The 60948-nt window shown below is 47.7% G+C and overlaps 1 protein-coding gene and 2 long non-coding RNA genes across 5 annotated transcripts; all 3 read left to right on the top strand.

Moving 5' to 3' along the window:
* Positions 1-21053: 21053 nt before the first annotated feature.
* LOC149347440 (uncharacterized) lies at positions 21054-33213 on the top strand. Its single transcript, XM_089587123.1, has 6 exons — positions 21054-21787; positions 22102-22254; positions 27625-27764; positions 31506-31646; positions 32635-32686; positions 33073-33213. The coding sequence occupies exons 1-3, from the start codon at positions 21733-21735 to the stop codon at positions 27753-27755; spliced, it is 339 nt and encodes a 112-aa protein (XP_089443249.1). The 5' UTR covers positions 21054-21732; the 3' UTR covers positions 27756-27764; positions 31506-31646; positions 32635-32686; positions 33073-33213.
* A 4087-nt stretch (positions 33214-37300) lies between these two features.
* On the top strand, positions 37301-44214 carry LOC149347439 (uncharacterized). Its single transcript, XR_016292135.1, has 3 exons — positions 37301-38571; positions 40629-40748; positions 43455-44214. It is a non-coding gene; the product is annotated as an uncharacterized LOC149347439 (long non-coding RNA).
* Positions 44215-45311: 1097 nt separating this feature from the next.
* On the top strand, positions 45312-54553 carry LOC149347438 (uncharacterized). 3 transcript variants are annotated; one of them, XR_016292526.1, is made up of 4 exons: positions 45312-47083; positions 49866-50028; positions 51046-51203; positions 54140-54550. It is a non-coding gene; the product is annotated as an uncharacterized LOC149347438 (long non-coding RNA). The 3 variants fall into 3 exon arrangements; XR_016292525.1 differs by having other exon boundaries at positions 49861-50028; XR_016292524.1 differs by lacking the exon at positions 45312-47083 and having other exon boundaries at positions 49719-50028; positions 54140-54553.
* The last annotated feature ends 6395 nt before the right edge of the window (positions 54554-60948 follow it).

The raw sequence follows: 60948 nt of genomic DNA, 5'->3' as shown, positions 1-60948 counted from the left end.
AAAATCGAATTTGCCAATTTTTATCCTTTGCTTTCCAAGCTCCCTCTCCATCGGTTTCGCCGCTTAAAGCGCGAATAAGGTGTCCACTGCTGGTTACAACGGGTGCAAGGGGCAACGGCGGCGGCAACGGCGACGTCGTGAAACGCAGAAACGGGAGCCGAAGAGCTGCGCTATAAAATTTGGAGGACGCTTAAGCTTCGCATCGACGGATAATGTCACCTGGACCACCGCGACACCACTCTTGAGCCGGTAGGCCCATTTTTTGGACTTTTAAAGGACTTTTTAGTGGCCAGCCGCGGCCGGGAGCGCTGAGCCTAGCGCAGGCCTAGCGCGTTCCCGGGGCGGTACCGTGCGGTGCTTGCGTGTCTCGACATCGGCCAGCATGGAACACCGGGACGCTGACGACCCTATCATGAATGAACCTACCCGGACCTCGGCCCAATGTTTGGCGAATATTCAAGATACGGACGAATCTTCTGCCGCGCCGCCGACCAATGCGAGCTCCGGACTCGGGGAAGCAGTGACCGAGGCCATGGAGACATCGCCACCGCAGCGGGACGACGGGGCCGACATCGACTCACTGCAAGACGAAGATATGGATCGTTGGGAACTTGTTTCTTACAAACGGCGCCCAAAAAGGAAAGGCTCGAAGAAAGGCTCGAAGGGGCCAGGTGATCCCCGCGAAGAAGTAAGCAACAAAATAGCGCCGACAGCCGCAGCTGGCGGAGCAGAGACGCAGGCGAGTGGCGGGACGCGCTCTACGTTAAAACCACATCTGGCGGGAGCGCAGCGGCAGATAAGGCCACGTCCGCCGCCGCTACCGAAGGATGATATCAAGATCATTTATCGCCCAAAGGGAGGCCTCAAAATCACCGAAATCCGTGTCGACCAGGCAACGCAAGCCCTCGTCGAGGCCAGCGGAGGAAAGATCAAGGAAGAAGACTTCATCATGAGACTCCGACCCGGATCAAACATCATGATTGCGTGCACGCCCGACGTGGACATCGCCGACGTGCTCAGGAAAATCGAAAAGCTCACGATCAATGACCAAACTTATGCAACCAACACCTACCCAGCACTACCGTACGACTTGAAGCGTGCGGTAATCCACAGCGTCATGCTGGGGAAATCACCGGCCCTACTAAAATCGAGGCTGCGGCTTCGATCCCAAGGATTGAAGATCCTCGAAGCGACAATGCTGGGAAGTCGGAAACGGCGCTCATCACGTTCGACGGCCCTTATATCCCGCAGTGGGTCATCTACCGCTCCGGAGAATTCAAGACCTACCCATATCGTCCTACCAGGCATATCTGCTACGTGTGCGGAGAGCAAGGTCATCGTTCGGACACCTGTCCAACGCCGAACACCAGGCTCTGCAAGACGTGCGGTACACACGACCCACCAGAAGGCCACCCTTGCAAGGCTAAATGCATGGTGTGCGAAGGCGACTACGTCACCAGGGAGTGCCGTCGACGCCTGAAGACTACTGACGAGCTCCGTGGCAGCACGACCGGCGGCCGGCAGTCCCGGAAACAACAATGGCAGCAGCAGCAGTAGCAAGTGCCGCAGCAGCAACAACCGCAGCAGCAGCAGCGGAACCAGAACCTGAGTCGAGAGCGCCGACCCAGATGGCTTAGCTCGGAGCGGGGCCATGGCCGCTCCTCGAGCCGAGGCTGTAGCACCCCGCAAGATCGCAGCCAGAGCCGATCCAGGGATGACTCTTTCCCGCCGCTCAACCGATCAACGGCCAAGCCGAAGCAGCAGCAGCAGCAGCCACCGCAGAAACAACACAAGAAGGGCGGCGTCAAGGTGAACTGGGGAGCGGGCTCACTAAACCCACTGATTCCCCACTCGGATCAACCGAATATCACGCGTAACTCGAAAAGGATTAAAGCTCTAAGAGAGGAGAATGCATCTCTCTGAAAAAAAAATCGACGACCTCATTAAAGAGATGCAGGCTCAGAGAACAGGGCAGCTACCGCAGCTCCGACTCCGCCGGTCGAGGTGCAACGATCTCCAACCCCCTTAGAAGTGAGCCCCGAAGAATTAAGAGCTTTCATGCAGCGCGTGGAGGATTTCATGATTCGCACCGAAGGACAGTTTCGCCAAACTCATGCAAGATTAGATGCTATGCAGGTCCAACTCAACCTGTCAGAATAGAACGTCACATTACTACAGCAAAAAGTTGCGTTGCAGGACCAAAGTTTCAGCAACCACGTCAAAAGGCAAAATACGCAACGAATAACAGACGAGGCCCGGGATAGGCTCATACACGAGCGCCGTTTCGGCACTGAAGGCTCCAGTCAGAACAATGCCCAAAACCATGGCTAAACAAACTCCACCCGAAATCTGGCAATGGAACTGCATGGGGTACCGCGAAAAGTAGAGACTCCTAATGCAGTTTTTACATCGGCAAGACTCCACACCCGATATAATAGCTTTACAGGAAACTAACACGACACCGTCACTCAGGGGATATACGTGCAACGATAGCGGACGCACGGCAACCCTGGTCAGAAAAAAGTTGGTAGCCATAGCCCATGACCCCATTCCCAACACCAAAATTGAGCACTTAGTGACGGAAATTATTCTCAAAAAGAATCGTAAGGAAAAGAGTGTCTTTCTCGTAAACCTCTATAGCCCGCCTCGCCAGCGGGACGCGAATTTTCATACACTCTTTCTAGGGGCCAGCAAACTTGCGAAAAGCAACTCATTGCTCATTGTAGGCGACTTCAACGCTCGTGTACAGCAATGGGGATACCCCACTAATAATCAGAAAGGTATTCAGGTCGAGGACGCGGCGGAAGTGATCCAATGTACCCTCTTAACAGACGAACTTCAACCCACGCGCCTTGACACTTCGATCTGCCCAGATACGTGTCCGGACTTAACGTTTGTTAGGGGAGTGAAACACGCAACGTGGAAGAATCTGCTGGAGAATCTAGGCAGTGACCACTATATCCTGAAGACCACGATAGCAGCCACCAACATCAAGCGCAGGCTCGGCACGGCCAAGATCACTAACTGGCCGGCTTTCCGCAAGGCTTGCACGGACCTGGAAGGGGGATTACTTCCATACATGATTGGTGTGAACAACTTAAAGACATCCAGAAGCGATACACTCAGGAAGTGGATCGCACCAAGCAAACACCAGAGGTGGACCCTCGGCTCCTCAGGCTATAGGAGGCACGTCGAGGACTGACCAAGCGCTGGAAGAAACAGCGCTTTAACAGGAAGCTCAAGCTCAAGATCGCAGAAATCACCAAGACAGCGGAGGAGTACGCGACCCAACTGGCCAGGGAGAGCTGGCAGAAGTTCAGTAGCTCGCTGGACGGTACCCTCAGCACGGCCAAAACGTGGCTTATACTCAAGACCCTCCTCGACCCTACCCAAACCAGGGCCGAAAGCGGGAAAGCTATCCGCAGACGCATCCACACCTTCCAGGGTACGGAAGAGGAACTGCTAGTTAAAGCCAAAGAGAAATGCTACGGCACGACCTTGCCTGCGGCGTACGCGAAACCATACCTGGGGAAACCGAACTCCCACCTATGCAGGCTGATCACCAGGGAAGAAGTGTTCGCTGCAATAAAGGCATGCACGCGCAACACTGCGGCGGGAGCAGACAAGATCCTGAACGCACTCGTACGCAATCTCTGCGACGAGGCGGTCGACCAACTGACCACTTTCCTCAACGGGCACTGGGCCGCAGGAACGGTTCCTGAAGAGTGGAAGCATGCAGAGGTCGTAATGATCCCCAAACCGGGTAAGAAACTCCAGATCGAAAATCTCCGACCTATCTCACTCAACTCCTGCCTAGGCAAGCTTTACGAGCGAGTCGTTACTCGGAGGCTCCAAAGCTACATGGAAGACGAAGACCTGTACCCCCACAGTATGTTCGGCTTCCGAGCCCACCTCTCCACCCAGGACATCCTCTTGCAACTCAAAGAGGAAGTCCTCACCAATGTCCCGAGCGTAGGCGAGAACGTGTTTATGGCCTTCGACATCAAAGGGGCCTTTGACAACGTCAGCCACACGGCTGTAATGGAAGGACTCGACAACCTCCACTGCGGCGAGAAGATTCACAGCTACGTGAAGGCCTTTCTCTCCACCCGCACTTCAACGGTTGGTCTCGGAGACCTTCGCAGCGCTAAATTGTCGACCCCCAACAAAGGCACACCTCAAGGGTCCGTCGTCTCGCCACTACTTTTCAACGTGGCCATGATCGAACACGCGAGACAACTCGAGAAGATCGAAGGCACACAGCACGCAATATACGCTGCCGACGTCACGGTTTGGGTTACCGCTGGGTCGTTCGGCCAGAAAGAAAAACGACTGAAAGCAGCGGCTACCTGCGTGGAAGAATATGTCAGTGCACGAGGCCTCGCCTGCTCCACCGAAAAATCCGAACTCCTGCGAGTACACAAAGGGAAACACAAGGAAGGGTCCCTCAATGTCTATATCGAAGGTCAGCTAATTCCAGAACGAGACAAGATACGAGTCTTGGGAATGTGGCTGCAGAGCAACCAGCGATGAGGCCATACGCGCGGCCTTCTCAAGCAATCGACCACTCAGGTCGCCAGAATGATCACGCGCGTGTCGCAGAAGCGGAGCGGCATGCGAGAGGGGGATACCCTGCGCCTGGTTGTGAGCCTGGTGGTCAGTCGCGTGGGTTGCGCCCTCCCGTACTTCAACCTCAACAAAGGAGAAGTGGATAGTGCAGATACCATACTCCGCAAAGCTTACAAAACAGCCCTGCATCTACCAATGAACACCTCCAACGCAAAACTACTGGCTCTTGGAATTCACAACACCTTCGAAGAGATCAAAGAAGCCCAACTGGTCACGCAGTTAGCCATTCTCTCTGAGACTCCTACGGGGCGCTCGCTTCTTAGGCGACTGGGGCTAGGCGGAGCTGCGAAAATCATGAACCGTACTGCGAGCATACCGGACGCAATTCGCCAGACGCTAAAGGTTCGCTCCCTTCCCGGGAACATGGACTCCAACCTGCATGCGGCCCGTAGGACAGCCCGGGCAAGGTATGTACAACAAAACCTACCTACAAAATCCATAACGGTATACACGGACGCGGCTCCGTATACAGGAAGCTCACATAACAACACAGTGGCGGCAGCTATTGATTCTAACCTAAAGAAATTAGCTAGCGCCTCGGTCAGGGATTGCACGGTAACCGAAGGGGAGAAGCTGGCCGTAGCTCTAGCGGCGGTAGCCGGTTATTGAAGCAATACATCCCTTACCATCCTTACAGATTCGAGAGAAGCGTGCCGTAACTACATGAACGGCGCAAAGGTCGCGCTGTTTACGGCTCCTCCAGAGCGCGACCGCACCAAAAGTCACACATTGCATTTACTGGGTGCCAGGACACACCGACATAGCGGGGAACGAACGCGCCGACGAGGTAGCTCGAGGGTATACGAGCCGAGCTTCCTCCCAATCGGACGATCTACCCGACCGAGTCGGCCCTACGTACTCAGACATTCTCAACTACTATAAGGGGGCACGGATCCGCTATCCGCCGCCTCATGCTGATCTAAATCAACTAGAGGCAGTGTATTGGCGAAGATTGCAGACAGGAACATTCCCACATATCCTTAACAAGATTTACCCGACGCAATATCGGGACACTTGTCCGTGGCGTGGCAGCAAACCATCGTTGTACCACATCACGTGGGAATGCAGTAAGAACGACAACTTTCGTAAATAACCGAGTACAGAACAGTGGGAGAGCCGGCTCTCCAGCGGCGATCTGGGTTGTCAACAAGGTGTGATCCAGCACGCCCAACGAGCAGCGAAGCTCAGGGGAGTTCTGGAATAGGGGCACCGACCGTGTGAGAAAGAGGATGTACCTCTTCTTTCTCGTCTGCTACTAGCACGTCTTTCTAGAGCAATAAAAGTCTTTCCTACCTACCTGCCTTAAGCTTCGCCTTTAAGAGTGGAACGCGACAGCGTCTTGCAGCGCTGCCAGGGAGCCCACGGAATATCCTCGCCCGTTCTGCGCGACACCTTGCCCGTCGGAAAAATTGAAATATTGGTTTTATGCGAAGCATATTACAATAGGTAACCCAAGCCCTTCGTGACGGTTACATGCCGTGCACACCACGTGACACAATGACGTCACGACAGATGAGAGACGGGGCTCCAACTTGTGCCGTCGCTGCGGTTGCACGCCGTGCAGACCACGTGGTATGGTGACGTCACACCACCTGACAATGACGTCACGACAGATGAGAGACGGGGCTCCAACTTGTGCCGTCGCTGCGGTTGCACGCCGTGCAGACCACATGGTATGGTGACGTCACACCACGTGACACAATGACGTCACCACAGATGACAGACGGGGCTCCAACTTGTGCCGTCACTGCGGTTGCACACCGTGTGATTCACGTGGTATGGTGACGTCACACTCCCGCGCATTTCGAACACGCGCGTTCACACTCGGTGTAGGTGAAACGCTCGCTCCACCGGGCAGGCGGACGCGGCTTCCGTGGAAATCCAGGCGCGCACCCAACGCGCGTCTCGGGGTTAGTCGGCGTTCCGCTGTAGCCATGCCGTTGTCTTCCCCCACGACGAAGGCTTCTAGTGGTTGTATTAAAATGACCAAGTATTCAACCAAAGAAAGCCATGTATTACCAAGCCTAGCTATCAATATACTTCGCATCTGACTAGGCTTAACCTTAGCTAAGCCTCAGCCATTTTTTTTAGGGAAGGAAATGCAGCACTCTTACTTTTCCTGGTGAACACCTGAGCCGCGTCCATGACACGCAACTTCCCATTATAGGTCGCCGGTTCGAATCCCTGCCGCGAACTAGGCTTTAACTAGTATGTTAATGAGGCCCGTGCACCGTGCGATGTCAGTGCACGTTAACGATCCCCAGGTGGTCGAAATTTCCACAGCCCTTCACTACAGCGTCCCTCATAGCCTGACTTGCTTCGGGACGTTAAACCCCAATAAACCATAAACCAGTATGTTAATGCTGCATGAAACGACGAATCGTTATGACACCGCCCGGAACATTCTGCGGCAAACGGTTGGTAAATTGGTTTTTGAGGAAGGAAATGACGCAGTATCTGCCACATATCTTGGTTGAAAACCTGAACCGCGCCGGAACGGAAGGGAGGAAGGCGGGAGTGAAAGAAGAAAGAGGTGGTGGTGAAAACATTTAGTTACTGAAATAGAGTTTGGGAGCCACAGCGTGGCCCCGCTACATGGTCGGCGTCCCTAGTCCGGGACACCGCATGACAATGCCCCGTCTCTAGCCCGTTTCACCAGAGCCCTTTGGGACTCAAGCGAGGAGCAGTTGAGAAGGGCAGTCTCCCATGCCTCTCTGGAAGGGGTAGGGGAAGGGGGGAGGTGGGGATTTTGAGTACATGCCCACACCATGTGGAAGATATCACAGGTCTCCCCACAGTGTGGGCATCGCCCATCCGTGTTTGGATCGTAATGCTTTAAGATTGCAGGACAGAGTAGAGTACCTGTCTGCAGGCGCCTGAAAGTTCGCTCCTGCGTCTTACTCAGCACCTTTGCAGAGGCCGGGAAAAGGCGGTGGATGTCGCTATAATGCGTTATAATTTCCTTGAATCGCAGCAGCGGCTGGTTAGTCTCCGAGCCAGAAGAGCTGGGATGAGGAGCCCGGTGAGTAAGCGCTCGGGCAGCCGCGTCAGCGGCCTCATTACCTCGTAAGCCCTGGTGGCCAGGAGCCCAAATACACCCAAAAGAAAGAGGTGCCGTATTGGCAGTCTCCGGATGGATGGAATAACCTTTACTGTCCAATGGATAGGGTGATCTATCCACCTCCCGACACGCAAGTCAAGGGAAGGGTGGTGGTGGTGGTGGTGGTGGTGAAAACATTTATTAAATCATAGGGAGAGGTGTTGGGGGTCGTGACTTGAAGGGTCACGCCCTTACAACCACTAGGTGGGATGCCTAGTCTGGTACCCCATTGGCGTTTGCCGCAGCCCGGGCGCGCTGCGGGGGTCCCGCCGCCTCAGATGCAGGCTAGGAGGTCTTGGGTCCCAGCAGACTCTTCAGCCAGTTGGACGAGCAGCAGCTGGAGCTCAGAGTGCGAGCTGCGCACCAGGGTCTCCCAGGTGTCTATTCTCTGTATTGTTCGTCCCCCCGGGAGAGTACGGGCATTCCCATATTATGTGGTCGAGGGTCCCTCTCGCGCCACAAAGGTTACATTTATCGCTCCTGGCATCGGGGAACATGTGGTTCGCCATTATCGGGTGCGGATACGTACAAGTTTGCAGTCGCCTCCACGCGACTGATTGTTTAACTTCGCGTCTGGCGATCTTACCAGTCTATACGCTTCAATCTATAATGCTACATAGTCTCCCCATATTAAGGCGAAAGCCTTTAATGCCTCATACTGTCGTCAGCAGCCGCGTCGACAGCCGCGTCGGCATCCGTGTCGACAGCCGTGTCGGCAGATGTGTCCGCGTATTGACGGGTATCCACCGAGATATGCGAGACAGTTACTGCGTAATTTCCTTTCCTCAAATACAGTTTTCAGTTTCTTCATTACGGCCCCTCTTTCTCGTTCTTCTTTCACTCCCACTTCCTGCCTTACTGTACGGCACGGTTCGGGTGTCCACCGAGATGGCAGAGAATTACTGCGCCATTTGCTTTCCTCAAAAAGCATTCCGTTCAAAGGGCAAGGCAACGCGTGGAACCTGTGGTGGCGTTCCCCCCTTCCTGTACGGTGCGGTTCGGGTGGTCACCGATATGACATAAAATTACTGCACCATTTCCTTTCCTCAAAAAGCGTTGCGTTCAAAGGGGAAGACATCGCGCCGAACGGGTGGTGGCGTTCCTCTTTCCCTGTACGGCGCGGTTCTGGTATCCACCTAGATGACCGCGACGTCACCAGTGTCACGTAGGCAAAGTGGTGCGGGAAGCGCTTTCGCCTCTACGGACTTTAGACAGTCAAAGTGCCCCTGAATTTATTTAAGTATGCGCTCTCCACCCCCTCGGTCATCGAGGGGACCTGTAGGGGCTCGGCGGTAGAGATCTCGAGCCAGCTCGTGGGCCGCCTCGTTGCCGGGGACGGCTTCATGCTCCGGAGTCCAAATTGTGTGAATTTGCCTATCAAGTTTCCTCTGGCTACGATTTTGGCCGCTAATGGCGAGATCCTTCCGTTGCTGAAATTTTCTATGGTAGTTTTGCTGTCACAGATGACAAACTTCGCTTCTGTTCCAACGCAAGCTAACGCGATCGCATATTCCTCGACAACTTCTATGCTCCGCCCGCGCAAAGTGGTCACGAGATTGCCGTGGCCGCTGACGATCGTTGCCACCGTAAAACCGGCATATTATTGACCACTTCGCCATCTTTGACGTGTACTGACATCGCACGGCACACGGGCGCCTTTTGCGTTTCGCCTCGATCGAAACGCGGCCGACGCGGTCGAGTTCGCACCCGGGTACTCCGCCTCAGTAGACAAACGCCTTAACCACTGAGCCACCGTGGCGGGTACAGCTTCGTCAGCCACACCAGGTTCTGTGAGAACGGAGGGAAGGCAGCTGTCTGTCTGTTCTTTAACTCACTTTCTTCCCTTCCCTTACAGCGCGTTTAGGGTGTCTACCGAGATGTGACGAAACTTCAGCGCCTTTCCTTTCGTCAAAAACGTTCCCCTAACGCCGAAGCTATAAAAGCAGAACGCGAGAGGGACGCGCCTCTACCAACAATCTTCTCTCGTGCGTCTCATTTTAACTCTGCACGTGGCAGCGATTGCAGGTCATCGCCAGCCAGTTCGCACTTCTGGAGCAAAATGTTAGAACACACATTAAGAACCAGAACACGCAGAGAATGACTAACGACGCTAGAGACCGCCTGTTTAACGAACGCAGGTTCAGCACAGAAACCCTAAATACAAATAACAGTACACCAACATGGCAGAGCGCCTCCAACAACTAGAGATGTGGCAGTGGAACTGCAGGGGGTACAGGCAAAAGCACGGCCTCCTGCAGCAGTACATTTACGCCAGGAGAACTCCACCAGATATAATCATGATACAGGAAACTAATTGCACACCTTCGCTGAGGGGCTACACGTGCCAGGAGGCTGGCCGCACCGCGACCCTTGTCAGTAAAAAACTGGTAGCCATAGCTCATGACGAAATAACGGATACCCGGATCGAGCACGCGATTACAGAGATCATACCCAAAAAGAAAGCGCAATCCAAGAGCACCTTCATTATCAACCTATATAGCCCGCCTAAGCAGAAGGACGGGGACTTCATTAGGCTCTTCACAGAAGCCAGAAAACTAGCGGGCTGTAACACCCTGGTTATAGCAGGGGACTTTAACGCCAAACACCCAAGATGGGGATACAGCAAAGACGATAGGAAAGGCAGGGTAGTCTGCATCGCAGCAGAGCAAACGGACTGCGAACTCTTGACTGACGAAGACCAGCCAACAAGACAGGGCAATAGCGTCAGCCCAGACACGTGTCCTGACCTAACCTTTGTAAGGGGCGCTAGGCAGGTGGAGTGGGAAAACCTACTCGAAAACCTAGGGAGCGACCACTACATACTGAGAATCAGTATCACCGCTGAGAATACCAAGCGGAAAATAGGCAAGACTCGGCTCGTCGACTGGGACGCCTTCAGGGCCCACTGTAGGCAGATGCAAGGAGGCAACATTGAATCTGTGGGGGAGTGGAGTCAACAGCTCAGGAAGATCCAGGAACTCTACACCAAGGAGGTGGATCGAACCGAACAAGCCCCGGAGGTGGACAAGCGGCTCCTCAAGCTATGGGAGGCGAGGCGCGGACTCACTGCGCGGTGGAAAAGACAAAAACTGAACAGGAAGCTCAAGATCAAGATAGCCGAAATCACCAAGCAGGCGGAGGAGTATGCGACACAGCTGGCCAGGCAAGGTTGGCAGCAATTTAGCAGTACGCTGAACGGCACCCTGAGCACGGCCAGGACGTGGCAGATCCTCAAGTCCCTCATGGACCCAAGCAAAAACAAGTCAGAGAGCGGCAAGGCAATCCGAAGGCTGGTGCACCAATACACCGGTACAGACGAACAGCTAATGGAGGAAGTCCGGATCAAATGCTATGGCAACGATCAGGCCCAGAGCTATAAAGAAGAATACCGGGGCGAAGCGAACCCTCATATGGACAGACCCATAACCAGAGAAGAGGTGGTCGAAGTGATCAGGTCTGCTACGAAAAATACGGCAGCAGGAGCAGACAAAATCCGTAACTCGCTGATCAGAAACCTAGGAGATGGAGCCATTGATCAGCTTACTGCCTACTTCAACAAACTCTGGCAGGAAGGAACGGTGCCCGCCGAGTGGAAACATGCGGTCGTGGTTATGATCCCGAAGCCTGGCAAGAAACTACAAGTGGAAAACCTCAGACCGATCTCCCTTACGTCTTGTCTAGGCAAGATGTACGAAAAAGTAATAACGAAGAGAATCCAGTCGCACCTGGAGAGGAGCCAACTCTACCCCGATAGCATGTACGGGTTTCGAGCTCACCTGTCCACGCAAGACGTACTCCTCCAGCTAAAGGAGGAAGTACTGGAGAAGATGCCAAGAAGCGGGGAGAACGTTGTCATGGCCCTCGACATCAAAGGGGCCTTTGACAACGTGAGCCACGCCGCCATCATGGAAGGCATAAACGACACGAATTGCGGGAAGAGGGTCCACGACTACATCAGGGCCTTCCTAAGTGACCGGACAGCAACCGTAGGGCTAGGCGAGTTACGAAGCGACGTCTTCGCCACGCCCTGCAAGGGAACACCCCAAGGCTCTGTCATATCGCCTGTACTCTTCAACATGGCGATGCTAGGACTAGCGAGAAGGCTCAAAGCGATCCCGGGTATTCAACACGCGATGTACGCCGACGACATTACCGTATGGACCACCCAAGGGTCGCTAGGAGAGAAACAAGATCGGTTACAAGAAGCTGCCACCTGCATAGAAGACTATGTAAGGGAGAGAGGCCTGAGGTGCTCGACCGAAAAGTCGGAGATCATCAGAATAGGGAGACACCCCACCCAAGCTTCACTGGATGTCGTCCTCGAAGGACAGCTGATCCAGGAAAAGAACCTGGTCCGCATCCTGGGTATGTGGCTGCAAAGTAGCCGCAAATGCAGTCACACCATCACCCTGCTCAAGAGGGCCGCGGAACAAGTGGGAAGAATGATCAGCCGAGTATCTCAGAGAAGATACGGAATGAAGGAAGAAGACACTCTAAAACTCGTAAACAGCTTGATCGTCAGCAGGGTCATGTACTCGCTGCCTTACCACGCTACAACGAAAGCGGAGAGGGAGCAGGCCGACTGTGTCCTCAGGAAGGCCTACAAGATCGCTTTGCACCTACCCAGGAACGCATCAAACGAAAAACTGCTCCAGCTCGGAGTCAGCAACACCTTCGACGAGCTCGCAGAGGCTCAAACGGGTGCACAACTGGTTAGACTCAGAGGCTCCCCCACAGGAAGGGCGCTCCTGAAGAGGTTGGGTCGGAACACCGGTGGTCTGGCTGACAGATACACAGAAGTACCAGACGACCTCAGAAGGACTTTCAATGTAGGGCCATTGCCTAAAAACATGGATCCCAACTTACACGAGGAGAGGCGGAGGGCTAGGGCCGAGCAGATGGACAAAAGGCTAGGCCGATCCGAAAACACACTATATACGGACGCTTCTATGTACGCAAGCGTAGAGAAGCGCACAGCCGCTGTAGTGGTAGTCAATGGTACAGGGGAAATGACCTCCTGCGCTTCAGTGGGAGTGTCGGGGATAGCGGAGGCCGAAGAGATTGCCGTCGCGCTGGCGGTAGCCGAAGGCTATAGAAGAGGCCGCTCCCTGAACATTCTAACGGACTCGAAAGAAACATGCAAGAGTTATACGAAGGGCAACATTAGCGGCATCGCCCTTAGGATCATCGGCGAGGCGGCAGCTTCCGCTGGAAAAACGCCTATACAGCATATCATCTGGGTGCCAGCTCACGCAGGCGTAGCAGGAAACGAAAGGGCGGACAGCCTGGCTCGAGGGCTCACTTACCGAGCAGGCTTATCGGACGCCCCGGAGTTACGGCTACTCACGTGCGAGGGAGGCTACGCAGAGACCCTACAACTTTATAGGGGAACTAGATTGAGGTATCCACCACCACACAGAGCACTGACTAGGGAAGAGGCTGTAGGATGGCGTAGGCTACAGACGAACACTTTTCCTAACCTGTACATATACAGCAAAATGTCACCAACGCAATTCAGATCAGACTGTCCCTGGTGCGGCGGTACACCTACACTCTATCACATTACCTGGGAGTGCGAAAGAAACATAGCATTCCACAATTATCAACCACCGAGTGAGGAGCAATGGGAGAGCTGTCTCTCCAGCAGCGAGCTCGAGGTCCAGAGGGCCTTGGTACAGCACGCTGTTGAAGCGGCACGACTCAGTGGAACCCTGGACTGAGGGCCCACCCTTGCTCGAAGACTCAAGTCGCCAGCGCCCAAGCAGGACGACCAAGAAGTCTTCATCTCCGCGAATCTCTTGAAAGAGCAATAAAAGTTTTCTCTCTCTCTCTCTCTCTCTCTCTCTCGTGCGTCTCATTTTAACTCTGCACGTGGCAGCGATTGCAGGTCATCGCCAGCCAGTGGACAGGCCCGTGCAGTTTCCTTCCCATTCGTCTTTCAGTCACAACGACGACTCGTCAGCGTAGAATGACTGCCGGATGTTCGAGAACTCCGGACGCCCACATGCCCAAGACAGCCTGTGCCAAGGACCTGTCCATCCGACAGCGGTGCCGAGGAATGCGGCATTCCCGGTCAACGTTCAGTGGTGAGTTCGTTACTCTGCTAGCAAGTAGAGTGGTTTAAAAAGCTGCTTTTTTTCTGTGACGCCTTTAACAGCTCATCATTTTGCGCTATCCTTCTGTATGTCGCGACGAATTGTTCAGGTGAGCTTCCTTTTTGCGACCTGAGTACTCTATTCGATATGATAGAGCCGATATCTGATGGAGCTGCATGAGCTGTGGTATGTGGCCGTGTGTATGCGTCGCACAGAAATTTTTATCGCGTGCGACACAGCGAAGCAAGAATGCAACGTCCGGGCGCCCCGCTCTACCAAGCCCAACGACCCAGGCGCAGTATGTAGTGCCACATAAAATGTTTGCGTTCCAGACGAAGAAACAAGGCTTAGAGAGGCCGTCGTTCCGTCACACCCAGGCGCTCCCTTTAAGGTATCTTACGAGCAATCCGCGTCTGAGATCTCCTAAAATGTGCTTTAATGTTCCCGGGAAGAAGTCAGACATAAAGAGCGTCTGCGTGGTTGGGCCGCGTGGTTGGGCCCCGTCGGTCTATATGTCAGGCCTTACGAATCGCAGCGTCTCTTGCGTTCTGTTGATTTCCTGTTGTGTTCGAGAGCGCGTAGCCGTGAAATTGCCGCGCCGGGCGCACCTTATTATCGAACCTTATGAGCTCTAGTGTCTCTGGAGACACGTAATTTTTCAATCGTATTCGACACGACGAAGCCAGACAGCGCGCGTTTCGTCGGCTGCGTTGCGCCGGGTTCGTAGTGGAACGGCGCTCTTTTAAACCGTGCCTCCATGGCATCGCATTAAATTTTCAGTCGGTACCGATACGAAGAAACAAACCCGTCTCCATGCTTGTACTAAGACGGGTGTTCTGCGTTACGAAGAAATATTTCCGTCCTGTTTGACACTGCGCATAATTTTTTGCTGCGTTCCTCAAGCGAAAGCGGCACTTCGGGATGTGTTGTCACAGTGTGCCACGAAGGTGTTCCCGTACCACGGAGCCCTCTTGAAACCGATGCTTCTCTGGCGCTAAATGATATTTCTCTGTCGCGTTCGCTAAAACGAAGTTATATTGCAAAGCGTCATCTTATTGTGCTATGACGGATGCCCCGTGTTAAGTTCTAAATCTGAACTAATTAAGCCCTGTTTGGCGGCGTGTAGAATTTCTGTCGTGTTCCTTACTGCGAAGCGACACATTGAGCGCGTCTCCCTTGTGCCACGACTGATGCCAGTATTACGGAGCCCTCTTTGAACCGATGCTTGTCTGGGGCCGCATAACAATTTGTCCCATTCGTTAGAAAGAAGCCACTTCCAGTGCGTCATCTTAATTGTTGTACGACGCGTGCCCTGCGTTAAAATTTTTAAAACCACAGCCAGTTTGACGCCGCGTTACAATTTTCTATCGCGTCCGATAGAACCAAGCGATACTGCGTCTCCCTGATGGTGCCACAGAGGGTACCCCACGTTACGAAGCTATTTGAACCGATGCGTGTTTTGTGCCGCGTAGAATGTTTTGTCGCGTTCGATTCGACTGAGCGACAGCTCAAATCCATATCTCTGATTGTGGCGCGACGGGTACCCCGCGTTACGGAGCCGTATTTAAACGGATGCGCGTTTTGTGCCACGTGGAATGTTTTACCGCGTTCGATTCGACGAAGCAACAGCTCGAATCCATATCCCTGATTGTGCCGCGACGGTTACCATGCGTTAGGGAGCCCTATTTGAACCGATGCGCGATTTGTGCCGCGTGCAATGTTTTACCGCGTTCGATTCGACGAAGCAACAGTTCGAATCCATATCCCTGATTGTGCCGCGACATTTACCCCGCGTTACGGAGCCCTATTTCAACCGATGCGCGTTTTGTGCCGTGCAGAATGTTTCCCGCATTGGATTCCATGAAGCAACAGTTCAAATCTATATCGCTGATTGTGCCGCTACGGGAACCCGCGTTACGGAGCCCTATTTGAACCGATGCGCGATTTGTGCCACGTTCAATGTTTTACCGTGTCGATTCGACGAAGCAACAGTTCGAATCCATATCCCTGATTGTGCCGCGACAGTTACCCCGTGTGACGGAGCCCTATTTCAACCGGTGCGCGTTTTGTGCCGTGCAGAATGTTTCCCGCATTGGATTCCACGAAGCAACAGTTCGCATCCATATCGCTGATTGTGCCGCTACGGGAACCCGCGTTACGGAGCCCTATTTGAACCGATGAGCGCTTTGTGCCGCGTGGAATGTTTTACCGCGGTCGATTCGACGAATCAACAGCTCGAATCCTTAACCCTGATTGTGCCGCGATGGTTACCGCGCGTTACGGAGCACTGTTTCATCCAATGCGCATTTTGTACCGCACATAATTATCTGTAGCTTTTTTATACGATGAAACGGCACCTAGAACGTGACCTCGTTGTAGAAAACGTCGGGCGTTTCAAGGTACCGAGCCCTACATGAACTGCCCTATTGGAACAGTGGACACCTGAATGGTGCTTTAAGCTACGTGGCGGTGGTGACGGATGTGTGTTGCATGCGTTAGCATTGACAACGTTGTGCCAGAAACGCGGCGCTGAAGCCATAGGCCGTCGGCGTTCGCTGTTGGCGTTGACAACGTTTGCCACTCTGCTAATTTTAAAGAAAGTGCGCATAACTGGCTCCCTGGGTGAGTGGATGCCTGGACCGCGCTTATAGGTGCCTTCGCGCTCTGTGTAGCTCTCATCACCCCACCTACTATCGCGATCTATGTAGCTCACACTTAGCGCGATAGTAGGTGGGGTGATGAGAAAGATGTGGGCTGCATGCGTTAGCGCTCACAACGGTGATCGAACTCTCGTGATCAACCGGGTGGCAGGGTGGGTGGGGACTTCAATGTAGATATAAAGAGAAACAGGAATTTCTTACCGCTTATGCGGGAGATCATCCCGTTCCTCTCGCTCGTAAAGCCCTACCTCGCGAGATACTTGCATAGACCTCTCGTCTTTGAGAATCATGCATTGGTGCAGCAAGTCCGGGATATTATCCATCTATTTCTCCGACCGCAAAGCTTCCTTCATGACAAGAGTGGAGTATTTCTTGAAGAAGGAATATGTGTTTAAAATAAGTTGTCTGTAATTGTACATACATCTCTTGCTCGAATTCTTCGCCTCATTGTATCAGAAAGCTGAAACAGCTGATGAACTGCGCTCATATTTCGCATCAGGAAGTAACATAATCGTAGGCAATTTTTTTTATATAGAGTTCTCAACTAAGCAGCGAAATACTGCTTGCGTTTTTGCGACTTTGGCGCACCGGCTACGAAACCGGACGCAGTGACTCACCTATGCCCCATGCCCTATGCTACGGATTCCAGTGGACCATGCACTAGTACGCAATTAAGCGTGTCTTCATCCATTTGGCTTTCGTTAATATTTTGATCTCTACCGTGTGCGCCTTGTGAAGCGGAATACGCGTATTTGCGCTCTGGTCTCTGGCGTGTCAACGTGGTAATTCAAGCTGCTGCATTGTACTGGACCATGATTCCTCTGATTTCAATTTTTTGCTTCTCTCATGTCATTAGGTGATAAATTTGCGCTTCGTGCATTATTTATATTCTTTTTTTTAATGCTAACTGGTCATGTTTTCCCTGATGACACCTTGTGGCTTTGTGTCTGCTCCAACCGTGCTGCCATATATTCTGTTCAGACTTGAGTAAATTCTCCCAATAAATGTGTTCGAACGAGCCAAACATCATCTCTAGTCCAGAGGCACAAATGCAGTATGTTCGGAGGTGCTTGGAACTTTCAGTCTGTGCATTGAAATGGCCACAAGTACAGCACGCATGGACACCTATTTCATTTTGAGGCAACTCAGGAATATTATAAGGCATGGTTATGCAAATGTTGAAGATCATGGTTCAATTTTCCTGTGCGTAAGAAATCTTCGTTTCAAAAGTTTGTTCATTGCAAGTGTAGAGTAGTTAAGACAGCCATAGAAAATCAATGAGAAACGTTTCTGGCAACAGTAAAAACATTAAGAGCAAAAATACCAGCCTGCCGAGGAGAGATCTTCGGATATTTTTTTGTGAAGTGGAATCTCGCGATATATGATAGTTTCATTCATGAATAGTTTCCCTTGAAACACGCGCTAGTCTAGAATTTCTGTGCATGAACTATCTGAAAATTTTGAAATTATTGAAGTGCGCACGGAGCCCAGAGTTACCATCACGGTAATGTGTGTTTATTAGTTTGGTGCTCAAAATTGCTCTGTGACGCATTGAAACGCGTTTTATTTCACCTGCGCTTTTTGACCGCCACCGCTAATTGGGCATGTTGACTCAGGCCTCCCCTTTTAACAGATGTTCATCTGTTAGGAAACGACGCATTTTCAAGAATATAACAACGCATATTTTGTGCAATACAAAGGCGCCGCATTCTTTGCTGTCAACTTGTATTCATGGAACCCAATTCGTGGAAATTAATCTGAAGCCCTGCCATGCGGCGTCTTTTAGAGCCGATGTTAACTAGTCAGAGGTAAAGCCCTCATCACATTCCATACCATACCTTACCTTACCTCACCCTGCCACGCCATACTGCCTTACCCCTTTATGAGACATGAAGTTGGGAGCAATTCACGCCGGCTATTCACGGTGGGATTCTTCTTCTTATCAGCCTCTTATGAACTATGCAAAATTCGAGTTCTCTAGAGTTGACGGTTTTTGGGAGTCCCACCGCGCCATGAGTGCATTTGAGAAAGTGGCACCTATGGGTCCCGCTGACCTCTGAAGGAGAGCCGCTTAAGAAGAAAAAAAGTAGCTTTGTTATGTGATTTGAAACTGATGTGGGAATACAAGGAACAAAGCACAGAGCTTACAAAAGCCCACTTTCTAAGACAAAAAAAATCTAAAGAATGTCATTCTACATCCATGCACTCAATGTCACATTCGGAGAACGAACACGGGCGTGCTTTCCGCTATCTACTTTCTGTCGTGGAAAGGCAAGAAGCAAATTGCACAAAGGGGCACGTCACAGACTTTGCAGGTTAACTATGTTCTAAATCAACATGCAGCGCACGCAAGGGGATAGGTTCGCTTGAGACGCAGGTATGTGCTGCCACCGCTCAGCTATATCCTAAACAGCCATCAAGACACCTTCTTTGGACATCCACGAGGTGGCAGTAGAAATTAAAACGAAATTGATTGGCGAGGTTTCCACTTCAAAAGTCAGTGTAACCACGAAAAAAGTAGGACATGTGAGTCGCCAACGATGGATTTGCATCATCCTCATCCTCCACGCTGTCGGCATAAATTTCACGGTCACCTAAGACGTCCAGGAGTCTGAACACCAGCTCAACTACTTCCTGCGTGGACAGAGACTTACGTGCATGAAGCAAAATGAAACTCCCATGCACCGATGGGCAGCACACAAAGTTATAGTGGATATGCTTCAAGAAATATATTGCTCAGAACCTTTTAATTTGACTTCGCAAAACTTTTTTTTTTTGCAGAAAGTACACACAGGACAAAAGGGAATGATGTATAAAGCAGATTTCAGAATTAGTCATTAAAAAGAAAACTTTTGAAACTTATCGTTCATAATGAACCGGCTGCACAGAGCGCCAAAATCTGCTGAAAGCAGCACGCAGCGCGCGCAAGTGGAATGGTTCGTTTCAGACGCATGTCCGTGCAGTAAGCGCGCGTCTAAATTCAACATAGCTATTAAAAGAGCTTCTTTCAACATCCGCTAGGTTGCAGCGGAAATTTAAGTGAAATTAATTCAGCGGTTTTGAGCCCAAAAAGCAAAACATGACTGTGTAAAAAGTGGGACTTATGAGTCCGGCTGTCCAGCGAAGGGTTACAGTACCTTAGCATATCTTACCATACCACACCAAAGCATACCGTACCTCACCATACCTTCCACGCCTTGCCATACCATGCCATACTTTAGCATACCTTACAATATCTTATCATACCAAACCATACCATCATGCCTTACAAATCCTTGCCCATACCCTACCCCATCATACATTAATATACCACTTTTTACACTAAACAGCCTCCTTTCGAGGCCGCCCATCTGGGATTCCACTGCAGAACATTCTGGATAATATTTCCACTGTTGGGACTCAAGAGCTTCAATGAAGGCGCCGATAGCCCTGCTAGGCAGTCTCACGCTGTCCGAGGAGCTGGATGGTGCACTGCGCATTTAAATCATATCGCTGTGACTGGCGACGCCTGCTTGCAGCGAATACTGCCAATTTTTCAGTCTGCTATTTTTCCAACAGTTCTTTGGTAACTGCAAAGCTTCAGTGCTGCTGGCCATATATAATCGCGGTACTGATGTTCTTTGTTTTCAAGCAAAAGCAGCAGGAGCCTGTTTTGATCATACCTTCTTTGTGGATGCAGACGGTGCATGTGTCAGCAGTGTACATTGTGCAGTTGTCACGTGGGTGTTGCCGGATGCTGACGCCCACGATTTCGATCGGCAGTAAGGCGATGAAACTAGCGAAACTGAAGACCACAGGTAAGAAAGACTGTTAGGACGAGAGCGATTGGTCCGGTCCTACAGTCACTACGGTTCCCTGGCCAACAAGAGAATGTGGGCATTGTTCGTTGGTACCTATTACACTGCTTATGCCAAAAAAAAAAGTTGGCAAAAGAATGCCGTCGCCATCTCGAATTTCGGCGCCGTTCCAGGGTTTGGGCCCCCCGTACTTTGCCAGTATATTTCGACTTGCGGGGGCGGGAGGGCTTGCGGGAATTTTACGATATAAGCGTATTGGTTGTTTTTCAGACATAGGAGTGATAATGTTTTGGTCAATTGCGTTTCATAGAATGCTCCAAACACGCCCGTGGAAAATTCCTCCCGCATGTCACCTGGCACTTAGTAAGGCTTTTGTTTCTTTTATACTGTTATACTACTACACTACTATACTGTTATACTGTACTGTTATAGGGATAAACTGTTAAACCGCTAGCGGCTAGTCTCGAAAAGGACTGATGGTTCTCGGAGACCTGTTCTTTTCCAAAAGTACCTACCACTTTCTTTCTTTTTGTTTTTTTCATGAAATGTAATTACTTGCGAGCACAGCATAAAATATAAGTATTTAATGAGCCCACCGCCGGATGAAATGCTCGAGTTACATTCATTTTTAGTTCTTAGAGGCAGTGTTGTGCAGTATGAATAATGCATGTCTTATGGGACATACATTAGCACGTGTTCAAATGCGTCAAAAAATTTTTGTCCAAATCAGATAGGAAAGTGAAGATCTCTGTCTGTGCTCAATGCACACGTTAACTGCCATTATTTTACTCAAAGCGAATTTTTGCAGCGATAGCTCGATAGTTATTGTGTTTGGCTGCTGTCTCAGAAGATGCCGGTATGATCCCGGCTGCGACATTCTCATTTAGATGGAGGCAAAATTCCAGGCGTCAGTGTGCTGTGCAGTGTTAACCCACGTTAAGGAACCCCAGCTGGCCGAAATCATCTGGAGCCCTCCACTCCGGCGTCCCTCAGAGCCCAAGTCACTCTGAGACGTTAAACCCCATACAGCAAACCAAACGAAATTTTTCACTTTGCAGGTGCCATGTGCCATCTTTTGTCTCCTCTGAGGTCCGTGTTATCCTGCCTTTAGCAGATAATAGATCACGGTTTCTTTTGTAGCGACATGTCGCCGATTGTGTAGAGGCTAAGTAGTAGTCACATATAATAGATTTATTCGCCCTTCACTATGGCACCCGCCAGATGCTTTGGGATGTTAAACCCATATAAGCTAAACTAAACTAAACGTTCTCAAAACTGGTTTGGCCGTCTTGCGCGCTGTGCCGGTTGCTATGATATGAACACTGATCTTCTTCCCTGTGTCTTTCAGCACTGGCAAGTGTCTGTGCCCATCGAACCTTCATTGAGAAAGGAAGAAGCCATTCGCCTTTGCCGCACTCGGCGCGTTCGTCACCTGGGTGCCAGTGGAAGCTATGTCCCGCTTCCTCGCCACCGCAACGATGAGGGGAGTGAAATTGGTGCCTAGAGGTGAGCAACACTGCGAATAATTGTGTTCCAGTGGATCAAGTGAGCAGCCCTAGAATGGGAGCACTCTGACTGCTTAACTGTGCTGTTGGCGTTACTGAAACCAGCCGTTAATGAAACCAAGCGCATCAGTAAATGTTCTAGAGAATAGATTTATTCGCCCTTCACTACAACATCCCTGATAACCCGAGTCGCTTTTGACGTTAAACACCTATAAGCTAAACTAAACTAAACAATCCCAAAACTACGTTTGCCGTCTCTAGAGCTGCACCAGTGGCAACGATGTGAATACTGATCTTCTTCCCTGTGTCTTCCAGCAGTGGCAAGAGTCCGTGCTCATCGAACCTTCATTGAGAAGAAGCTGCCGTGCGTGTTGGCAGCACTGGGCGCATTCGTGCCATGGGTGCCAACGGAAGCTCAGACCCACTTCCTCTCCACTGCAATGATGAGAGTAAAATTGAGGCCTAGAGGTGAGCAGCACCATGAATAATTGGGTTCAGTTGGATCAAGCGAGCAGCCCAAGAATGGGGGCGCTCCCTCTTACCACTTCACTGTGCCGTTGACGCCTAAGAAAACTATGCATAAAACCCTATTTGGAACTGTACCAGGTCTTTATTCTTTTTCTTATCCCGCACAGAAAATTTTGAACATGCTGAACGTAAATGGGGGTGATCTCTGTTGGTACTTATCAAGTCTAAGAGGGCCAGTGACCGGGACAAATTGCAATTAAGGGACCATTACTTCAACTAACTGAGCCGACTACCTTTTCATTTTTGTTTGAAGGCTTGATATTATCTTGTGGGATTGTAAACATGTAATGAGAAAAAAGCGCGCGAAAAAAGCCGCTGATAAAACCAAGCGCGTCAGCAAGTGCTCTAGGTGATCAGTTATTACTATGAAAGCAACGGCGCTGTCATTTTCTCCCGTTCTGTGTGTGAACCTGAAGAACACAGTGAGCGAAGACATAGAGGGAGATAGGAGTTTAGTACACTTGTGCACTGTGCGGATTCTTACAGAGAATGCGAGATGATGAATCTGCAATCATTGCAGATAACTGGTTGTGGAGGATGCCTGCGCTTGCTGTGGAAATCATAGCCATTCGTCTCACTGTTTTTCATGACTTCTAAGTTTATTGCGCACACAATACGGCGATGCCTGAGCATGCTCACTTAGAAAATCTGAAGATTAACTGCCCAGTCTTGTTTCTCGCGCTTATTTCTATGTCTATATCCTTGCAAAACGCACTGACATGAGTTTGCTGCGAGTAACTGTGCCATCTACGGAAGCATACCAAGCCAGGTTGCGCTCTCATAAACCTAATGCTGCACTCTTGTAATGCTTTCGTAAGCAGAGGATCATCATTCTATGTCTGTGGGGTTTTGAGTGCTTGGGCAAAACATTTTAAAACGCAACTATGCATCCTCAGCTGGTCAAAAACAGCTGAAGCATAAAGGGGAGAAGCATATGGCAGGTTTTTTAGGGAAGCCGGCTAATAATTTTTAAACATAGGTTTTTTGAGGATAAGAGCAGCTTTTTCCTGAATAGTAACAGCCTCGTTGGTGGATGCCAAAAAAGAAGCAAGTTATAATTATTTAAGAAAGAGAATAGATAAAATTCTAATACTTCACTTTTAAACTAATACACCTAGGCGCCTTATTGCAATTAGGGATACGTAGCCGAACGTTAATAGTAGCCATAGCAGTTTTTAGAGTTCTGAAGACACTGTAACCCTTGCCGCTGTGGCTCGACTAATTTGAGCCGTTTCTCGCACCAATCAAATAACGCGTGCTTGTAGGGCACGCAGCTGCGACAATTAAGTCGACGCTGCGTTAGACACGTAGAACGTGCCATTCACTACACCACCAGTGCTGCAGCAACAAATTTGCGAGCAGCGGGGAGCACTACAGCTCGAGCGGGGCTCAGAGTGTCGCGTGGTACGTGCGGCACAGTGTGTCGCAATTGGATTGATGTCACTTAGTGCCCTCCCACAAGCGCATGGTTTTCGGATGTCGCGAGAAATGGTCCAAACTATTTTAACCACTTCGGCAAGGATTATCGCGACTTCAGAAGTGTAAAAACTGACATGGTTATTACTAATGACAGGCTAGAAATATCAAAGTGCAATCAGGTGCCGCTCGGTAATGATAAAAACGTCAGCTATTATAATTACTCGAATTTTATCTTGATTCTGTTTTCTGACGTCAGCAAACACTTGTATTGCTACTCCATAAAAAGCTTCTGTTTACCACAAAAACTCTACCTCGGATTAGTTGGGCTGTCCTCCCCGAAACACTTGGTATACATTGCATTGAAGTTTTAAAATGGACAAAGCTCGTGCGTTCCTAAAGTATGTATGAAGGCATATGTACCAATTCTCCAAGCTAAATTTAGCAATTGGTTAAGACATAACAAATAAATCTGCCGCCATTCAAGTTATTTTTATTCATGAAGGTGTTACCCAAAATATTTAATGCTGTAAACACTCCGTAAATATATTTGGCTATGAAAGTCTCGCACTACGAATATCAGCGGCATCAAAGTCTCTCGGTACACGACTGGCTGCTGTTAATGTCTTTCACTTTTGAAGGTGATAAATATTAGTCCATTGTCTAAAAATCCTCTATTTACTGAACTGTGTCGCTGTTAATGTTTGGCGAAACAGTCCTGCCACTGATGAAAATTACGTTTTAAAGTGTGTTCTTGTAAGATAATCATCGGCATCAACTTAGGGGTAAAACTCATCTGCAATAAAAGCTCCCTTCATCAAAGTCTTTCGCAATAAATAATTATCGCCTGAATGTCTGGCAAAGAGCCAGTACGCGAATTTTCTTGCGCCATTATTTGCCCTGAAAATCTTTTAGCACTTATTAGCTACCCTCAACCAAACAGTCCATGCACTATCACAAAATATTCTTTTCTCTGTGTATTTATTCTCTAACTCTAGCATATGCAGCGTAATTCGTCTTCTTTCACTTGGCTTGCTTTACACCCATATACATCATCGTCATCCTGGCTGCACCCACTGCAGGGCATGGCCTCTTCCGTGCCCCTCCAATTAACCCTGTTATTTGCCAGCTAGTTAATCTCTTCTTAATCTCATCCACCCACCTAACTTTCTCCCGTCCCCTGTTACACTTGCCTTCGCTCGGAGTCCACTATGTTACTCTTAAGGGCCAGTTTACATCTTGCCTTCACATTGCATGTCATACTCAAGCCCATTTCTTCCTCTTGATTTCGACTAGGTTGCCTTTAACCCGCGTCTGTTGCCTCACCCACTGTGCCTGCTTCTGGTCTCCTAACTCCGGTCTTCTAACTTCCATATCTCGCTGCACTGTCCTTAACTTAACCAGAACCATTTTTGTTAGCTTTCATTTTTCTGTATCATAGGTGAGTACCAGTGAGGTAAAGCTGTTGTATACTTTGGTCTTGACAGTTATCCGTAAACTGCCATTCGTGATCTGGAAGGACTTCCTATATGTGATCCACCCCCTTTTTTCTATCTATTTCCCTCTCATGATCCCGATCAATAATCACTACCTGTCCTTAGTAGACATATTCCCTTTTCCCGCACCTCGCTACCAATTGCGAACTGCTGTTCCCTTGCGATATTGTTGAACGTTACTTTGGTTTTCTGAATGTTAATTTTTAGACTCACTGTTCTCCTCTGCCTGTCTTACTCATTGATCATGCTTTGCAGTTCATCTTCTGAATGACTAAGCAAGGCGATGCCGTGAACGAATTGCAGATTACTTAGAATTTTTCATTAACTCCTATCTATATCAGCACTTTTGCTCGCTAGCTTCAGGTCTTCCTTCGGGGCAACACTGCACGGCTCAGAAGCACAACAACATGCACTAGAAAAGATGTAGCAATTTCATTTCGTCAATGAACAGGAGTAAGTGCCAGTAGCTGCCGCACTGCTGTTTCTGCATCTATTTGCTGCATTGTACTGTCCTTACGTCTTAACAACTTCTTAACAAGAAGAATCGTGACACACTCAGATGCAAGAAAGATGTTTTTCATCAGACAGAAGTGACATACATATATTGAGCGAACGTAGTTTTGCGTGAACGACAGCGAATGAACCGAGAGCAGATTTGACATCTTCCAGGAAACCTGCTGCTGGCCTAGTTGAACTTTGCTGCTGAAGTGTTTTATGATAAGAAGGGAAGAACACGAAATGAGTTGTAGAGCCTGTCTGTGCTCCAGCCAGCAGAGCGACCTCTAGATGCTCCTTTGTTAGCGGGAAGGGAATTTAGCGTGTTATTCTGCAGGAGTCCTGCAGGAAGAAACTGAAGTTTACTAGCAGAGCTATGAAATTAGTCATTGTTGTGCTTCGAAAGCACCCATGGGCATGAACAGCCTGAGAGGTATTTATACCCTTTTCACACCAGCATCAACTCCGGTGGTTCTATTCCCGAGCCCCTTATAGAGCAGACTCAATCATTTTTGTGCCCTTTGTCTGTGGGGTTGTATCCAAAGTAAACGTAAGAGGTCTAGACTCGGTGAGAACTAGGACTTCGACATTTATTTACACTTTACAGCACTGACGAATACTATACTGCAAAATGCACCACGTTCCTGAATCATGCGGCAGTTTCTGCGTTTTTAGTTCATAAGTATTCGTGCGATGTGCATCGTCCCTGGGTAGACCCTAGCCTGCTGGGTTTCATCACTTTAAAGCATTCTTATTTCCTGAAGATGAATGTGAATATTTGTCCTGTTCCCCTTTAGTAATCGCTGGGATATCACTTTTTGGTATTTGCAGTTGTCTTGCTGCGTAAAAAAACGCACATAATTTTATTTATTTATTTATTTATTTTAACATACCCCTAAAGGCCCTCTTCACGAGGGTATTACATAGATGGTGGTAAAAATTGCAAATTTTATACATAGAAGGAACATTTAACATGAGTAACAGGGCAGAAAAAGAAGCAAGAAAAGAGCAATAACTGGTAGTCAGCAACAATCGAAATGTGGCGCAAAAACAAGACGAAAAAAAAGGAAAGAAGAATCAAAAATAAAAACATCGGAATAAGCAGAACGAAAAGCGAAACTCAAACACATTACGGTGAACACAACAGAACTAGAAGAAAACTACACATCGCTTTGATTTTTTAAAAGTTCATGAAATGATGTCGCGTTAGTTTCAGTTGCGATTGTGGAAGGCAGCCGGTTCCAATCAATAATGGTTTTGGGTATGAATGATTTGGCAAAACTTGAAGTGTGACATGTGATGCGTTTGATCCTGAAAGGATGGTCACGGCGTGGAAACACTGCTGTGGGTAAGTGAAAGAAATCGTCGTGAAGCAATGGATGATGGTAAATTTTGTGAAAAAGAGTTAATCGGGAGAGTTTACGACAATGGGAAAGGCTGTCAAGACCCGCACGAGCTTTTAACGCTGTGACGCTAGTAAAACGTGAGTAGACGGAATAAATGAAACGAGCATACTGTACATACTATGTACATAATGTACATACTATGATGCGCAGTTTTTTCATGTAATGTGCACGCTGTAACAGAAACCATTTCATTACAACTCGGTGGTTACAGTGCTCCATGGTGAACTGGAGGACTCCTTTTTCAATCCGGTCGAGACGACAGAGTTTCGTCGGAAGCAAAACGAAAAATCGCCCGCCTCCTTTGCGAAATCACTGCACATTTCGAAACCCCCGGCATCCAGATTTGCCCTGAGCCATTCACTACTGTGTCCCCCGTAGCCCGCGTCGCTTCGGACGTTAAATCACCGCCTGATGTAGTTTTTTTTTTTGAACACTGCGAAGGTAAATTTTTAGTAACTGAGTCATTGGCGTTCTTGTTTTTTCGTCGTGATTGGCAGCTCGAGCTCCTGGCCAGCCCGTCGTCCAAGCCGCGGACGCCTCTTGTGTCTGGACTGTTATCATCACGTGGGTGCCGCCGAAGGCCGGCTGTCGTCCAGCAGCCGCTACTGACTCGGCCATGCAGAAATAATGGCCGAAAGTGAGTACGGTTGAACATGATTTTGTACGTAGCAGATGCAAACATGACTCTGTGGTCCATGGTCTGAAGGGCACAACTAAAAAATTGCAGTCAAGGCTAGACATATGCAGAACTTGGTAATAACTTAAAATCGACAGCATAAAACTGAAAATCACATTTCCGCAAATCGTGAAATACTGCACTGCTCAGCCTAACATTTTCCTCACTGGAATAATCGTGGATGGTTTTGCCTGAAATACAGGGGAGGGGGGGGGGGGTAGAACTAACAAGTTTTTTTTTTTGCGGTAGATGTCTCTGAGCACACTCGTATTCTTAATATCCACTTCCGATGTTCAGCTGAATCAATGTAGCTAAGAAACTGAAAGTGCACGTTTGGCGCAAAACATCTCTTTATTGAGATTTTGGTGTTATGTACTGCGTTTGCTTTATTTTCAGTTTTCTGCGAGAAAGTGATAAAGCTGTCTTCATGAGCTCTACCTACTTCTCTGCAAGAAAAAGTTGTGCTGCTTCATTATAAGGATGCTATGAACCGAGCGAGGGGTCGCAATTTTTGCTATTTACAGGATATTGCAACTGGATTAACCTTCAAAAGATAGTGGCATGATGACACAGGTGGCTGCGTTCCTGCTGTGTTCTTTCCTTGCTACTAATAACTAACCTCACCTTCAAAACCTAGTGGCATGACGAGACAGGTTACTGCATTCACAACATACTGTGTCCTTTCTTAGCTACTAATAACTAACCTAACCTTCAAAAGCTAGTGGCATGAGGAGACAGGTTACTGTGTTTCTGCTGTGTTCTTTCTTGCTACTAATAGCTAACCTAACCTAGGAAAGCTAGTGGAGTGAACACAGAAGTTACTGCGTTTCTGCTGTGTTTTTTGTTGCTACTAATAGCTACCACATTACGAGACATGTTCCTGCCTTTCTCTTGTGCTTAAAAATTCTGGTCCCATGATTAGACACGTTATTGCATTTCTGCTGTGGCCTTCCCTTGCTACTAATAACTAAAGTAACCTTCAGAAACTTGTGGCATAACGATACAGGTGACTGCAGTTCTCCTGTGTACTTTCTTTGCTACTGATAACTAACGTAACCTGCAAAAGCTTGTGGCATGAAGAGACAAGTTACTGCATTTCTGCTGTGTTTTTTCTTTGCTACTAATAACTAACCTAACCATCAAAAACTAGTCATCTGAAGTGAATGGTAACTTCATTTCTGCTGTGTTCTTTCTTTTGATAGTAGCAACTAGCTTAATCTTGAAACGCTAGTGGCGTGAGACTAGCATCAACACCGGTGGTTTCATTCCCGAGGCCCTCATAAATTGGACTCACTCATTCTTGTGCCCTTTGTCTGTAGGGTTGCATCCGTGCATAAGAGGTCTGGCTTCGGCGAGAACTAGGACTTCGACATTTATTACACTCCATAACCCTGGCGAATACTGTAGCGCAAAATGCACCGCAATCCTGAATCATGCGGCAGTTTCCGCTTTTTAGTTAATAAGTGTTCATGCGATGCGGATCATATGCGTATATCCTAGCCTGCTGCCTTTCATTGCTTTAAGGCATTCCGATTTCCTGAAGATGAATGTGAATATTTTGTTATGTCTTCATTTTGTAATTACTGGGGTATCACTTTGGTATTTACAGCTTTTTTTTTTTGCTGCGTAAAAAAAATGTACATAACGTACATGTTATGAGGCGCAATTTTTTTTAAGTAATGTGAACGTTATAACACAACCCACTTTATTACAACTCGGTGGTTACTGCACTCCGTGCTGAACTGGAGGACTCTTTTTTCAATTGGTCGATGATTATGATGAAAACGTTTATTTAAAGCCACAATGACTTAGTTTAAAAAAAGGCTGATCGGGTCCTTAGTCCGGGAAGTTTTTGCAAAAGTCGCTGCCCGTGCTCTGGCGACGAGGGCTCGTTGTTCCTCGAGGTCCGAGCTGGACAGGGCCGCCTCCCAGCACTCCCGCCTTGGCTGATTTATGATGTCAATACTGTTGTTTGCCTGACAAGCCCATACCATATGGTATAGGTTTTTCTTCTGGCCACAAAGATTGCACTGTGCCGAAAAGTACTCGGGCTCAATGGCGTGAAGCTTACCTGGATTATTGAACGACATAGTTTGTAGCCTTCGAAGGTGACATTCTTCTTATTTAATTACACCATTCGTGGGCATCGGGAATGTCTGCCTTTCAAGGCGCAAATTCTGTAATATCTCTGAATATGTTGAAAACGGAGAGGGGGAGCCTGAATCAGTAAGGGAGGACGGAGAAGGATTCACGGGAAATAAATCTCTGGCCGAAGCGTGTGCGCGCTCGTTTCTTTAACTCTTAATTCCTTCCGTTCAGCTGAAGTCCTACATTGACTGAGAATCTTGCAGGCTAGCGGCGTGGTTCTGCCAGGCATATAGTTTCTATAAGCCGCCTGGGAATCTGTAACTATGTCTTTCGATACGGAGTGCGTCGCGGCTAGGGCAATCGCTACTTCCTCCATAGCCTGTGTATCCCCGTTACGAACTTAAATCCCGTCCACGACCTGCAGTTGGTGAACCACTGATATTGTTGATATTCCTTGTACAGGACCCGTAGCCTCCACGAAGAAGGCTCCTTCTTCTCTTAAATAGCACTCGTTCATCTTCTTGCTCCTCGCCACTCGTCTAGCATGATGATGCTCCGGGTGCATAGTTTTGGGAAGGGGAAGCGTAAGGAATTTGCTCTTCCGCTCTTTAGGTAGATCTGGTCTCCCAGCCACTTGCTGCGGAAAGCTAATGTTTAAATCTTCTAAGACCCTGCTGCCGGTCGTAGTTGTGGCCAGTCGCATTACGTGGCTTGTAAGATGGGCGCTAATCAATTAATCAGACGTGTTGTGTACCCCTAGTTTTAGCATACGCTCCGTAGATGCTTTCATGGGTAGGCCGAGTGCCTTCTTATAAGCGGTTCTAATAATAGCGTCCAGGTGGTTTAGATCGGTCTTCCTCATACGAAGGTACGGGGCCACGTACACTATCCTGCAGATGAAAAAGGCCTGTATTACTCTTAGGGTATCCTGTTCTTCCATCCTGTTTTTCTTGCTTGTGATCCGAGATATCATACGGATGACCTGTTCGCACACCGTTCGGAACTTGGTGATCGCTGCTGCGTTCACACCCTTATTGTTAATGAGCAGCCCCGAAATTTGTATTGTTCCCACCTCGGGAATGGGTGTGTCGTCGACCGACATTTCCAGTGATGCAGTATCCCCCTTCCCTCGCAGGACGAGGAGCTCCGACTTGTCCGGGGATCAGCGCAGTGCGCATTCTTCTGCATACTTTTGAACCGTACTGGCACCCTCTTGGAGGGCCTCCTCCATCTGTCCAAAGTTTCTCTCCGTTGCCCATATGGTTGTCATCCGCGTATAGTGCGTGCCGGATTCCCTTTATGGCACTAAGTTGTTCCGGCAGGTGCATGAGAGCAACGTTGAAGAGCATTGGAGAAAGGATTGCTCCCTGAGGCGTCCCTTTGATCGGAAGCAAAACGCAAAAGCGCCCGCATCCTTTGCGAAATCACTACACATTACTTACCCCCTGGGCATCCAGATTTACCACGAGTCATTCACTAATGTGTCCTCCCGTAGCCTGTGTCGCTACGGTACGTTAAACCACCGCCTGTTGTGGGTTGTTTTGGAATACTGCAGAAGTTAAATGTTCCGTAAGTCAGTCGCTGGCGTTCTTTTTGTTTCGTCCTGATTGGCAGCTCGAGCCCTTGGCCAAGCCCTCCGTCCAAGCCGGGGGCACCTCTTGCGTCTGAAGTGTTATCATCACGTGGGTGCCGCCGACGGCCGGCCATTGTACAGCAGCCCCTACTGACTCGGCCGTGCAGAAATATTGGCTGAAAGTGAGTACGGTTGCACGTGACTTTTCCACGTAGCAGATGCAAACACGACTCGGTGATCCACGGTATGAAGGCCACAACTAAAAAACTTCAGGCAAGGCTCGAATATGCAGAATTTCGCAATAACTTAAAATCCATAGCTGGAAACTGAAAATCAAGTTTACGGAAATCGTGATATACGAGTGCCGTGTACTGCACTGCCATTTTCTCCAGTGGAATCACCGTGCATGGTTTTACCTGAAATAAAGAGGGGGTGAAACTTACAAGCTTTTTTTTGCGGTAGATGTCACTAAGCACGCTCAGATTCTTAATATCTATTACTGATGTTCAGCTTTATCAATGTATTAAGAAACTAAAAGTGCATGATCGGCGCAAAACATGTCTTTAGTGAGATGTAGGTGTTATGTACTGCGTTTGATTTATTTTCAGTTTTCTGCGAGAAAGTGATAAAGCTGTCTTAATCAGCTCCACCTATTTCTCTGCAAGAAAACGTTGTGCTGTTTCATTGTAAGGACTATATGAACCAAGTGAGGGGTGATAATTTTTGCTATTTACAGGTTGATGCAACTGGACGCCACGTTTAAAAGGTCGGTCGGACCGTTTTTTTCGTGAGAAGCCTCGACGGAAACCGAGCACCGGAACTATATAGAGCTGGATATAATAGTAGCTGTTCTGACACTCATGTTTAGATTGCGGCTGCAGGGCAAAATTTCGTCACAGTTTCAGGGTCCAAGAGGCCTTTTGCAGAAAATTAACACGAACTGTTTTCTATGTTCCATCACATGGCGTAGCACATGTTTGCACGCCAATGGTGACAAATTTGGCGCTGACAGAAAAGATTGGCGATATTTGGCTACTTTTGACCTCTGTATGGACTTTCCTGAACTGGTCAAAAGAAACACTGCCGACACCTTAGGCAAATCGCACTATTTTGTTTTTTTATTGCAGGTGAGTTAGCACACGTGTTAATTTCACATCGTTTCTTCTGCAGATGACTGCTGCTCCTGTTTAGCGTCAGCCTCACGGCGTAACCACGATGATGGGTATGTGGATAACTTTGCTCGACCTCTGACATTCTCTTGGTGAATAATTATGCCCCTTTTTGAGGCTGCATTACCCACTCTGCAGTACATATGGGTGTGTAGGAAAAATTAATATGCATTCTGTTACACTAAAAGGCGCGCAGGCGGTATGTGATATTAGCACGTTTCGAAGAGCCGCAGGTAGTATAAATTAGTTAGAGACCCTCGATAATGACGTTGCTCATATCCAGTGCATCATTTCGGGAAGTTAAACCCATAATTCAAATTTGACGACAATTATAGCCAGTCACGTCGAGGCTGCAATAACTTTTTTTTGTCATTGCTCCTTAAACTAGACAAACGCGAGCTGGAACCGTGCCACTAACGTTCTCTCTCTTGATGGACAGTCTGACTCTGGGACGAGCCGTCCACAAGTGTGGGAGGAAGATGCGCCTGCTGTGACTGGACTGTTATCATCACGAGAGCACCACTAACCTCTGAACCCTGGCCGGCGCCCATTCCCTGCCCACTATGGTGGGAAAGGCGTCATGAAGGTGAGGAAGACTGCCAGTGCCTTTGTGCACACAGTAGACGCAGCCATAGCTCAGTCTTCCATGCTACAGCACGTGGAATTTGAGGCACAGAGTGCAAGCCTAAACTCAAACAGGATGGGCATTGACTTCGCTGAAACTTGTTAGGCGTGCTGCAGAAAGATAGGCAATCCCGATTGTTCAAATACGCGCGGCAAGCACTGCACTTAGTTCATAACCTTCCTTCTCATCTCAGTAAGTGAGCGAAGTTGTTCGGAATCATAAAGGGAGTCACAGTTTTGGCTTTTGCACTCGCTGGAATACTTGTGACAAGCCTTTGTGTCGGGATCTCCGCTCCCAAAGTTGACGCTCAATCCACCTAATCAAACGCATGCACGACGTTTGGGGTTGGCGAGCAAATTCCCATATTAAGACATTCCCCTAACGTTTGGAGTTTTTTTTCACTTCTGTTAGTGGAAGCAAAATAATAAATGGTCAGTACTTGTTCAGCAACAAAAGGTTGTTTTGTGTCAGTTAGAATAAGAATCAACCAGGAAAGGAAGTAATGTGTGCTGTGTTATCCTTCGAATTCCACGACACCACCACTGCTGAAACGCATGCGTTCTTCGCTCAGTTGCTCTCCCTACTTCCGATGCTATATAAGGCTCTGAGTAAGTCATGCACGTACGATAGAAAGATAAGGCACATATGGAAGAATTGCGGACTGCTGCAAGACACGGCCCCGACAGTTCTTGAAAAGGAGTTAAATAAAGGCGGTTAACTAGCATACACTGCCGTGTGTTTGTAATTATGACACGTTCAATCGAATGCCTGCGTATTATGAAGTGTTTTCTTACAGTGATGCTTCCTTTCATAGCAGGGAGGTGCTTTGGTGCAGGCAGCCGCCGGATCACTCACCAAAAGAACGAAGCGGCTGCCACCGTCTGCATCGCAGTCGTCACGTGGACGGATGGTCGACGCAACTCGTGGGCTTTTAAAGCCAAGGTGAAGTATTTAGCATACTTTTTCTTAAATATGCTCCTTATCTTGCTACATTGGGGCATAAAATTTTATTATATATTGATAAAAATGAATAAAACTTCAAATATGTGAGCAAATAAGTATCATTATGAGAATTACTATTCTTACTATGAATCGCAATAAAATTTTGGTAATGAGCCATATTAAATGACTGCAAATTTAGCCGTATGTTTAAAATGTACCGGCTTTGAGCTAAATGTAAGAAAGTTTTTAATTCAAATAAAAAGTGCTGCTATAGGCACAAAGTGCTGCTAAGAGTCGTTTGTGCTAGTCTTCGGTAATTCTCGTTTTTTTTTAAATCTGTTGAACACTGAAGGCTAATTACCTTAATTGTTTACTATTGTCTTCGGGAAAAACTCATGGATACAGATGTTGTAGATCACTACCAAAGACGGGAGCCTGGAATGTTTATAAGATAGTACCATATGCGTGCTTTCTCTAACCGCCCCAAAACGAATGCCGCCAACGAACGTACAGTTACTGCTGAATATCTTGGGCCCACTGCCGACACAGTCATGTCGGGGAACGCACACTCACGATGAGCGGTATTTGTTCTCCCCAGAAACCAGAGCGTCATGGGGCACTCAAATAACACAGTTACCACGTTACCGCTTTTGTATTCCGCAGGCTTTCTTTTTTGTTTGTTAAAAGATGTTCTTAAATGGTACCATGTTCTTAATATTTCAGGTTTCACGTGTTCGATGTATTGCAAATTTGCACTTTTACCCGAACAGTAGTATTTGCAAAGTTTGTAATCACATAACAATTTAACTTGGAAGAAAGTTACTGAAGACTGTCACGCGGCTCTGAACAGTACTCTTGTTTTCGCTCACATAGGACACTGCTTCATTTCTCCTAAACGGTGTATACACTGGGCTGAGACCTTGTATAAATTTGTTTTATCTTCTGTATTTCGGGCTGAACAGTTCGATAATTATTGCATGGTGGTTTGGTCTCTCCACTATATATGCGCTATTTTCCGCACACGCCCTCTGCTGATAGTGAAGGTAGCTTGAAGAAGGTACGATTGCCTACAGGCAGGTTGTGCGCCTGCCACCCGCGGCACCAGTGTAGCACGCACTGTGGTCTGTTCGTCGGTAAGATACTCGTCACTGGCCAGAGATGCTGCCAGAGAAGCGCAAGCCTGAGACGAGACTGATCGGAGGTATAATTTGCGCCCTGCTGCAGACGAAACATAGAGCCAACGATGCTCGCCAGTGCGTGTTCTGTGTGCGCCAAATTAAACAGCGTCACCCTTTAGCCACTGTCTTTCCAACTGTGTTTTGATTTTTAAGTATCCAAATCTACCTTCTGTAAACCATTTTCTATTTAAGGGGGGCTGCGTCTACATCGACTAGCTAACGTCGTCTCGGAATGTGCCATAACCTCCTTCGAACCCGTATCGCAATTCCCCTCATATGCGTAGCCGCCGCAACGCGTAGCTGCTGTTCGCGCTGCAATCTGGAAAGGGGTCGGCACATGAGAGGGTGCTACTGTAATGGCCGCACGACTCTTGTGCTTGCAGTGTTTAAAAAGTGAAGAAGTGCAGCTGTGGCTATGGGGTCGTTTGTTGCATCGGGTTTGTCGAGAACTAAATGGTTGGCGTGTGAGGGCATGAGTAAAATATTATTATGGCAGTAAATTTCAGAAACAATTTGATTCCACGGAACGCGGTGACATCGAGTGAGTACAAAATCAAGCGACGCTAACTTTATGTTAGGATTAAGTGCTTCTTCTGAAATCATGAATTCATTGATCACCGCCCTGGAGACCGCCGCATTTTGCAGGCCACTGCACTCGATGGAACTCTACGGCACAATCAACAAATGATAAAGATAATTCTGGAGTACCCGGTATAGTACTTTGCATATCTACTGCCCTTTGCGGTTCATTACAGGCAACCTACGAGGCAGTAACCGTCTTTGTAATGTTAACAGGCCTATTGAATTTAACACGCAACCTGCAAAGGAGCTACTGTATTTTTAATGTTAACAGGCCTCTAATTTAATAAGCAACCTATGTGGTAGTAACTGTTTTTGTAATGTCAACAGGCCTATTGAGTTTAACAAGCAGCCTACGAGGTAGTAACTGTTTTTATAATGTCAACAGGCCTATTGAATTTCACATGCAACCTACGAGGGAGTAACCGTTTTTCTAATGTCAACCGGCCTATTAAATTTAACAAGTAACCTACAAGCGATCAACTGTTTTTTTAATGTCATCTAGCCTATTGAATTCAACAGGCAACTACGAGGGAGTCACTGTTTTTGTAATGTAAACAGGCCTATTGAATTTAACAAGCAACCCACGAGAGAGCAACTGTTATTGTAATGTCAACCAGACTATTGAATTTTACAAGCAACCTACGATGGAGTAACTGTTTTGTAATGTCAATATGCCTATTGAATTTAACGAGCAACCTACGAGGCAGTAACCGTTCCTGTAATGACAACCAGCCAATTGAACTGTGCAGGGCACTTAATCTCCAGTTCAGCTGAACTTGAGCCTGTAATACTGTAAAACAGCATGTTTTTTTTTCTGCTTGCCGCTCCCTATCTCAGGGTCTAAGCAGCAGCAATAAAGCTTGTTTGAAATGCGTTGCGGCCCCGCGAGAACTAAGCTCGAGCGAAACCACATGCGACCACATTTCGATGGGGCAAAACGTAAAAGGCTCCCAATCTGATCCACGATGCCGGCGTACATTAAAGAAACACACATGGTCTAAAGAAATCGGAGCCATCAAGCGCGCAGTTTTTTATAGCTCATGCATCCCTCTTGGAAAGCCACAATTAAAAATTCACATTTAAATCTCTCAGCAGTACCCGAAGCCAAGGCTGGGTGTCTATAGCGGTCAGCTACTGAGCGCAAGGTCCTTAAAATGGAATTGCTGCCACAGGGACCTCCATTGCGATAGAATTGAAGCACAAAATTTTCCGCGCGATTTGGTATAATGTCAATGCACAGGAATTGTGCCAGAGACTCTAAAAAAATTAAGAGGACGTTTAAGCTTCGCGTTAAAAGTAGACGCGACAGTGCCTTCTTATTTTTTCCTCTCCTCATTCATTTTATTTCTCATTTCTCACCTAAAGTCAAGTTGCAGTCCGCGCTGCGCAGCTCGGAGCTGGGCCTTCAGGTTGGACTCGTCCAACGGGCTGACTGGGTCGCCTTTGCGCATAAGCTCTTACCCACCCGGCGGCGGGGCTGACCTGCTGCGTTATAAGGAACTCCGGCCTTTCCACTCAGCTAAGAGTTTATTGTCTGCCTGTGTTTGTTCTCCTTGGGTGCATGCTCCGCGAAGTGTAATGGTCATACAGACGCTATTAAATTTTAAGCTCCTGAAAAAAAAGCGATCAGAACTATAGATTATTCAGAAATTGGCACCCAAAAGTACTCAGAATATTGGTCATTTCCATAGGCGCGCATTGTTTAAACGTAGAATGGTTTTGGGAAAAAACGATGGACGAGACACTGAAACGTGGCTGCGTTTGAGAAATACTGGGGGTAAGCTATAGAATCTAACCCGTGAGAAAAAACCTTGTTCATTGTCTGTACGATCAGTTGTACCAAAATATACCGCTTTTTCTAATGAAGCCGCGGAGGCTGTAACGCTTAGCGGCGCTGCTAGTTGCGTCGAAAATTCCCGATAGCGGCAGTTCTATTTCCTTTTTGTGAATTTTTTTTCGCGTCAATGTTTTTCCGGTGGCCACATTTTTGTTGTGGTGTCTTCCGGTCCCTTGCTCATATATCGCGTCCCTTTTCTTTTTCATTGTAAAGATTATAAAGTGGTTATTTCGGCCTTCGTTTGCATTATAGAATGCGTTGATCTTGGTAAGTGTTTTAAGTGTTCATCGATAATTTTTTATCTGTTTCCCTCTCAGTTATTACCTGTGTTTTCCTGTGTTGGGTTTCATGGCGCATAAACAGCTAAGCGTATTATGCTCCAAGCTCATATTACCTATGTATGCGTGTGTAAGGAATACAACAAAGTATGGGCATCAGTGTTGGTTGTTTTGTTAGGGCATTGTCATGAGGTCAAGGTGAAAGCGCTCGGCGTTTTCGAAGAAATGGCCTTGTTGGCCAATGGCCTCCCTTCTGGAAGCATGCAGTGGTGTCTCGTGTGCAGCGCCGCCGTTAAGCTGGATCACACTCCGAGTTTTTCTCTAGTAAACTCAGGCTTCTTTCAAAACGCAGGCAAGCCGAGGGCGGCTTGTGCCAAGCTCTGCCGCTGATCCCCGTGGGCCTCTCGTCGAGCTCATTTCGCGGCCTGTCGAACGAGTGGCGCAGGCAGCCCGGGTTTCATCTAATTCCACCACAGTTGGGAAAGGGCGGAAAGAGGTCAGTCAGATGATACCATTATCGTGCTACGCAGCTTATGCTTTTCCCTGTTATTCAGGCGTCAGCCTTACTTGGCCCATTGTGAGAAAACTTGAGTGTGCATGTGTGTGTGTGATAACACTCGATGATACACTTAAAAGAAGGCAGTTAAATTAATGATCGGTCACATGAGGTTGCTCGTTAAGAGTTACCCAGATCGCACAAGTCCCACGGGCGGCAGCACCTTCCATCTCAAGACAGTAACGCTGCGCTTAACCGCAGCTGCACTGCACCAGGAGGACTCCTAGGAATCTGTACTGTGCATATACGGGCATTAACCCACCAGCTATCACGCCATGGCCTTACGGTGGAGCGCGGACCGCAGTACGGCGGCGACTGCCTTCACATTGTTAGCGCGCCACCAGGACGGCTGCGGCGCCTGCGTAGAGCCATGCTGAGTTAGAATTGGCGGCTGCGTGGCATCGGGTTACATCACGCCGAAGCGCGCGCGGCGACCGCATTCATAAAAAGACCGGGAGGGCTTGCGCCTTCTCCCCAGTAAACAGCCTTAACTGTGTCTTTCGGGTTTTTATGGCTGTTTACCAGCGCCCTGCTTCGAGATATTCGTACTACGGCGTTACGCTACTGGAAATGGCGGCTGTTATTTATTGATTTTTTATACGGTTTAGAAATTGAAGTTAAAATTTAGGCAAAAAACGTTATTTTAATGTTTTAGACCGCAATATCCTCAAAGCAGAAGAGAACACAGTATTCACACAGACCAGTGTGGTTGTGTAGGAAAAAGGCCTAAAACAAGAGAAATTAAAACAAATACGTCCTTGAAACGAGAACCTGGTTATTCAATGAAAATGGTTTGATAAGAAATTAAAAACTATATTGTGAATAAACAGAGAACAGACAATAATTATTTAATGAGAGTGACAATCTACGGAAGCAGCAATAATTTTGCTGATGGCAAAGTTGTTCGCAAAGCTATAAGTCCGAGACTGTAGAGAATAATAATTTTGTCATGGCATGGAAGACGACCAAGTTGGCACTGGCGCGGCACGGAGCGCTCGCGCCAGGGCCGCCGCCAATAAATCATTCCATCGCCATACGTCATGTAGTCCTTTCTTCATCGGCTTGCCGCACGTAACAGTACGTGTTGAAAGGAGGTGTTTGCCTGCGAAGGTGGTGGCGCCTTTTGGTTGTTAATAGTGATGGCTAAATATGGGTGCCACAAATAATGAAACTTACAATTACATGAGTGATAAAAATTGTTTTGCGCTGAAATACTTTTGTATTGCTCGATATCTGAAAATGTTATTTTTATTTTTCCCTGCCGAAGAGTAATGGTGCAGATGAAGATAAATAATCATCTGAAAATTGTCTTAATTTGTTCGATCACCTTAGTGAGCGTTTTGGTGAACGTGTCCTAACAATGAAGGTTTTTCCCTGCCGAAGAGTAATGGTGCAGATGAAGATAAATAATCATCTGAAAATTGTCTTAATTTGTTCGATCACCTTAGTGAGCGTTTTGGTGAACGTGTCCTAACAATGAAGGTACACTTAGCCTAAGCATTATCTCACTCATCTGTGATTTGCTAAAAGCTTGAAAGGCCGGACTATGTTTAAGCTTGCGTGTTACTGGGCCTGCTTTACGACGAGACAAAGCACAGACAAATAAATACATAAAAGCCATGATCAACTCCAAAGCTTTCGGATACTGTGTGGACACAATTTTCAGGGAACAGTTCAATTTCCAGCTCGAAAGCGTGTGTGAGCCGCTGACGACGACGTGGCATATAGCGCTGCATCCAAATATGGGCACGTTATCTTAGCGTTCTTTTTCAAATGGCTGTGTCTGTGTGTGGAGTCTTCACGCTCTGCTCAGCTCTTCATATGCAGGAAGTCGCTCCACTGAACATGAGGGATGCGTGTTGCCGCTTTGCCAACCATTACAGCGCCCCTCGGAGATGCGCTTTTTCACCGGCTCTAGACTTCACTTCTTCCCGTACCCCGAGACGCGACTTCATGAGCGCGCTTATCGACACTTTTGCTTTGGTGTGCCGTTACAGGTGCAGAGGAAGATCATATCCAGGATGCAGACACCCTCCCCCTCACATCGCCCAGTGGGAGGCGTTGCAGTGCAGCCTGTGCGACGGAGCATCAGCCTTTCCGTGCTGCAGACCAGCAAGGTGAGCGGTGCTTCATGTCCGCGTACGTCGTTCGCGACTTCGACTAGTCTTCGCGTTGGAAGAACCGGGACGAACAGTAGAGTTAAACCTGGATATGACCACTCTTTTATTTACCACAAACGAATCAAATCCTCCGTTGGTTTACCTTCCTTGGCATCCCGTCGTAAGATAGCAAGGCTCTGTCTATTTCATAAACTTTATTATAATTTTCCGCAACTGCGTGAGAGCCTAATTTTGCCCCCTTTAAGATCATCGCGACGTTTGTTTAATTGCCGTAGTATTCAACGCATTCATGGTTCAACCAATGCGTTCAATTCCTCGTTCTTGCCAGCTGTCATAGCCGAGTGGAATGTCCTTCCTGACAGTGTTGTGAATGAAGTTAATTCCCTAAAATTTAAACAGATGTTAATTGATTTATTCCCCAAATGATTCCTGTTGAAGGCCCTTTTTCTTTTTCTTTCCTTTTTTCTTTCTTTTTCTTGTGTTTACCTACTTACTCGCTTGTTTTTCTTTTGAAGTGTTCACAGCTGTATCTGCATGTGTCTAATACCCGTGCCACACGCGCACAAGAAATGGCAGTAAATGCTTAAGGCCGTAAGTTTGTTAATGCCATTATTTTCGGAGTTGGTGCTACACGTCCACATTTAATGCCATTATTGAAAGTGACGATGACGATAACGCTTGCAAGGTAGTCAAAAGTTTCAACTGAATATAAACATTCCTAATGAGCACAATATATCGGGAATCATGTTCAAATGTAATGTAAAAACGATTTTCCATAAAATATGGCTGTTCCTGCTTTACAAGTCGAAAAAGTTGCCATAACCTCGCATGTCAGCACATAAGTCAAGAGTACCACTCAATAAGGCTGGTTAAGAATGGCGCTCTTCGCATCGAAAATGCGGTATAGATGCCTCATCTGGCTTAAAGTTAACAATTAACCATTTCCTACTGGTTAGGAAGTTGTTACTGACAAAGCTGCATGCTTTTCTGCGTGTAGATTGGGAACGAGAGTACACATTGCACGGGCAAATGAGTTGTGGCGAACTCAGTAGGTCGCGAATGGCAGTAAGGCTAATGCCATTAAATTCATGCGTGTGGCACCGCACGAATGCCATTAAAACTTAAGGCAGTAAGCACTTAATGGCATTAAATCTGTCCGTGTGGCACGGGTATAAGTTTATGTTCCAACTTTGTTCTTTGTGACTTGATTACTGTTCGCCCCCCCCCCCTTATGTAATGCCCCCTGGGGGCCTTAAGGGTAAATAAATGATGATGATGATAATGATGACGTTCTCTGCAAGTGGCATGTGCGAACGAAGCAGTTTTACTGAATTCGACTGAACAATTCGTCCGACCACCAACTAGAAGGGCAAAGCGAGGGAGTAGTTTCGTGCTAGTGGTGCCCAGCGCTCCAGTAACGAAATAACTGCAAAAGATATGTTCCAGTGTGCTGCAGGCAATTAAATACCGCTGGGAGTTTGCCGTGCCACCCCCATTGGCGTTTTTGTTTACGCGCGCTGTGACATTAAGTGTAACTCTACAGACTTGCTGCTTGTAACGTGTGCTCCCACCAAACGACGGAACTGCGAAAGCTCCACTGTTTAATATACGTAGGCGACGTGTGTACTGGTTTTATGCACTGACATTCGGCGTCAGTCAGCTGAAATTGAAGCTGTGGGGAGAAAAGAAATACTGTATGGATTGTCTGAATCACACGGGGGCATTGCTCCTCCTTTGGGTCGTCCGTAAGGGCTGCATACCATTATTAGTAAAGACGAGGTCTTGTAAACTTGTCCACATGTCTCTACTCGAATCTCCTTGTCATTCGCTTTTATAGCTTCCTCAATCTGAGCTATTTAAGCAGCGTTTGCTTAGGGCCTACTTGGTTCATGATTTAAAAGCGGAATACTTTTAGTGCAGCACATAAGGGAACAAGATATGTGTTAAAATTCACAACTGTTTAGAAACAACGCGCGTACATATATAGAGTAATGCAGTCATTCGTTATGCAATAACCTTCACAATCTTACGCCTATATCGCCGAGAAATATCGTTTTCGTTTCAGCCACACTCACGTGTCGCTGATACACACATCAGCCTTTTATCTGATAAAAAAACGCTTCCAGTCCACGCTTGTTCCCTTTATGTGCTGCGCTAAAACATATTCCGGCTTAAAAATTTCAGCTCTTTCCATTTTGTAATTTTCGTTGGACAGAGGCGTGCGCGGATGTGAGCGGGAAGATAAGTGTTGTTTGCGTTGTTGTGCATCTGTAATCAGTGCCTGTTGAAAGGGCACCGTGTTTTGTAATACCAAATATCTGCAAGAGCATACGTGCCTGAAATGTTATTGATCAATAGTGTGTTGTAAGTTTCTCTCGAGGGGATTACCTATGTATGCTTCTTTAGGCGTGCGAGTCTGTACACAAATGTTCGGAATATGGTAGTGACTGTTTATTTCCATCAAGCGAAGCGGAGCCATACAGCTGCAAACGAAACCTATACAGCTGCCACTTTTTTTTTATGTGTAGCATTTGCGCATTCAATTTCTAAGTGGGCAAAGGTTTCGGGAGGAACGACCCAGTCGGAATTTTTGTCACCTGTTCCTGATTCCCGGAAGGGTGCAACTGCGACATTTGTACCTATCCGCCCCTTAATCGGATCCCCCATTGAGTTGGCATTTGTGGAAATCATTCTTCACTCCAGGTGGTGGCTAACCAATCTCGGCAGCTGCCCAGCCCCACAGCGTCGGCCGACAACCACTTGGGCCAGGCCCTGCGAGAGACGGGGGCCGCTTCAGGCAACACACGAGAAGGGTGAGCCTTTTCACCGCACCGCACGGAGTTAGAGCACCAGCCGAATAACCAATGATCGCAGTGTCGTGCTCCATGTATTCCTCTTCCTCATTATTCCTCTCTCTTTTATTGCGAAAGCAATACTGCTTGCACTTTCACGCCTTTGCCGTGCCGCTGCGGTGACCACAATCGTGCCGCGGCGGTCACCACCATTGACCTTCATTTGACCTTGATTGCACTAGATTGGATTGGATTGGACTGGATTAGATTAGATTAGATTGGATAATATTGGATTGGATTGGAGTGGATTGAGTTGGATTGGATTGATTTAGATTGGATTGGATTAGATTGCATTGGATTGGATTGTATAACCGATGCATCACCACAAGTCTAACCACAAGCACCACAACCAGCTACACTACCAGCTGTACCATGGCGTAGGTACGGATATTGCTTTCGCAATTACCGGGCTTAACCAAGCTAAGCCACACCGAATTTTTAGCAGTGCCCTGCTTTGCGGCCTTCATGCTATGGCACTTCCTGGTCGGAATTGCAGCAATTATTAGTGCGATAGTGTTTATATTGGGCATTCCCGGCGTTTAGCATTTTTTTCTTACTTCGTCTCAAGACTGCACACCGGGCGGTCGGCAACCTCTGCCAGGTGTGTGCGTGTATATGCAGGGCGTCCCAGCTAACTTGGACCAAGATTCATAAAAAAACTAAGCCTTCTTCCGAACTGAATTCACGTGGATGTTTTTGGGGTTTATCTAAAGTTGCAATACCATTTTTTTCACTCCTTCTATTTGATTAATTAGTCGAGCTAAATAACTTTTTAAATCTAGCTTGAATCGTTCAGACGTCAATAGGAAAGTTGTGGAGCTCCGCAAATATTGTCGAACCTAGGCACCACTTCCAACGAGAGAGACTTCGCGTTGCATTTTTTATTCGGGAATAACGAAAGCCCGCGGATTTTAAAAATATATCATGTGACAGCACACTCCGTGCGCCGGATGCGCCGGGATTACAGCGCTCTCATCCGTGCTTTGTAAAAACCACAAGCTTCGCACGTCTTGCTGCCTAAGACAGGGCTTCGCGTTGTGCATAGTTCCCAGTGGGTTCGGGCGGCAATTGAAAGAACGCGCGGCTCCTGTTTTTCAGCGTAATTCACAAGACGTTATCAGGCTTGTTATATACATCTTTGCTTGTGGGGATCTTGCTCCCAAATTCAAACTCATGAAATTGCCATCGTTCCTCCGCATGCATTCTGCAAACGTGAGAGTGCAATTATCGCCGCAGAAACGGGAGCTGTGCTTTCTTTCAACTGGCGCTGGCGCTTACCTTGGAACCAAGCACAACGCGAAGCTCTGTCTTGGGCGGCACGAAAAGCGCGAAGCGAGTGTAGTTTTTTGCAATGCACTGATGGGAGCGCTGTAATCGCGGCGCATCCGGGCGCAGGGAGCGCGATGTCACATGGTATTTTTTAAACACCGTGGGCTTTCTTTTTCTCCAATAAAAACGGCCACGCTAATAAGTCTATCTCCTTGTTAGTGCCTGAGTCGGACAATATTTGTGGAACTCCACAACTTTCCTATTGACGCCTGAACCTTTCAAGCTATATTTAAAAAGTTAATTTATTTATATCGAGTAGTTATTCAAATAGGACGCCCGAAAAAAATGGTACTGTAACTTTAGATAAACCCTAACTACATCCACGTGATTTTAGCTCCGAAGAACGCAGTTTTTTTTATAAATCTTGGTCCAAGTTAGCTGGGATTCCCTGTATACATTAACTTTAAAAGGCATTTGATTCAGTCAATCACAATATTCTCCTTTCCTAGATTCACACTGACAGTTTCCGTGGGAGTGCGCAAGACTTGCTGAAAATATATTTCTAATATATAACGCAATATGCAGAACTAAACAATGTGAAGTCATCTACAGCGCACATTAACTCCAGGGTACCATAGGGGAGCTTTCTAGTACCACTTTTATTTGCCATTTATACATAAACGACGTAATCCGCTACACAAACAATGCGCAGGTTGTATCCTCTGCGGATGATACATCTGTTTTGGATACAGGTAGTTGTGAAAGTGGCATCGAACTTTGTGCAAATAAAGTGTTGGCCGACATTGAGACACGAGTTGATGCAAGTCTATTTGGGATAAATCCAAATCAAAGATTGTGCTAAACTTGCCGAAAGAAAAACTCATTTCCGAGCTACTTAATATGCAGTTAGGCACCAATATATAGCAAAGAGTTGATTCTGCAAAGGTCCTAGGTGTCAACTTTCAGTGCGCTTAAGATGGAATAAGCACATAGAAGATCTTTGTTATAAAGTATCTGCTGTACGGGTCTTATGCAGATTCAAAAGCATACTTCCCAAAAAAATCAAAATCATGCTGTCCAATTCCCTAGTGTTGTCTTGACTCCAATATTGTTACCTCGTTTGGGGCACTACTGGTGACACAAATTTGTCTAATATGCACTTACTCTAGAAAAAAGCCTTGAGATGTTTAGCAAATGTCCCTTACCCTTATACTTCCCATGATCTCTTTTTGCCATATATGATATTCCTCCCATTTTCAAAATCTATAGAGACTGGTTGCTGGCATGCTTCAAGTCCTCGGTTAAAACCATCGCTGGTTTTAACCGAGGAATTAGTGGCTCAAAAATAATTAATCTTGTCGCCAGACCCATTATGGTGAAACGGGGATTGTGTCCACGCCACGAGAAAACTATTGCAAGTAATCATTACAAGCTTCCCTATTCTTAAATCGGCTGCAGCAAGAGTTGTTTGATCCTGTTTGTAATCGGAATTCCATGATTGAGTTTTTTTTACCTCTATACCTATGTGAAGTGTGTAGTATATTTGAGACGTTCCCACATAATTGTTTTGAGTGACAACTGTTCGAACATGCCCACTCAATTTCATTTTCAATGCCGGCTGCGCCCTCATTAGGTGCTTACAATCTTCGTAATACTTCTGTGTTCCCTTTGTTTTTTGCCTGTGAAATATTTGTGCCATCACCATATCTTCATCAATGCCAACTTGTAAGGGGGCAGGACTTGCGTCAAGCCGTTGCCACAGCTTTTTGTCCTGTCTCGTCCTCTGAAAAAAGGATATAAAAGAATTGAAGAAACTAAGAGAATTCCTCAGACTCTCTAATGCTTTGGATTCGCTGCCTTGTCTGCGCCTTCGCTGCCGCACACCACTGGTCACTTTATCGGCTCATTGTATGATAATTCAATTTATCATCGTGAATTTTCTCAGAACACGCGTGCGATAGCCGTATTTTCTGTACTTACTGCCTTTTTTCGTTTCCTGAACCCTGTGGGCACATCTACAGTGCTGCGAGGAACCGCTTCTGAGTGTGCCGTTGTGTCAATGCGTTCCCGCAGCGCCATGCCTGATATTCATCATTCCTTCTCTGCAGGTGTCACCAGCCGCTATTCCAGGCCATTTAGAAAGCCACCGTCACGTCACGCGCAGGCACAACCAGCTGTCGCACTGGGCTCTACAGTGTACACACATAGCCCGTGAGTATGGCGCCAGGAGCACTATAGCCCTTGATGAACTGCACGATTAGAGCTATCCTGCGATGAGTTTCATCATGCAGCTTCTGTCGCCTCCAGTAGCACCTCCGCACCTATCTTCCCCCCACCTTCTGGGGTGCTTACCGCCTACTACTTCCTTCAATTCACTTCTGCAATCCACCTTCGCCCACCTTCACTCTCCAGAGATGCCATACACCAACCACTGTCCCTACTCTACCCTCCAAACATCCCACCCAGCATTAATCCACCTACTTACACCTTCCACAAGACCTTCACCAGTTAGAAACCCATGCAGCAAAGGGAGAAGCACATGATTTGTAAAATAAAGATCAAAGACTTAGTGGGAAATCCAGCTGCCCATTGTGGATCACCGCCTAGAAGCCAACTCCGCATCCTGCCTTCACCCACCTCCACCAATACCCGTGCACCAACTACCAGCATCATTCACCCTCCAGCAAATTTTTGCTGGTTGGTGCAGCCACGCCTTTGAGTAAGGCATCATTTGCAGTAAAAGCACCAAAGTAGTCATACAGGGCAACAGCTGTTGCGCCTCTCATTCATATGATTCCACGTCTGTTCTGTCGAGTTTCTCTACGTCGCAACCCGAGACAGTCTAGAAGCACCGCTCTACGCAGCTTTGAAGTGGGACAATTTAAAGCCCTTGCAAACACCGCTACATGGCTGACTAGATACATTGAATAACGCCATCTCCTGGCACATATAGATACTTTGATACTCTGACAGCTTACAAGTAATATAAAATAGTGCTGTATTTGTGAATGCATTCATTATGGTTACAGTTCAGCATAGTACTATCAAGTATTGCTCTAAAAATGACCTTTTCCGCCGTTGAGCGCACCTTTCCAGAAAATGTCGATTCGCGGTAATTTTTCATTTCACCTTAATCCAAATTCAGCAGTGGCTGCAGCGGTCGTAATTAAGCTCGTGAACTTAAGCTGAGCATCAGAATGGCGCAGCCCCTGAGCAATTGAGACCCTTTGTATATTCTGTGTGAATTCTGAGTGGATTCTGTGTGTATATTTTGTGTGAAATATTTTTAAATAATTATCTGAACGCCATAACCAAGTTTTAGTATAACCAAACCATTCCATCACCCATCAGCTATCTCATGTCTGTCGAGGTACGCATTACCGTCTTATTGCGAGGCCGTCCGCTGACCTCCCTGTGCATATTTTTAACAGCCTTCGTTTTCACACGAAGGCTATCACAAGCCAGTGCATACGCTGACTGCCTTCCGAAGTGCCCCACTGTTTGACGTATTTTGTTCTCGGCAACATAGTCTCGGGAACAATTTAGCATCGGCCTCTTTAACTCTTCGAGCCACAAGCATACGGGGTAATTTCATGCGCCTCGTGACATCAGCAACAGTGGAGGCATGCAGTTGGTTGCCAGGATTGGCACTGTGTGCACCACACGAATTGCCTGCACTACCATTTGGATATATTTCATTAGGTTTCTTGTGTGGTGCGGTTCATGACTGCGTGCGCCTATTCTAGCTGTACGTGAGAGAGTACGTGCTCTACGTACGCGTTCGTTAGTTTCGCTCACAGAGAAGGAACTCCGATAAAACTTGACTGGTTTAATTGGCCGAACAGTAAAACAAGAAAACTTTACAGAACAGGTTGGAAGCACGAACGGTAAAACAAGAAAACTTTACAGAACAGATTGGAAGCACGGCTTTTCCGTTGAGCTTCTCACAAAACCACTGTCTTTCGATGCCGGGCCGAGTCCTTTCTCCCTCTCCTGCCACCGCTCCCGCCTCGCCGACCTTGGACAGTCAGAGTTCCCGGAAAACGGCGACCGGCAACCGCGCTGCCCGACCTCACAGCCCGCCGCCCGGTTCAGGGACAGTCGCCGAGGGACGGCCGCGGGAACCCCCTTCAGGCGCCTGCCGCTTGGTCGGCTCGCGCGCACACGCTCACACACGCGCACATGCACAAGGGTCCCTGGCCGACGAAATTGCATGTCGAATGGCGCCGCATCTTGTCTCCCTTTTCGTCTCCGACACTCTCCCCGAAATGACGAAGTCATTTGCTAACCAGGGAGTTCCAGAGGGTATATTAATTGAATTAGACGCCGAAGTTTTGTTCTCCCTGCCATTCGGACCTCAAAAGCTCTTGCCCTGTTGTCTCTTCCAATGAAAGCCCTTTGAATTACTCCGAGCTTCCGCAGTTGGCGCGGCTGCAGAGTTTCTTTTAAGAGGACCACGTCGCCAATGTCAACATGTTTTCCACTTCGAATGCCTCTGGAATGCGTCAGCTGCAACTCCTTTAAACACTCAGAGCACCAGCGCTTCCAGAACCTCTCCAACGCTTTACCACGATTCGACATCACATGTCGCAGGTGGTTGCATGTCAGTGCAGCAATTTCCTTTCGTTGCAGCGCCGGTAGTGAGGTCAGTCATCGTCCATTCAGAAACATAGCGGGGCAAAGAGGCTCAGGTTCATATGGCTCTGTATAAACATGAGTAAGTGGGCGGGAATTCAGTACAGCTTCCACTTCGGTCAGAGTAGTTGGCGTTTCCTCGAGAGTTAGGTAGCCAATTCCGAGAGTCTTCTACAAGGCTAGTTTCCTGCGTCCGACACGCCGCTCGTAAAAGCCACCTCACCAGGGTCCGCGTTCCACAATGGATTTACACTGAAACCGGGAATTTACACTGTTTTGAGCTACGAACCAACTTTTCTCCAATGTACGTATCCATCCGCGATGTCCTTAACATCGTTCACCGCCTTCTCCAGCGCAGACTCTGCGTCCTCTTTGGAAGCCAAGGCTGAGCACAATCGCCGGCCGCTTCGCACCTCCCCGCTTGCAGCAGTGGGCTCTTCGTTGCCTGCAGCGACTTCTCGTGAGCGCACTGCTCCAGTACATGAATCTGCTCTAATCTAACTGTTGCTGCGGCACAAAAGGTGAGTAGAGACTAGCTTATTTGCCTGCATACTGCACTGTGTGTTGACGCGTACTATCGCTGTGACCACTCCCGTTGTGTATTGGCGCGACACTTTGCTGTGACGTTTTGAGGTTTTTCCTGTTTTCCAGGCGATGTGCAATCTGTAATATTTTTGTGAAGTTTTCGAAGTGCACAGGAACATTAGAGTGCTTGTCTCTCAGCTAGGTGTTTATGTGTGTTGGCTACACTCTTACAACTGCTGAGAGGCACAATGCTCCACCGCCCAAAAGTAATATAAACTATTCATTACTTTGGCGAGTTCCACAGATCATACTCTCCGTGGCAGCTCTGTTTGGATAGAGGCAAAGGCGTAAAGCACGGATGTGCAATGATATTCTAGAGCACATTAAACAATCTCAGGGTGTCTGTAGTAGCCCCGCCACGGTAGCTGAATGGCTTTGGCGCTCGGCTTGTTATCTCAAGGCCCCTGGGGTAACGTACCCGCTTCCTCAAGCTCACTGTATTACGATGGAGGTGAATTGCAAAACCGCCCGCATGCCGCTCAGCTTCAGGACACATCAAAGAGTATCAGGTGGTTGAATTCAATCGCACTTTACGGCATTTCCATAGCCTTTTGGGGCTTTAAATGTGACAATTTACAAGAGTAATTAGCGTGATAAGCCCAAATACATCAATTGCATGTCAAATCTCTCTTATATTCCTAAAATTAACCCTTTCATGCGCCAGACATAGCACTTTAATCCGCAGACTTCTAGATCTCATCTGCCCAACTGCGTAGTGTAGACCGGAGCCGGCGTGGGCCACAAAACTACCTTGTTCATTCTTTCACCAGCAATTGAATATTCCTCGCTACACATCAACCTGCGCACCCCAACGCATGACATATGGTGACATCTCTAAGCAGAAAAGCATTGCAGCTTTTATTGTTTTCTTGTTCCTAGTAATTTTGTTATCACCTGTAAAGCTGCAGTAGCAGCTGAATTTGTAATGAGCATGCTCTGCCTTTGTAAATTAGCAGGAGGAAAAGCCTCTGCTGATCGAGCCATCAGTGAAGGTCCACCCGTTGCATTGTAACCTGTGCAGTCGTCACATGGATGACGCGACAAGAGCCAGCCCGCTTCAGCAGCTAGGACGATGAAAACAGCCACCGATACAAAGCGGTGAGAACAAGAAGTAGGTAGCCCTCTACAGACTATTCGGTCATTTGACCAACCTGCATATTGATTTAAGAAAGCTTCGCATGCAGCTATTGTCCTAAAACACTGGTATGTGATTTTTTACAACATAAACTGTTCTAAGAAAACTTCCGTGGCGTAGACATTCGACATTCGTTCACGTGACCTCACGCATTCACGACCAGAGGTGAGCTTGTGAACGTAGTGATGGCAAGGTGGCCACAAAGTTAGTCATAAACTTATACATGCCGTCATAGGCGCGAACAAACTGCAACGAATAGCACGACCACAGCTTCCGCCTAGTTTAGCACATTACGTAGCCTATCATGAACTCTTTGCGACTGATATGTTGGCTGAATCTCTTTCGCAGGTTTCAGCGTCAAGGTGAAGTTATGCATTCAACACTGTCCAATCAAAACAAAGAAAAAGATAATTTTTCTTTGGGTTTGATATATCTTGAGGCATTGAAAGAAGGCAACATCTGTGACGAGCCGTGAGGAGATTTCAAACTCTACATATCTCGTTCAAGGTGTCTAGGTGACGTAATTCGTGCAAACAAAGGAGGCACCGAAGGCGAACCCCATCTGCTCAAAATAGGAGGTGCGTTTCTAATGGCCAAGGCAAGGGATTTTCAATTGTTGAAAAATTTAGCTAGAAAATCTTGAGCTACAGCGTCGCATAAACCACCGATCACCTCTTTGTTTGGTATCTATTGGCCCACCTACTAAGGCACTCGGTAGTCTTTGCCACGCCACACTGGTCATTCAGTTATGAATACGCTGCCCGTGCAATGTTCCGCCCAATAGGGGCAATCATCCATGTCTCTTGAGTCTAGCACAGTTTGCGCTAAACGGTTTCAATGAACAAGTCTGCTCCATGAGTTGCGCTAAAACATCGCAGCTGTACAGAGGGGAAACGTACCCACACCCCGGTGTAAGTTTAGAGTGTGTAGGATGTCTACACTCAAGTATATTAATGGTTTTTATTTTTGTGCACAGACACGAAGCCGCTTGCCTGTAGAGAACCTACGCTGACATCTGCGGTGCAAACAAATTAAATATTTGGAAAAGGCACTGGGCCCCATGGACACTTATTGCACTAAGGCAAAGCTGCAAAGCGATGCAAGCAAGAGAAGCACGAGAAAGGTGTCCTTGACCTAATAGTTGCGGTTTTAATTCACTTACTTTGTGCCATAGCCTAGCACTTCAGCGTTTCAGACAAAACTTCGCACGATGGTATATCCGCAGCGCGCAGTTGTGGGAAAGAATAACTGGAGGAAAATAAATTAATCGGCTTCTTTAACACAGCCTGGAATGTAATATATATGCAGCCGAATGTGGATTCCATAAGAAACAGACTGCTGGAATAAATCTGAAGCCATGCCTTGCATAGAAAGAAATTTAATTGCTTTTTCAAAGCAAGCTTTCATATGCCTTCGAGGGCATGTGGACATACATGCGAGGGCACGTGAGGTGCCTATGAAGCTTCAAAGCTCCTTGGGATGACACTGCTCCCCGCTTTTGATAGGATACTCTGGGGATGTAGCAATTGCTTGGCTACAGTGCTCAAGAGCAGATATTGTCTCTTGAGAACATTTGATCAACCCTTAATACGTGCAAGCATTGTACCTGTTCCCAATCTGGGTACCGGCTTGCTATTAATAAAATAACAAGATATGTCTTCTAAATACTGCTGTTTATGAGTTTTAGGTGCATGGCCGTTAACAGGGACCAACTCATGTGGATATGCCGTATAAACGCGTACGTGTAAGCGCCACAATTTTTTTTTTTAAATTAGAGGGCCAGTTTTCGGGGTGTGGCGCATACACGCGATGTGCGGGAAATTTTTTTTTGAAGTACAAACACACCAATAAGGGAATGACGGGCATTTATTCTACGACCATTCGTCAGTTATCGTTACCAGCGGAGCATTTCGACTCCAGGTGGTCGAAATTTCCGGAGCCCTCGACTACGGCGTCTCACATAGCCTTAGTCGTTTGGGACGTTAAACCCCATAAACCAAACCAAACCTATTTCGACTCCGAGCTGATAGTGCGATCTGGTGCACGCTCATCCCACTAGAAGCTGCGCAGCATATTTGTTGTCCGCGCGTAGGTGTTGTTCCGCACTTCCATCACATATCAGAGCCGCTCTTTTTCCAGGTCGGGAAACTCGCACGGCTTGCCTTGGAAAGCGCCCTTTTTGCAGCCTCTGTTTCTGAATGCATCCTTTTGGTTCCCGCATCCTCGGACGCACTTCTCGGCAACGTTTAATTTCCTCCCCGCCACACGCTTGCAGTGCTCGAGGGTTAACTCCCAGCCGTGTAGCTACTATGCTGCTTATCCATCATGCTATAATTGCAACGCTGGGTGGCAGCACGCGAAAGCCACAACTACGGTTCACTAACACGCTACCACAATTCCTGTGCCTTTGGCAGCTGGAGCTGGTGATACTGATGGCAATATATATAGCGGGAGCTCACGGCGTCACGACAGAGGGAAAAGTTGATGATGATGAGCCATAGCTTCGGGCGCCATCTGATGGCGGTACCTTGTAGCTAGTGTGCACATGCGTTGCCTCCGCGATTGAGCGCATCATTGCTTGCAGCCAGAGCTGGTCACGAAGTCCGCGGCGCATGCATTTTGAAGGCTTTATTATCAAGACCTAACATTTATTGCCTCAGAACTATCTTTATTTTACTGTGTTGTATAACAATATATTTTAAACTGGTTGGTTTTAATAAATAAGAGCTGCACTATATGTGCATGTACGTGACTAGATTTAGCAATTACCATCCTTGTGATGCCCAGCAATGCAGATACTGAGGACATCATGATGAGGGGTGTTATGTAGTAATTTCACTCTAAACGTAGTGATGCACCCGGAATGCACCAATGGCGTCGGTTTCGAAATGAGTATTTGTGCATCATTTCAGGATGTCCTTTGGAGCGAGCGGAGAAGTAAAAACTTTATTCATCTACAAGGGCTGACAGTTTGAGAGTTGTTGACAGCACTAGGTTTCCAGAAGCCCTCTTTGGCCTGCTTCACTGCCCGGAGTTGTACCACTTGGGACGCAGCTGAGCAGCAGGTCCTTGGTAAGAATTACTAGCAGCCAGTGTATTTTTGCCACTTCTGTACTCAGCTTCACTTGCAGCGATAAGTCACATTGGGTTACTTTCTTAAACACTGCCTGAAAGTTGAAACACTGCTTTGACTTTTTAGAGATAGCGATATTGAACGCTCTTAAATGCTGCCGCACAGACCTACAAATCACGAAGTCAGTGCACATTCCCGCAGAGTTAGCGTCCGCACTCAGCTTTTCTTCGTGTGCTTCGCACAGCTTGCGCTGTCGAATGTTCTTATTCTGTGCTTTGCATTTGCAGCTGTCCTGCAGTAAAAGCAAGCTGGCGCTTCTCATCATGACAAAAGCGAGTACCATGTCAACGCGCACTGGCTTGATGGACAACATGGGACAACACACGAGCATGGCAGTGGCTAGAAAAGGATGAGCACATAGCAGTGCCTGCAAACCACTACCAACATGGACTAGCCATCCTCTTCCCGCAGGGACGCCAGGGTTTTCCACCTCTGCTGCGTACCGAGGCACCATGAGACAAAGCATAAATTTATCGAACAAAATTGTTGCTCGTGAAATAAATGTTCAATGAGAGGAAATGTACATGTGCATTTATCCTCTCCCCTCCTGGCTTGGAAGAACGAAGCTTTCGATGAATCCTTGTAAGAGTTGCAGTGTGGAAGGGGGTTACTTCGCGCCGGTGGAAATCCACCTAGCGTTTATCTTGAAAATATCTGATGCAGCTACGTTCATCCAGCCTGAAAGAGCTGCTGAGGCACCATAAATTCCGCATGTTCTCGTGGACCTATTTACGATGGGTTTGTACCGCTCATTAGCAGCAAGGAAAAGAGCAGGCGATGCAGACAAGCCGAGTCATGTCCCGTCAACGATCATGATAGCGCGAAGTGCCCCGGCCCTCACTGGTTTGTTTATGCCAATGCAACCAACAGATAGCCTGAATCTCCTGACCAGGCAAGCCAGTTATATTTTCTACGAATTTCCAAACTCCTATAAATACGTCATTGACATTGATGTCTAGGAGTGAAGCGCACCAGAATGTCCAACCTCTATCACGAAACTATGCAATATCAGCATACGCGCTGTTATCCTCCAAGACAGCGAGATTTCATCTGGCGTAGTTTGCAACGTCGACATCCCGATCTATCACAGCTACTTGTCCATGTTTCGACGGCCATCAACAGCATTTCAATAATTCATGCTCAGCACAGCAGAAGGTCTAAATGCATCAAGCGGACCATCAAGGGTGACTGTATACTGAAATACGTGAAGGTTAGGCACTTTTGGCACCCAGTTCGACCTTTCCTAGATATACCACTGCAGTGCAGGAACTGCATGTGGACCGATCACGTCAGCGGCGTCTGCAACAATTCCAACTTGTGCCTCAGATGCTCGGAAATACAAAGCGGCGACATTTGTTGCGCAACTGCATTGAAGTGCGCAACTGCCATTGCCTTCAATACCCTTCCTCCAACATTGGGAGTCCGAGTGTGTTTTACACATTCACCATTCTCTAGTATGTTAGGTGTTACGAATGTACGAAGTACGGATCAGCGTTGTCGTCTTACCTAAAACTGTGAGAAGGGGCGCACGACTTGGGGCTGCGTCTTGCAACAGGCGTGTACAGAGCATCACCCATAAGTCGCTTTTATGTTGAAACCAATCAGCCTCGCCGTGAATACAGAAGACCTATGCCGACATGGCGTATGCCCTTAGAATCAGTACAATTCCAGAGCACTTCTGCTACCCATAGTCAGCCATGCGCATCCATTAAGGCCATTACTAATGTGATTTGAGTTAAATACCTTGAAATCTTGTGCCAGGGACTACCACTACCAGGGGCGCCGTACAAGCTCAAACCACTTCCACCATCATGCAACCTCCCCGCAGTGCGCGATCATCCCCCACACGCTTTCGTAAGAAGCGAACTCCACAAGCGCACATCATACAAGAGTACCTTGCCCATCAAGAAAACAGAGGACCCGGCCAAGCAAGCCATCGCCGCAGGCCGGGCTGCCAGCGTCATGAGCCTCCGGGAAATAAACGTTTGAGTGCAGTGGGGCCGTGCGGGGGCCCAAGGACCTACGTGTCCCAAACTCCGCTCCCTCCAAATAAAGTTTTCACCACCACCAAGAAAAGTTTGAGATTTACACTGAACTCTACACAAACGAAGCACAGTTGCACTAGACGAGAATACTTACCCGAAAGGAAAAAATGGCCCTGACTCAGCTCGGCTGAGCCAGGTTACACGGAATGAAAGGCAACCAAACCAATGGCCGTTGTCGACGCGGAGACGTGGGCAGCATCCGCCGCCCTTTTCCGCTTGAGATACTCTGCCATACTGCCGCCTCAACTGTGGTTGCGATGCACGCGAGCTCTTCTTTTCAATCCGACGTGTTATCAGGCATGCGACACAGCTGGCGAAGGGAGCGGAGGCGAGCGCAACGTCGAGGCGCGCGGTGTGACCTCATGCCAGATGGCGCTCCGAGCGAGGAGCGTCCGCCAACTGCGGCAGTTGCTAGGCAACGGCTCAAGGTTGGTCTCTGTGCCTCCTCGGAGCACCGCCACAGCGAAATCGCAAGTTCGTAGCCAATGTAGCTTTCGCTACGAAAGGCTGTGCTCATGGGGCGATGGTACATAACCTCATTACTTACGGCAGAATCGAGGCGAGTTTCACGGTAATACGAGGGTCTTTACAACACCCATCACAATACATTTCTAGAATAAACACCGCTTGATGGGAAACAATTGCTTCATGCGGAGAGCCAGTGCTTTATGGCTGAATTGGAGGAGAAAAAGCGCGATGTCGAACTTGTCTTTCTACTCACTGAGCAAGAATGACAAAGGTGCACTCAAGTCTTCTTACGTGTAGTAATGCGAAAAAATTTCTCTGACTGCTGCCGATCCTGTTGCTGCGTGTTCGGTATTTCACGCCTTTGCAGTTTCGAACTCGTGTTTTCGCTCGAACTTCGGTTCTCTCTCATCCGAGGACGTTGGTCCCGTTGCTAGATTGTCTAGCAAGCACACCATAGTACTAAACATTTAATGAATTAATAATTTATTAATTGATCAGCATTTAGTTTGAATTGCCATTGAATTGAGGAAGTAGTTTACTAATTGGGATGATTAATTCATTGATAATTTAATTAACCTATTTATTAACAATTTCGTTGACAACTGAATTTAATGCAACTGAATTCTTTATTTATATAAATAAGTAACCAATTCACAGGCTCTATTAAATTACCGCTTGATTTGTTAATTTATCAACTCAGGTAATCAGTTACTTCACCAAACTAATTATTTACTGTCATCTTAGTGGCCTAATAATTGATCCGTTGTAATTAAATATTTAATAAATAACCTATTTTATTAATTAATCCGGTAATGAATGATTGACAGTTCGTGCGGACCCGCTCTGATGGCACACACTGCCGACACGCAGTGGTCCTTACACGCCACTTTCTTCTTTTAATTTTTTTGCGATTGGGGACAAGGAACATTACCTTGATAGCGAGAGAACCAGGAGAATACGGCTTCATTGTCAGCATTATTGGAAAGCATTTCTTCCCGATGTGGTTTCTCAGGCGCCCAAGTGAAGTTGAAACAAAGAGAGCTGCGAGAAAACAGGCCAGCGTTTCTTCCCACCTGACATGACGTCGCCAACAGCCCAGCAAAGCTCACAGTTTTCACAACGGGTTTTCTATTGTGCACTGTCAGGTGATGGCGGCAAAAAGCACAAATTGAAATTTTAACGCAAGTAAAGGTCAGACGGAAATGCCGGCAGAATTAAAAAAATATTTGACCAAGGCAAAAAAATCTTGTCTGTTTTGTGCATTAAAACTTATCCTTAAAATACGTTTTAAAAGCTGTACAATTTTACTGAATTTCACCTAAAACCTCGGACATGATTATTAATTGCAAATATATTAGGTATTAAGAGTCTATTGTTCCCTTTATCGGCAGCAATTTTTTTCCTTTACTTCATCTTGTGCTTGTTCTAAGCAGCCTACATTAGAACGTTTTAAATTCGTCACTGTTTCTGCGAAAACGACTGCAAAGTGAAATTTCTGTTTGTAATGAGTATTGTGTAATAGAAAGAATGTATGCGATAGACGTGTTTAAGTTTAGTCAGTAACGTCACGCTGGCAGAAACAGAGGCGTAAACCATGTTATAAAGTGATGTCCACGACTGGTCAAAGCATGGCGCTTAATGTATGTAGTCATATTATTGGTCGTAGAAAGCACTTCACTTAAGATGAGTATAGATACGTGATGGCTTCACGGCTGAAAAGCGGAATAAGGAACAATAAAAGAAGCTAGCAAGTACTAACGACGGCAATATTAATTAGCCACAGCGCTTTTAGCGAGTTATAGCTGCGAGAGCGCAACAAAGGTGTGGGGTATCCTACTTACTGTTTCTCATCAATTGCACTGTTCCTAAGGAATAGAGCAACCAGCTCTGCCAAGAATTTTGTTCAGCACACAGGATTGGCGCACAGTAAGCCACCAAAAAAAAGTTTGCCGCTTTGCTGAGAGAACAAGAATAAATTCATTGAGTTACAATGAACTACAAAAAATATTTCTCGCAGTTTATTTTTGCTAAAGAAAAAATATTGAACGAAGGCGTTCTTTTGCAGGTGAAGACCAGCACCACGCTCCTCAAAGCGCTATTGAAAGCGCGTTTCCTTTCCTTTCGAAATTTGCGCACAGATCGGGTAGGGCGACGTGCCGTGATCAGTGCGAGAGTGTGTTGCAGTTTAATAGGAGGCGTGATGGGCTGCGGCAGTAGCGTAGTTATCTCGTGCAGTGGCCAGGGAAGCTGATCTGTTCGCGTCGCTGCGGGATCACAACCAAGTAGCGGCAATATTTATTTTGTTTCTCCAGGTTGGCCATGGACACCCTCATTCAACGCCTCGTTTATTTCCAGTCATTTGCCGCAACAAGTGACAAACGTGAGAGGTTGCACTAGACACCGGCATTTTCCATGTGAAATTTCGGATGGAAAAACGTGCACTGATGACAAATGAAAACGCAACCTTTGTGGACAGTTAAATGCTCATGCAAAGCAAGCGCCATTGTGACGGCTGTTAATGAGTGAACTCCTCAATATCCCAGAATTCAACAACCACTCTTCCTGTCCACCACAAGTGGAAGCTGATTTCAGTACACATCGATGCCACCTGTCGATATGAACGGCATGAATTACACATCGCTATCTACCTAACTATCATGCGCCGTTAACTCCCGTCCGATGCGCTGCAGTTGCGTAACGAATAGTTCGTGTAAAGGAGTGTTTAGAGACAACACTGCTAATGCATGAATGGCAAACAAAATACGCCACGGCGTGTATGATTTCCTACAGTGAAGTACTGCACGTTTCGCAGTGATTAAACCGCTACAATAATGGTTGTGTGTAACAGTAACTGAACGAGTCAAAACCATACTGTACTACACTTAGGCATTCTGGGAAGGAGATCGGGAACAGCAGCCATTATATGACACTGGCTGTCACTAAATTTCTGAGCTTCGGACTGATATAGGTGGTTTCTACTAAATATTGCCACATTTCTGGGTACTCTCGTGGCGCCGTCTCCCGGCCGAACTGCCTTCCCCGCTATTCTGGCTAGCCTTAGCCATGGTGGCGGGCAGGGCTGCTTCTTCGTCCTCTCTTCTGTGTGGTCCCCTCGGGAGTCCGCTGCTACCTGGCGCTGCACAGTAAAACGTGACCTGGCCGTCCCGACTGCCTAGCCGTGACATATTTGGTGGAGCCGGCTGGGTAACGTCCCATGTACACTGACTCTGAAGACGCCTTTGAAGCCAGTTCTCAGGGCGTAGACACAACCCCCGTGCACAAAGCGAGCCGCCGCCTGCTAGGCCTACAGCCAGAGCTTAGCGGCCTGACAAAACTGCCAAGGAAGATGACAACAACCACTGGCAGCCAGACCACTCAACGTTTTGGAGCTGACGCTCCGTTCGTGCTCCACGCGCCCCGGTCACCGCCGACGTTCCACGGAGACAGGTTTGAAGACGTTGAAGATTGGTTGGCCAGTTTCGACCGTGTGGCAGCCTTCAACCAGTGGGACGGTGAGCACAAGTTGAGGAATGTCTACTTCGCGCTAGAGGACTCGGAAAAGATCTGGTTCGAGAACCACGAGACCTCTTTTGCCACCTGGGAGGTTTTTCGGCGTGAGTTGCTGACGACATTCGGCAACAGTGAAAGAAAAGAGAAGGCGGAAGTCGCTCTGCACTCCAGGTCCCAGCAGCCAAATGAGAGCGTCACCAGGTTCGTTGAGGACATGATGCGTCTCTTCAACCGAGCCGACCCTGCTATGCCCGAGGCCAAGAAAGTGCGCCACCTAATGCGCGGCGTAAAGGAGCAGCTCCTTGCCGGACTGGTCCATGACCCGCCAAGAACAGTGGCCGACTTCACAAGGGAGGCAACGAGTATCGAGCGGTCTCTGCAGAAACGAGGTGCGCACTACGGACGTCAGGCTACCGTAGCAGCCGCTTCCCAGTACACGCCTACGTCGCTGCCCGCCGAGGAGCTTCGGGAGCTTGTAAGAAGCCTCGTTCCCGAGGAACTGCCGAAACTTCGCCTTGAAGTTCCACAGGCTAGTGTCGCTGCCGTAACGGACGTGGTTCGTGAC

The sequence above is a fragment of the Amblyomma mixtum genome, chromosome 4 (genome assembly GCF_055824585.1).
Source record: "Amblyomma mixtum isolate Tamu chromosome 4, ASM5582458v1, whole genome shotgun sequence".
NCBI lineage: Eukaryota > Metazoa > Arthropoda > Arachnida > Ixodida > Ixodidae > Amblyomma > Amblyomma mixtum.
The sequence above is the reverse complement of the archived record's forward strand: the minus strand, read 5'-3'. Positions and strand labels throughout refer to the sequence as shown.

Bases quoted from the DNA above. Each gene is read 5' to 3' on its own strand.
- LOC149347440 (XM_089587123.1), top strand. From the start codon at position 21,733: ATGTCCCGCTTCCTCGCCACCGCAACGATGAGGGGAGTGAAATTGGTG. The intron at 21,788-22,101 runs GTGAGCAACACT...TGTGTCTTCCAG, and splicing joins AGTGAAATTGGTGCCTAGAG to CAGTGGCAAGAGTCCGTGCT. The intron at 22,255-27,624 runs GTGAGCAGCACC...CGTGATTGGCAG, and splicing joins AGTAAAATTGAGGCCTAGAG to CTCGAGCTCCTGGCCAGCCC.